The sequence below is a fragment of the Budorcas taxicolor genome, chromosome 11 (genome assembly GCF_023091745.1).
Source record: "Budorcas taxicolor isolate Tak-1 chromosome 11, Takin1.1, whole genome shotgun sequence".
Lineage (NCBI taxonomy): Eukaryota > Metazoa > Chordata > Mammalia > Artiodactyla > Bovidae > Budorcas > Budorcas taxicolor.
In genome coordinates, this window is record NC_068920.1 from 41,835,303 (window position 1) to 41,902,340 (window position 67,038).

The window sequence follows — 67,038 nt, forward strand, 5'->3', positions numbered from 1 at the left end:
GAAAGCTGAGCGCGGAAGAATTGATGCTTTTGAACTGTGGTGCTGGAGAAGACTCTTGAGAGTCCCTTGGACTGCAAGGAGACCAACCAGTCCATTCTAAAGGAGATCACCCCTGGGTGTTCTTTGGAAGGAATGATGCTAAAGCTGAAACTCCAATACTTTGGCCACCTGATGCAAAGAGTTGACTCATTGGAAAAGACTCTGATGCTGGGAGGGATTGGGGGCAGGAGGAGAAGGGGACAACAGAGGATGAGATGGCTGGATGGCATCACTGACTCGATAGACATGAGTTTGTGTTGGTGATGGACAGGGAGGCCTGGCGTGCTGCAATTCATGGGGTCGCAAAGAGTCGGACACGACTGAGCGACTGAACTGAATGCGCCAGGCCGCTTGTGTTATTAATAGTTAGGTGGACTCCTGTAGGCGCCTTCTTGCCAATCACTTCTACAGTGAGCCAGAAGCGGTCTTGAGTCCTCCTGCCGCCAGGGGTCGCTGTAGGAAACGCCGGGCCTCCTCTCGTTACTTCTATCCCTGCGATACCCTTTGACCTCGTGAAGTATTGCCCCCAGTTAAGATGGCGGCGTCGGTGGCAGCCGCAGCTGGGCGACTTCGGCGGGCCATTCGAAGGTCGCCCTCATGGCGGGGCCTTCGGGCGCTCTCATCGGAGGCCCCTCCAACCCAGGCCGCGGCCGTGCGGGACGCCTTCCTGAGCTTCTTTCGGGACCGCCATGGCCACCGCTTGGTGCCCTCCGCTTCCGTGAGGCCCCGCGGCGACCCCAGTTTGCTTTTCGTCAATGCAGGCATGAACCAGGTAGAGGCTGAACCACGCAGGTCTGGGCGGAGTTTGCAGTTTTTTTCCTTAGAGAAAGGCGTTGCGGGATTGGGCAAGAGACGCAAAGGGCGGAGCTCCTACCTTTCGGGGAAAGAGAGCTTGTGCGTGATTGGGCAGAGTTTGGGGTGCAAATTAGGGCTTGGGGAGAACTCGATCGGAAACTTCTGAGTTAAGGTTAAGTTTTAGTTCCAGGAATGGCGGGTGAAGGTTGACTTTTAGTTCCAGGAATGGCGAGTGTGGAGTCCCATGGGGGCAGACTGGTGGGGGAAGTCTGGCTTCATTTATTAGTTTTTCTTAAATAAAGATATCATTCATTAAAATAAATGTTTGTTGAGTACATGCTACTGTGCTAGGCTGTGTGCTCTGAGCTTTTGACTTTGAGCACCACTTACCCTCTGTAGACTTGCCCTGTTTCTAGCCACCAACACATTTGTTCTCATTTTACTGTCAGAGTCTTTCATGATTTATTTGTCTGCTCAGACACCACCAGAGATGGGTGCTCCCAAGTTGCGCCCCATTCCCCCACCCCCACCCCCCACCCCCGGGCCAAGACTTCACTGTACTCTCAGGGGCCATGGACAGCCCTCAATCCGAATCACCATTTCTATGCCCACTCCCTACGTTTCCCTTCTATTAAGATATCTCTCTCCCTCTTCCTGTGTTTCTAGTTCAAGCCAATCTTCCTGGGCACTGTGGATCCACGAAGCGAGATGGCAGGCTTCCGGCGGGTAGCCAACAGCCAGAAATGTGTGAGGGCTGGAGGACGCCACAGCGACCTGGAGGATGTGGGCCGAGACCTTTCCCATCATACTTTCTTTGAGATGCTGGGCAATTGGGCCTTTGGGGGTGAATATTTTAAGGTGAGTCCCCAGGAAGCCCTGGAGCTAGGAAAGGGTCAGTGGTCAGCCAAGAAAGGAGTCAAGGTTAATCCTGTCTCTACTGTTAGAGTTGGCTTAAGCAGGGCCTTATACCAGACACAGTACTCAATGGACACATATAATAGAAATGTGTCTCGCTTCCTTGGTTGGGCTGTAAACTCCTTGAGGACCAGGACTATGCCCCCTGCCTAATGGCTGAATAATAATTATTGTAAATAAATTGTCCAAATGCAGGAGTTAAAAGTCCTCTCAGGCTGAGGTGGGTAGGGGATTTCATGGAGAAGGTGGTACCTGAAAGAAAATGGGATTTAGAAGCAAGGACACTCTATGCAGGAAAATCTCAGAAGCAGAAAGAGTCATGGCTTGTTCTGGAAACCAGGTGGGCAGTGGAAATGGTCTTGTCTTAAGCTGAGGGTGGAACTCTTGTGGCTTGATGGGCACGTCAGTGGGGCCTTCTCACCCGTCTTCCTCTTCGCACTGGATTTCCACTACAGGAGGAGGCTTGCAGCATGGCCTGGGAGCTGCTGACTCAGGTCTATGGGATCCCTGAGGACAGGCTCTGGGTCTCCTACTTTGGTGGTGACCCCAAGGCTGGGCTGGGCCCAGACTTGGAGAGCAGAGACGTCTGGCTCAACTTAGGGTGAGTCCACCCCCACTTATGTCCCACTCCTGGAGCACAATAAAACTGGAAAATAACCAACACTGGACCTCAGAGTCTTAGCGTATCCTGTGACACTGTAGGGTCAGCCATGTTCCTCCTCCTGGTGAGCTTAATGGAAGGGGTTTCCTGGCAGATAGCGGGGGTGGTGTGGGGGAGTCCCCGGCTTCTGCCTTTGTCTCCCACTATCCATCTGGCTTTCTTCTCAGGGTGCCTGCCAGTCGCGTGCTCTCCTTTGGGCCCGAGGAGAACTTCTGGGAGATGGGGGATACTGGGCCTTGTGGGCCCTGCACTGAGATACACTATGACCTGGCTGGTGGGGCTGGAGCCCCCCAGCTGGTGGAGCTTTGGAATCTGGTCTTCATGCAACACAACAGGTAATGGGTTGCTAGAGGAGGAGGGAAATCCCTGACTGAAAGTGAAAAAGTTGGCTGTCAGGAGACTTTGATCCATTTGTTATGAAAACAGATACTTAAACAGCATTTGCAATGTGCCAGGCATATTCCTGGGGGCTTTCCTGGTGGCTGAGATTGTAAAGAATCTGCCCATAATGCAGGAGACCTGGGTTCATTCCCTGAGTCAGGAAGATCTCCTGGAGAAGGGAATGGCTACCCACTCCAGTATTCTTGCCTGAAGAATTCTATGGACAGAGGAGCCTGGCGGGCTACAGTCCATGGGGTGACAAACAGTCAGACATGACTGAGCAACTAACACTTTCACTTTCAGGCATATTTCTAAACTCTTTTCAGATAGTAACCAATTTAGTCCTTTTCTTTGCCCATGACGTTGCAACTAGACACTGTGGGTCTTTGGACTCTGCTCTCTTATCATAAGATGGAGTTGAATTTGATAATCTCTTAAGATTTTTTTTACCAGCTTTGACATGCCTCTTTATAAAGCAAAGAATTGTGTCCCACAAAGTGGAGGTCTGGGTCCAGGCGACAGCCCAGTCACCCTTTATGAGAAAGGAGAGGACCCAAGGCTATCATCGTCCGCTTTGGGGGATGAGGGGGGTGAGATGATACTGCCCACTGGTTCCTCTCACTGTCAGCCCCCCAAATCCCCTCCTCATCCCTTTATGCCACTTGAGCATCATGCCTGCAATCCTGGGGGGGGGCCTCACCTTGCACACCTTTCCCGTACACCTGGCCAGAGAGGCAGACGGAAGCCTGCAGCCCCTGCCCCAGCGGCACGTGGACACGGGAATGGGCCTGGAAAGGCTGGTGGCCGTGCTGCAAGGCAGGCTCTCCACCTACGACACCGACCTCTTTTCACCGCTGCTCGACGCCATACACCAGGTAAACCCGCCTCTTCCCTTCCAGAAGCCACTCTGACCTGCGGTCCTCAGGGCTCACCACCACTGCTTTCTCCCTTTGTTGAGAACTCAAGAGTATTCCCGCCCGCGGGGACAGTGAGCAGCCGAGAATGTGAGGCTCCAGTTCACGTTTACAGCCTGATACTGCTTCTCACTCTATGCTCAGTAGTTGCGGTGCACGTACTTAGTGTGACATGTGGGATCTTAGTTCCTCAACCAGGGATCGAACCCAGGCCCCTATATTGACCAGGGAAGTCCCTGATCGTCACTTTTAAAAGACATTCCTGTTGCTGTGCAGAGGATGCGCTGGAGGACAGCTGGGGTAGAAGCTGAGAAATTGGGAGGCTGTTTCACAGTTCAGATAAGACAAGGTGTGGCTTAGGCTGGCAGCAGAGGAAGTGGAGAAAAGTAGATGCAAAAGCCTCTACTGATGGATTAGATGCAGAGAGCAGAGCCAAGTCAAGGCTGGCCCCCAGGTTCTTGACTTGACTAATGTGAATGGCAGGGCCGGCAGCCGTGTCTCTTCTCCTGCTTCCAGGGTTGCGGGGCACCCCCTTACTCGGGCCGCGTTGGGGCAGCAGATGAGGGGCACATAGACACAGCATACCGCGTGGTGGCTGATCACATCCGCACACTCAGTGTCTGCATTGCTGACGGCGTCTCCCCTGGGATGTCAGGCGCCCCGTGAGTCTAGAAGGGCTGCAGGGGAGAGGAGGGAGGGGATGGAGAGGCGAGTGGGGTTGAGATGGCAGGCGGAGGAGGAAGGGAGCATACACTCTGTGCCTTGCCCTCCCTTCTCCCCTCCCTGCTGACCCAGGGCTTCTGGGGGCTCATATCTGGGCTCTGACCCCTTCTAGGCTAGTACTTCGTCGGATCCTCCGTCGAGCTGTGCGGTTCTCTACTGAGGTGTTGCAGGCACCACCTGGCTTCCTGGGCAGCCTGGTGCCTGTAGTGGTGGAGACACTGGTAAGGGCAGAGCTTCGTCGCTTCCCTGGGCCTCCCAGGGGACTCGGAGAGCCTGTCACTGAACCCAAACAGTGACCCTACCCTGGTTCCCCACCCTAAGTGTCTAACCCAGCGTCTTCTCAGCGGGCTTACAGAAAGCAGGGAGCCTCCTTGCCTAGGCTGCTGAGCCTTTGACCTCAGGACCCCCTTCTGCCTGTATCACGCCCACCCCTCCCTAAAAAAGCTGATTACCCATTTGGACCTTCCGCCATCCATCAGCCTCTCTGAGCCCCGAAGGCAGGTGTCCCCAGAGAGGGCCAGGGTGGAGGTACAGAGTGGGCCCTGTTGCCTCTGACCCTGCCTCGGGCCTCTGCACTGTCCCCAGGGAGATGCTTACCCGGAATTGCGGAGGAGCTCAGCCCAGGTACTGGACTCAGGTGGGAGAGGGAAGGGCTGACGAGAGTGGTGGGGAGAGGCTCTTCCTCTCAGGAGGCCCGGCTCCAGCCCTGCCCTGCCCCTGTTCAGATAGCCAGCCTGGTGTCGGAAGATGAGGCGGCCTTCCTGGCCTCCCTGCAGCGCGGTCGGCGGGTCATCGAGAGGACCCTGAAGCGCCTGGGGCCTTCTGATGTATTCCCAGGTGAGCAGGATGCCTGGCCACCGTTTGAGGGCCCCACTTAGGTGAGCCAAGCCCAGGCCTCATGTCCCCGGCCTGACATCTCTCTCGCCTGCCCTCTCCACCACCACCCTGCTTCTCACTTCCCTACGCCCAGGCTGGCCCCGCCTCTGGTCTCTGCTTTCCAAGGCTGGCTGCAGGCCGCGGATGCACTGCCCTCCTCTGAAATGACATTTGCCAAGGGAGGACCCTGGGCTGCCCCCAGCTCTTGCTTTGGAGCCTGAAGGTGGCCCTCTTCTGGGGCCTGCCCAGCGCAGGGAGAAGGCCCATGTGCTTGGCATCCGGTGGCTTCTGTGGGCAGAAAAGCCCTGGCCCGTACTTCTCCCCACTCCCTCCCTCACTAGCCCTGATGACCGTCGTCTTCCTCCCTCAAAGCCGAAGTGGCCTGGTCCTTGTCACTGTCTGGGAACCTGGGGCTTCCCCTGGACCTGGTGGAGCTGATGCTGGAGGAGAAGGGGGTGCAGCTGGACACTGCTGGACTGGAGCGGCTAGCCCAGGAGGAGGCCCAGGTACCGGCTGGGCCGCCCCACCGGTTCTGTTGGGTCACAGCCCCTCCCCCAGCCCTGGGATCTTGTGGGAAGAGGGAAACAGGAGGCTGAGGTAGAGTCTGTCCCCTCGCTCAGCCCCTACCCGCAGCCCGCAGAGAGGAAGGCCAGGGCAGTGGGGCACACAGAGGGGCAGAAGGGGAGAGGCTGGCGCGAGTCCTCAGAGGGCCCATCGGGGGCCGCAGTGGCTCCTGGTCCTGAGACCCCTGCATGAGGGAAGGTTCACCAGCCAGCCCAGCCCGAGGGCTTATTCCAGAGGGGGTGCAGGGTGCACAAGCTGTGTGGCGGAGGCAGGTCTCCACACAACCCCTCCTGCACACATGCCTGTCCCACAGCACCGGGCAATGCAGGCCGAGCCGGTTCAGGAGCAGGGACTGCGACTCAACGTCCACGCCCTGGGAGAGCTGCAGCGCCGAGGGGTGCCCCCAACCGATGATAGCCCCAAGTACAGCTACTCCCTGCAACCGGGCGGCGGTTACGGTGAGAGCCTGGGCTGAGGCGGGTGGCCACGGACTTGCCTGACCGCGATTGAGAGGACAGACCAGCCACCAGGCCTGTGCCTTCCCCGGGGGAGCCGCCAGGGGTCACTGTGGGTCCCGGCTGGAAGTGCCCCCCTGCCCCTGCAGACTGGCTTCAAGGGAGGCGCGGGCCCAAGCCCCTGCCTGGCACTGATAAGCAGTCTCGGCCCTGGCAGAGTTCGGCACCTGTGAGGCCCAGGTGCTCCAGCTGTATTCAGAAGATGGGACAGCTGTGGCCTCCGTGGGGGATGGCCAGCGCTGTGGCCTCCTCTTGGACAAAACCAACTTCTATGCTGAACAGGGAGGCCAGGCTTCCGACCGAGGCTACCTGGTGCTGGTGGGCCAGCAGGTGAGCCCCCGCTGACCACCACCCCCACCCAACACCTGCCACAGACACACACACACACACAGTTTCCCCAGTTCTCCTGAGCCAGAGGAGCCAGGGGAGGGAGAGGCGGCAGGCACTCAGTGCCTCGGCCCTGCCCTTCCCCAGGACGTGCTCTTCCCAGTGGCCCGGGCCCAGGTCTGTGGAGGCTTCATCCTGCATGAGGTGGCGGCCCCTGAGCGCCTCAGGGTGGGGGACCAGGTGCAGCTGCACGTGGATGAGGTGAGGACCCCACCCCCACTGTCTGTCCTCCGCGTCCTGCAGCCCCTTCTCTCTCCCCACCCCACCCGCACCCAGGGCCCTGGGTGACAGAAGTGTTTCAGGCCTGGCGTCTAAGCTGCATGGAGAAGCACACGGCCATCCACCTGCTCAACTGGGCGCTGCGGGAGGCCCTGGGCCCCGGCACAGAGCAGCGAGGTTCCCACCTCAATCCCGAACGGCTGCGCTTCGATGTGGCCACGCAGGTAAGCTGGGCACGGAGAGGCAGCCTTCACACGAGGCGACGGGCTTAGAGTCTGGTGGTGTGGGAGTTTGACCAGTAAGAGGGCCTTCCCATCAGGCCGCTCCTGCACCAACGAGGGTCAGGCGAGCCGGTGTCCGGAGTCCTCTCTTGGCCTCCAGCTGCCCGGCTTCCTTGTCCCTGCTGTCGCCCAGGCTGCTCTTGCACAAGCCAAGCTGCCCTCTTCCTTATCTGTCATCCTATCTCCATGTCCATCTGGGTCAAATCCTGCAGGAAGTGCGCACTGACTGAATCCCATTCTGCCTGATGACTCCCTCCTTGCTCCTGTGTCTCCACCATGCTGTATTTCTCTTCCCCTGGCCGCCCTCTGTTGTAAGCTCCTGAAGTACAGAGCCTCTGTCTTCTGTTTCTTTATCAACTTTCAGTGTCTAGCGAAAGGCCTGCTACTTCCAATAGGCCCAGTTCCTGGGTAGCTTTCTAAGGAAAAGAACTGTCAGCTCCACAAACGTATTGAGTACGTGTTATGTACTAGGCACTGTTGACTGTTGTGTACCAGCTTGGGGCTAGTTCAGTGAACACTGACTGCTTCTTCATGCATCACTCCCAGGCACGGGGCTGACTGCCTGTCGGTCTATTTCCCCCACAACCCCCCAGGCCCCATTGACCCCAGAGCAGCTCCAGGCAGTGGAGGCCACTGTGCAGAAGGCCGTGGGGCGGGATGAGGCCGTGTACATGGAGGAGGTGGCCCTGGCACGCACTGCCCACATCCCCGGGCTGCGCTCCCTGGATGAGGTGAGTTGGGGGAGCCCCGTTGGTGGAGATCGTGTGAGTGACCACCCCCCCTACTCACAGGCCTGTTAACAGACCTGTGCCTCTCACCGTCAGGTATACCCAGACCCTGTGCGGGTGGTATCCGTGGGCGTGCCCGTAGCCCATGCGCTGGACCCCGCCTCCCGGGCCGCACTGCACACTTCTGTGGAGCTATGCTGTGGGACGTGAGTCACTCCTCTCTACCCACCCTGGCCTGGGGCCCTGGACCTCCTCCCTGCCCTCGTCCCTGGAGCCACCAGCCCCTGGTTTGGAGCTCCAGCTGCTCTTCTCTCTCCCATCATCACCCAGACTTCCTCCTCCCTCCCTCTGCCCCCAGGCACCTGCTTCGCACAGGGGCTATAGGAGACCTGGTCATCATCGGAGAGCGCCAGCTCGTCAAGGGCATCACCCGCCTGCTGGCAGTCACTGGGGAGCAGGCCCAGCAGGTCAGCACACCAGCGGGGCCGGGAGGCTTCTCTGGGTGTGGATGGGTCAGGGAGCACCCAGCTGATGCTCTCGGGCTGGGGAATGCCCAGCAGCAGAACCGGGATTCATACCTGTGCACTAAGCCATATACAGGCTGCTGGCAGCTGGCATCTGTTGTCATCATTCGATACCTTGATGAGTCTTGATTGTTAAATGTTTCTAACTTGTCCCTGCCCAGCAATAGGTCAAGAACCCCTGTCTTGGGGAGGGCAGGTATGCCACACTGCCCTGACCACCCTGTGCCCTCCCTACAGGCTCGGGAGGTGGGCCAGAGCCTGGCCCGGGAGGTGGAAGCAGCCGCAGCTCGGCTGAGTCAGGGCAGCCGGCATGTGGCGGAGGCGCATCGGCTGTCCAAGGACATAGGGCGACTCACTGACGTGAGGGCCACCCCTCCCCGTGGAGCTGCCCCCTCCGCCTGGCCCTGTTCTCCTCCCCGACCCTGCCCGTCTCCCCCAAGCATCCCCAGCCCAGATGTTTGTTGTTTGTCTGCAGGCGGGCATGTGGGGGGGTGTGACCTCTTCCCTGGCCCTGCTGGTCCCTGCCTCAGGGACCATGACTCAGTGGGGCCAGGGAGTGAGATGCTGCTTCTGACCACAGGCCGTGGACACCGCCACGATGCCCCAGTGGCAGCGGCGGGAGCTTCAGGCCACACTGAAGGCGCTGCAGCGGCGTGCCAACACTGCCGTCCGGAAACTGGAAATGGGGCAGGTGAGAGGGGGTGCGGCTGCACCCCACGGGGCAGATAGCAGGCACACCTGGTGAGCATCAGAGATGCTCTAGCACACACGCTGAGACACCCCAGGCCTGGCGGGGAGTGGGGGTGGGTGGCAGTTGCTGCCTCTCCTGCCACCTGGGTGCCATCACCAGGTCATTCCCACGCTTCTCTCTGCCAAACTGGGTCTCTCCCCCAACTCCCAAGCCTGGCTCAGACTCTCCCTCCAGGAAGCTGACTTGATTACACCATTCAGCCCTAATTGCTCCTTGGCTGTGGCTCCTCCTCCCTCCGCCCCCCTCGCCCATCTGTGCTGCAGGCTTAGTCCCTTCACCTTTAGCGGCCCATGTGTGGGGGCCTGGAGCTATAACGAAAGGGAGGAGGGAGGGAGGAGAGGAAGGACACAGAGGGGACCCAAAACAAGGCGGCCATTCTCGGCAGAACCCCTGGCACCTTTGCTGGGGGACGGAGGGCGTGGGAGGGGATTTCTGGACTGGGGCTCAGTTCAGCAGTGGACGCTGATTGCTTCCCAGCCCAACCCCTGCACTGTTCTTCCTGCCTCCTAGGCTGCACAGAAAACCCAGGAACTCCTCCAGCGGCATACGGAGGGGCCCCTGATTGTGGACACAGTTTCCACAGAGTCCCTCTCTGTAAGCATTGGGCGTGGGGTGGGCCCAGGGTGTGGAGAGGGGAAAGTCCCAGCGGGGAGGAAGCTGGGAGCTGCGAGGCCGCCATTTGCCCTCCCCCATGCAGATGCTGGTGAAGGTGGTCCGGCAGCTGTGCAAGCAGGCGCCCAGCACATCCGTGCTGCTCCTCAGCCCCCAGCCTCTGGGACAGGTGCTGTGTGCCTGTCAGGTGGCCCAGGTGAGTGCGGGGAGGGCAGCCCCCACCCCACTCATCTCCTAGTCCAGCTTGCTGATCCCTTGTCTTTTATTCCTCCCACACAAGAGAGCCACGGCTGGGTAGAGGTGATCTCTGAGGATACCCCAGGATGGGGACAGGGCCACCTCCTTGTCCCTAACCCACGCCCTCCCACCCCACCCCACCCTCAAAGGATTCCCTCAATTCCCACCACCCCACCCTCCAGGCTACATATTTCTTGCAAATAGGTAGCAGCCATTCATCAACCTCTATACATGCATTCCCAGCCCATCCGTCTCCTGTCTCCGCGCCCATTTACCCACCCCCACCATGTGCCAGCTTGCAAGAGGGCTCTGCTCACCGTGACTCCACTCTCCAGGGTTCACTGAGTGGGAGGGGCAGGGAGGGCTGCTCTGCCTCACTGCCCCTTCTGTTTCTGTCCCCAGAGTGCCACGCCGGCCTTCACAGCAGAGGCCTGGGCGCTGGCCGTGTGCAGCCACATGGGGGGCAAAGCCTGGGGCTCTCGAGTGGTGGCCCAGGGCACTGGAAGCACTGCTGACCTGGAAGCTGCCCTCAGCGCAGCCCGAGCCTATGCCCTCAACCAGCTCTGAGCAGGCTCACGCAGGGGCTCACACACGCTGAAGAGACTGCGGCCAGGGCAGTGCCTGCAGTCCTGAAGGAGCCAGCAGAACCTCCCCGGAGGCTCAGCAGAGGACTCAAGTCTGGAGGCCAAGCAGCTGAGCCAAGAGGGTGCCCTGGGCTGGGACCTGCACAGACGCGAGAAGGTGGGGGCTGGGGAAGGCAGAAGTGAGCCTGAACATAGACCCGGTGAGGTGAAGGTGAAGACGTACATGGCTGTTCTGGCTGCGATTGTTCATTAAAAAGTATTTCACAAGATAGGAAGCTCCAGAGGGCTTCCCAGGTAGGGCTGATGGTAAAGAACTCACCTGCCAACGCAGGAGACGTAAGAGACCGAGGTTTGATCCCTGGGTCGGGAAGATCCTCTAGAGAAGGGAATGGCTCCCCACTCTAGTATTCTTGCCTGGAGAGTCACATGGGCAGAGGAGCCTGGCGGGCTCTGGTCCGTAGGGTTGCAAAGAGCCAGACACGACTGAAGCAACTTAGCACACACACACACAGGAAGCTCCAGGACATTCTTTCATCTAAAAAAAAGCAACCTTTCCCGTCTCAGCAACCTGACATGGGTGCCCCATCCCCAATTTGACCCTTCACACTGGACTGAAAGGCCACCTGGCATCCAGATCTGAACTCCCCTCATCACCACCACAAGCACTTGGCCAAGCCCGCTGTACCAGCTGTTCTGAGCACCCACAAAGGCCTCCCTAGCCAAGATTGAAAACTGTCATGTGAAAGTCATGAGAGCTGGGCAGATCCTCTGTGGTGTCACTTATTTCATTAACAACTTCTCATTTTAATGAAGGCTCTGATGATTTGTTGATAAAATGAGCCAACAGGGACTTCCCTGATGGGGCTGAGACTCCAAGCTCCCAATGCAAAGGGCTTGAGTTTGATCCCTGATCAGGGAACTACGATCCCACATGCCACACTATAAACTGAAGAACCTGCATGCTGCAACGAAGACCCTGCAGAGCCAAACAAATAACCCAACAAGTGCTGATCAGTTGCTGAGACTACGGCAAGAAACAAACAGAACTTCCTGCTCTTGTGGTGCTTTCTTCCCGTGGGGAAACAGCAATGAAGAGAAAGAAGAAGGTATCAGATGGGGATGAGGTCTATGGAGAGAGCAGACTGGGGTTGGGAGGGTGTAAGCTCCATGGACATCTGAGGGCAGAGTCGGTGCAGAGGCCTGAGGGGCAGGTGCAGGTCTTGGGGTCAGAAGAGAACAGAGCCAAAGCAAGCCTACTCTTTTTTTAAAACACATTTTTTAAAAAGTTTCATTTATTGTTGGTTGTGCTGGGTTGCCATTGCTGCCTGCAGGCTTTCTAGTTGGGGCGAGTGGGGGCCACTCTTTGTTGCAGTGCATGGACTTCTCATTGCGGTGGCTTCTCTTGTGGACCACGGGCTCTGGGGCACAAGGGCTTTAGTGTTGCAGCACGTGGGCTCACTCATGGCACACGGGCTTAGTTCTGTGTTGTGTAGACCCTTCCCAAACCAGGGATTCAATCCATACATTGGCAGGTGGATTCTCACCCACTGTATCACCAGAGCAGTCCCAAGCCTTCTCTTTTAAAACAACTTGCAAAACACCTGCCCCAAACCTGAGCTGAAGCTGAAATTGGTAGCTCAGAGCAGGAGGAAGGTGTGGAATGAAGGGCAGTTGTCTTTCCCTCCCAAAGTGAATCCACCCAGGACCAAGCCAGACACCTGAGCTCCACCTCTGTTCGAAGATCTCTGTTGCTGGATGAAGGAAGGGGAACTCGGGGGACCCATCCCCAAGTCAGAGCCTCCCTGGCTGTGAAGTTCTGTGGGCATTTAGTCAAAATTTTAGAGCAGAGCAGGCCTTCCTGACAGCATTTCTTGCGTGATTGCTCATTCTAATTGAGGCAGTGGTGATTAGTTGGTAAATCACTGATGAGGGCTTGAAAGGGGCCTGGAGCCCCTGGCCTCTGGCTGCTTGCAGTCCTGAGAGGTCGTAACTGTGGATCTTAGCTACTGTGGCAGGGACCACTGTTCAGTACATTGACTGAAAGCCTGGATCTTAACACATAGTCACCACAGTGAGGATACTGGTGGGGGGCGGGGGGAGGTGTTGATGAGTTAACTGAGCTTCTAAGGTGGTAACTTATCCAGGGTAACCCAGCTAGTAATCATCAGAACTGAAATTTAAGTTCTGCTTCTAGTGAAACTTCCAACCACCGTTGGTTGCTCTTCCCCTCTTGAAGGACAATTTCCTTTTCTATGAAAGCTAGTCATTTCACAGAAGCTGGTCATTCCTGGTGTCGGGCTTAGGGCTGTGGAGGGAGCGCTGTGGAGGCCTGGGGTCTTCCTGCCTGGTGCCAACTCAGCCTTGCTGACAGCCTGGAGAAAGGCCGAGGGTGGCTCCAAAGGTATGCTGCAGCCAGTGGTCAGCTGAGGGCCTCAGGAGAGTTCCAAGAACTGCACGTGCCCTTCCATCGTCCTCTTCCGGAAGGGAATGGCCACTGGTGCTTTTCCTGGACCGTCTTCCCACTCGTCATCCCCACCTCCATTTCCACACAAAAGGCCGGAGAAGGAAGAGCCCCGTAGTAGTCCAGGAGCCCTGCCTCATCCGCAGCTCCCTGCCTTTCCCTGCAGAAACCCACTGCTCCTAAACATGTCCACACGACGCACAAAGCATGTCCCGATGCCAGAGTTCTCACTGTCCGCTCTGGGCTCCACATAGTGCCTTAGATGGGGACACGTATTTGCATCGATCCTGGGCCAAGGCGTGCGGCGACAACCATCGAAGTCCGGCAGCCCTGCCCTCGCACAGCACATAGCAGTCAACCAGCTTGCGGGAAAACGCATGCGCACCCGCCCTTGAGGGCCCGCCCCCTAGCGACGCACGGCGTCCCTAACAACCTGCGTTCGGGGACCTGCGGGAAGGTGAGAGTCCAGGTCTCGGGAGCGGTAAGGTAACCTCTGGAGAGAGAACACCCGGCCCCGGTCTCCCCGAGCGGGCTGAGCTCTCTGCCCCCACTGTCCCCACAGGGCATGGGAGCACCCCACAGAGTCAGCCCACCCGGCCGAAGTCTGCAGGTGACCTTGGCTCCCGTGAGAAGGAAGGGCCGGCCTGTACCTATGGGAGGCCCCCACCCCCATATGAAGTTGACCGTGCCTCCTTCCTCCCTACGGCCACTGCAAACTGGCTCTGTCAGGGGAGGGTCACCCGAGATGGAGAAGGGGAAAGTGGAATGAGAGTCGGTCATGGGTGAGAGCAGTCCCTAGTTCCGGGGCCCCAGCCTTCCTGGAAAGACAGACCTCTATTCCCAGCTCCTGAGGCTGCAGTCCTTCCCGCAGGTCTAGACACTTCTACACCTCCCTCCCTCCCATGACAAAGCTGGTTATCCCTGGTCACCAAGAAGGAGGGCCCCTTCACCCCAGGCAGGTTGGGGGAGGGACTTGCTAGCATTTGGAGCTGAGCTTCCCTGGTGGGGTGTCTGAATCAAAGGTAGGGATGAGGGTGGAGTTCTTTTTTAAGACCACAGACCTAAGTGCGCAGTTGGGAGGAAAGCCTGGCCCAGGGGTGTGATAAGTGTGTAGACTGTCTCACCAGCAAAAGACCAGGGGTGCTAGGCCAGAATTCTGTCAGGGAAACTTTTTTGCCCCTCTTTTGTGATTCCCCAAACTCTGAATTCCCAAATGGGAATGACTTGGCCTGAGGTGGAGTCTGACACAGTAGGCAAGATAGGGATTGGGGAAATGCAGACAAAAGCCAGGGCCCCGAGGAACAGCTGACTGAGAAAGCAGGAAGCACCATCAGAGAAGCTGGGGGATATGGGACGTCAAAGCCCAGCCCCCAAGAAGGGATGTCCAAGGCCACAGAGGTCCTCAGAGAACCTAAGGAAGGCCTGGCACTTCTGCTTCTCAGTTCAGAGAAAGAGAGGTGAGGACCAGGGGTGTGGTGAGCAGAAAGGAGAGAGGACTCCCCCTCCCCTAGCATCTTCAACTTTCCCATTTAGGCAGGCAGGTGGAGCCTCTCCCCAAAGTGTTTGGATTTAACTAGGCATTTGAGAAAGATGGAGGAGGTCTGAGACGTTTCTGAGAGGAGGGAAGGTGCGGGAGACTCGAGCACTGAACCCTAGGTCTGGAAGGAACATGGAGGGCCCAAAGTGGGCCACGGGGCAGGAAAGCACAGCTCTGCGGTATCTCTTGGATCCTCGTGGGGCCTCAAAAGCTGAAGTGATCATCAGTTCTGCAGAAGGGCCCTGTGACTGGAAGGGACAGGGAGTGAGGGAGCCTGGGCTTTTCAGGTCAGCACCAATGAGGGTGACCCCAGGCTCCCACTGGAGAGAGTGCGAGGCCCACTGGAAAAGTGCTATGACAACCGAGTCTGGGCAATTTAGGAAGCAATCCCAACATCCCGTGATTTGTCTTTGCTTTTGTGCAGGGAAGTGAGGGACAGCTTTGGACAGACATTGGTTCAGAGCTCAGCTTCTCCATTTACTATGTGATGCTTAGCAAGTTGCTTAAGTTCTCTAAGCCTCTGTTTTCCTGTTTGTGAAATGAGGATAATGGTGTCATAATAACAATATTTGTCAATAATAAGTCTGAAGATTTCATAGGCTTATATAGGTACAGCATCTAACATCTTTGTCATGATATCTAACACTTACCTTGAGTGTTGGCTCTGGGCCCAACACTATACAGAATGTCTCACACATGTTTCCTGGTGGCTCAGACAGCAAAGAAGCTGCCTGCAATGCAGGAGATGCAGGAGACATAGGCTCAGTCCTTAGGTCAGGAATATCCACTGGAGAAGGGCATGGCAACCCACTCCAGTATTCTTGCCAGGGGAATTCCATGGACAGAGGAGCCTGGTGGGCTATCACCCGTGGGCTCACCAAGAATCAGTCATGACTGAGCGACTGACACTTTCACTTTAGGGCTTCCCAGGTGGCAGGAACGGTAAAGAACATGACTGCCAGCGCAGAAGACACAAGAGATGCAGGTTCAGTCCCTGGGTTGGGAAGATCCCTGGAAGAGGAAATGGCAACCCACTCCAGTGTTCTTGCCTGGAGAATCCCAGGGACGGGGGAGCCTGGTGGGCTGCCATCTCTGGGGTTGCACAGAGTCGGACACGACTGAAGTGATTTAGCAGCAGCAGCAGCAGCCAGTGCAGAAGACACAAGAGATGCAGGTTCAATCCTTGGGTTGGGAAGATCCCTGGAAGAGGAAATGGCAACCCACTCCAGTATTCTTGCCTGGAGAATTCCATGGACCGAAGAGCTTGGCAGGCTACAGTGCATGGGATTGCAGAGTCAGGCACGACTGAAGCGACTTAGCATGCAAGCATGCATACACATTAGCTCCTTTAATCCTCTGGATAATCTTATGAAGTAGGAACCCCAGTTACTATCCCATATTACAGATAAAGAGATGGAGGCTTCATGGGGTTGCATGACTTGCCAGGTTCTCCCAGATGCTGGGGACAGAGTGGAGATTGGACCTCAGGCGGCGTAACTCCTGAATCCTGAGCTAGCTGTTATGCTGCCTTCTCCTGTTGCACACACTACTGAGGGCCTGCCCTGCTGCTGCGTGCGTGCATGCTCAGTCACGTCCAACTCTTTGCGACCCCATGCACTGTAGCCCACCAGGCTCCTCTGTCCCTGGAATTCTCCAGGCAAGAATACTGGAGTGGGTTGCCATGCCCTTCTCCAGGGGATCTTCCTGACCCAGGGATCTAACCTGTGTCTTCTCCATTGGCATGTAGGTTCTTTACCACTGAGCCACTTGGCCTAGAATACAGTAACTCAGAGCTATGTATAGACAAGGAGGTGGTTCACAGAACACTTGTCCACCATCAAAAATGAGGACAACTCTGCCCAAACTAGGACATCTCGTCCCTCTCTGTTGCCTGTGTTTGGGCATGTAGAGAGCAGACCCTAACACTTAACCCTGTGAGTTAAGAACTGAATGTTATTTTAGGACCTGGATGCTGGTCCTGAGGACACAGCTGGGACCGGGGGAGGGGGAGGAGGAGTCACCTTTCCTCAGGGATTGTGGCTGGGTTGATGTTGGCGACATAGCATGTGAGGCCCCATAGGTCCATGACCTACTGGTGTCAGGAGATAAAGGGTCACTGGTTGCCCCCACTGCCCCATCTGAGGGCAGGGTGTGCCCTTCGAGGGGCATACCTGATGATGGCACAGGAATTCCCTGGCAGTCCACTGGTTAGGACTCAACCCTTTCACAGCTGTGGCCCGGCTTCAACCCCTTGGTTCCCTCAGTCAGGAAGCTAAGATCCCATAAGCCACGCTGTGCAACCGCAAAATAAGTAAACAGCAGTGCAGGGTTCACATAGGGATGTGTTCACACATGTACAGACTGTTAAGATTTCGATTCGTTAGGGCGGAAATGCATTTTACTATAACAGGCATGTCTTTTGTCAGGGGCCTGAAATTCCCGTCGTGGGGGTGCCACGGACCTAGTCGCTCTTCCAGCCTGGGGAGACCCTCCCTGACACATCCTCTCTGCAGTGAAGACAGGATGCCTGCTTCCCTGGGAACAAGAACAGGCTTTTTTCTTTTCTAGTGGAAGGTGGAAAAGTGGCTGGGAGAGCAGGGCACTGTGGTTAGGGCAGCCAAGCTCCTGATCCGGCCCCAGCCCTCCTATATATCCAGGGACCAGTTATTTCCTGGTCTGGTCTTCAGCTTCTTCATCCATAAAATGGGGTTGAGAAGCCCGCCCTGACTCCAGTGTAGAATAAGACTCTAACAAGAGAAACGTTCTGAAAGGCGCTTGTAACTTTTTTTTTTTTTTTAATATTTATTTGTCTGGCTGCATCCAGGTCATGGGCTTAGCTGCTCCGCAGCATGTGGGATCCTAGTTCCCTGACCAGGGGTCGAACCCACGTCCCCTGCATTGCAGGACACATTCCTAACCACTGGCTCAACAGGAAAGTCCCAGAAGCTTGTAACTTTTAAGTGCTGAGCCGTTGTACGTTGATGACGCTGTCAGCAAAGAGATGGGAGGTGGGTTTGGAGGCTCAGGTGGTCAGGAGAGGAACAGGCCACCAGAGGTAGACATTAGGAACAGCCAGGCAGCTTCTGGCCATCCTGTTGAACTAGTTCATCTACGGATTTGGGATTGCTCCCATAATTTCATTCACAAAACAGTAAGCTTACCCACATAGTGTGGACCGTTTGGTCACAAAGGGGCAGAAACCCAATTTTTTGCTTCAGCAAGAGAGACTTGCTAGAAGGCCATCAAGTCAGTCTCAGAACTGAAGGAGGCAATCAGAGGGCCTTCAGCGATGAGGGCTGGGGACAGGAGGTGCCTGGTGCCCTCTGTCCCCCTCCCTCTCCTGCTGGTCTCGGCCAGGCGGCACTTCCTCCTGCTGCCGCAGACCAGCCTTTTCCGTGTGACGGGAAACAGCTTCCAGCAGCAGGGGATCTGTATCCTTCAAGGACATGTGTCCTTCTGTCTACCTCCACTTGGACAAATCCCAGGGAGGACTCTGATTGGCTGATATCAGGTGCACCCCTGAACCAATACAGGGAACTCCTATTGGCCAGAATCTGTGATCAGAGGGAGGTGGGGCAGCCCAGAAGGCCAGCTGCTTCCCTGGCAGACCTGACACCAGGTTAGGGATTAGAGAGAAAAAAACTAGTAAGAAAGAGAACTTCCCTGGCGGTCCAGTGGCTAAGACTCCACGCTCCCAACGCAGGGGGCCTGGGTTCCATCCCTACCTGGGGAACTAAGATCCCACATGCCACATGGTGCAGTCCAAAATAAATAGAAATAGTCCCCACACCTGGAGGAGCCCACAGTCCAGTGTGGGTGTGAGGAGAGGGTTGTTAGTCCTCTGAAGCGACACAGGTACTAGGGATCTGACAAAGGGAAAGGGGAGACAAGGAAAGCTGAAGGCTCCAGGGGGAAATGGTGCTTGAGTTCAGGCTCCAAATACCAGCGCTGGTCTGCTTCCCCAGGCAGAGACTGCGGGAAAGGCCTTCCAGGCAAAAAGAGTGGCTTGAGCAAAGGCTAGGTGGCACAGATTAGCCTGCCGTATTCAATGCAGCAAGGGGTTTATTTCAAACACAGCATTCAGCTATGGAGGGCCTTCTGCACTGAGTTGAGGAGCCGGGGGCTTACCCAGAGGCCTGCCAGGACAGCTGTGAGAAGGCTGGGTGCTGGATGACACACCCAGGCGCGGGGCAGCTGCAGCTACAAGGACAATGGACAATGAGGCCCTGAGCTGAGGCCACAGCAGGAAGGGAGAGCAGGGACCGCGGGGGAGGGAGTCAGGACTGAGAGGAAACTGCAGTGACCAGGTAGGGGGGGTACTGAAGGAGAAAGCTGAGTCCCCAGCTTCCGGGCTCACACACCTGGGTGGCTCCTGGTGCCTCTGGCCAAGGCAAGCAGCCAGGAGGAGAGCCTTGATGGAGGCACTGAGTGCTCTTGGGGGGCAGCCTGAGTCTACAGGCGCCCCGAGGTGGCCAGTGGCCATGAGTCTGGAGCTCAGAGGGGACGGGGGAGCTGCAGCCCAGCAAGAGGAGAAACAGGGCAGGCAAGGCGCAACCCTGAGGGGTGGGCAGAGTCAGAGGAGCCTGTGTTGGAAGCCTCTGGAGAATGTCCGAGAGGCTGGGGAAGAGTTGAGAGAGCGGCAGCCCAGCAGTGGTTGAGGAGAACAGGTTTGGGCACGTGACTTGATGCCATCTTTGTAACATTAGTAACTGGCAGGAAAAGAGTTCATCATGCTCATTATCCTTCGAAACATACTCTGTTTTATATTTGATTGATTCTTTTAGGTATATATATATATATATATATATATATAAATTGGAACTAAAAGCCTTCTTAGAAGAATCCTCTGTCTGGTAACAATTTGCTTGCCAAAAATATTTCTGTGATGTTGAGTTTTTTAAAAAAATCAAGACATGATAAGTGAAAACTACCAATCTGACCTTATTATGAGGTTACCATTATCAACATTTGCCTTTAAAATGACATCAGACCTCGGGGTATGGAGGTCTCTGTGAATGTTGCGGGACAGTAGGGGCTCTTGTTTACACCAGCCAAGCACGTGGAGCACGTGCAGGGCCACCCTGTCCCCTCCTTCTGAGGCGATGGCTCAGGGCCCTGGATGAAGCCCCAGGCAGGTTGTGCAGCGTCCTACCAGAGAAGGCTGCGGGCTCCAAACAGCGGCCAGGCAGTTAGGACCAGACCTGCAGAGCCAGGTTCTAAGACAGTGAGGCATTAGACAGTGAGAACAGGGCAACCCTGTTCCAGGGAGTACCCTGCTAGGTCCCCTCCCAGCCACACCCTCGGAGGGACCATGCGTCAAAAAGCCACATGTTGGGGTCTCCCAACATGTGGCTTCCCGGGAAGAAGAAGGGACCACTGAGCAGGAGTGAAGCCAGACAGTTCTGTGAGAAAGGCCTGGAGAGCCACACTAGGTTCTGCTCCCACAGGCATGGCCCAAAGGCTGTCCAGGGTTGCATCTGGGACCAAGGGGAATCCCAGAATGTGTTAGACCAGAACTGTGGAGGGAGCCCCAAGCGTCCAGACGCGGAGCTGGCGGGAGCAGGGCTGGTGTGTTGTCCCTACCCTCCTCCTCTGGCCCAGACTGCCAGCCCTCCACCCCCACCCCGTCCTGTCCACACCTGAACACCACCACCACCTTGCCCTCACGTGTCCCCTGGATGAAGGGAAGCACCTCACTCAAAGACACCATCTCAGGTTAGTACTCAGAAGCAAGTCTCTAGGGCTTTACCTCCCCAGCCCAAACCGCTGTCCCTCAGAATGCCTGCGTCCACACACCCACTCCAGTACTCCTGCCAAATACTTTTAAAAATGTTTATTTATTTATTCAGAACACGGTACCTTCGTTGCCTCCTGCAGGATCTTGCGTAGCGGCACACAGACTCTGGTTTTTTGTGGTTTCACGGGCTTAGTTGCTCCAGAGCACATGGGATCTTAGTTCCCCGACCAGGGATCGAACCCGTGTCCTCTGCGTTGCAAGGCGGATTCTTAACCACTGGAACACCAGGGAAGTCCCACTCTTGTCAAATATTATGAATATGATTCAAGTATTATCTCAGGGGAATCTCCGCAAAGCCTGCAGAGGAAGATATTACTGTGCCCTTTGATGGATAAGGAAACTGGCACTCAGACCGAGTAACTTGGCCAAGGTCACACAGCAAGTGCCTGGCAGAGCCAGAAATGCAAAGTCATCCGGAGCTTCCAAGCAGCATCCCCTCCCAGCCACACCCTCGGAGGGACCATGAGTCAAAAAGCGCCAGCTGCTTGTCCCACAATGCATGGACCCAATCTGTTTGTCAGTTTGCATTTGATTTGCATAAGTGTGTCACCAAAATACATAGATATCTTCCTTACACTGCCCCCTCCTGCCTTTCTCGCTCTCTCTCTCTCCCCATCCCTTCCTCTCTCTCTCTCTCTCTCTCTCTCACACACACACACACACACACACACATTCACACAGCCAGGCTCTTCCTCCTTGAGATGCCTGGAGGACTGGGGAGCACCATCTGGTCCCCTCCATCTGCCAAGGACACCTTTACTGGTTCACAGTGTTCCTTCCTGCCCACCGGCCACTACCCAGTGCATGGAGTCGGGGAGCTCCGTGCTGGGCTGAGCAGACCCTGTTCTTCCCGAGGTCCTGGGGAGGGGACACTGCAGCACGGGTGCAGGAATGGACAAACAGGGTGACGGCACACCCGGATAAATCCTCTGTCTTCAGCCCCAGATTTAGCTGCCTTGTAGCCTCCCACACTTTCCCGCTGCTGCTGTCTGGAATGCCCGGAGCCTGGGAGAAATAGGAAGACTGGGATGGGGAGATTGAGGGAGCGGCAAGCTAAAGCCCACTGAGGGAAGAGGAGAAGGTGCTGATGCCCTGAGCAGGGTATGGGCCCGGTTTCCCTAGCCTTCCCTTCTGGCCTGCACTGCCCAAAACAGTAGTCATTAGCCATCAGATTTTGAAGGTTTAAATATATATACCTAATAATTATATATATAATAATTTTTATATTGAGTACATGTTTAAATATTTTGGACATACTGGGTTAAACACAAAGTTAATTTCACTTGTTTTCTCTTTCCTTTCTTAGTGTCTATAGGAGAAATTTTTAAATAGCCTATGTGGCTTGCATTTTGGCAGCCATTCTATTTCTATTTCTATACTTCAATTGGCCAGTACTGTTCTTCATCCCCTCCTCCTAGTTAGGCAGTTGTTTTTCTGTAAAATGCTTAGTGGCAGGGAGCTGTTTTGAACTAAATGTTTATCATACTTCAGCCTTTTGGCTGAACTTGATAGACTGAGTTGTTGTTGTTGTTGTTGTCATTTATGTACGAATTTTTGGCTGTATGGGTCTTTGTTTCTGTATGGGGTCTTTGGGGCTTTCTCTAGCTGTGGAGAGTGGGCACACGGGCTTAGCTGCCCTGTGGAATGTGGGATCTTCCCCAACCCAAGATAGAACCCATATCCCTTGCATTGGCAGCCTGATTCTTAACCACGGGACCACCAAGGAAGTCCCAATAGACTGAGTTTTAATCCACCTTTGTTATACATAAGCTGTGTAACTTCAGGCAACTCAGTTAACCTCTCTGAGCTTCAGTTTCACATCAGAAAAAAATTAGTCCATCAGCGCCTATCTCAAAAAGGCTTCTGTGAGAATCAAATGAGCTGATATACATAAAAAACTAAAAAAAGGGACAGCATACAGCAATTGCTTGTAATTACTGCGTAGCTATTATTGTCTGAAATGTGGTTCTGCTGCTTGCTACAGCTTCGTGTGTCACAGAAGGCTATGCCTCTTCGGATGCATTATTTTAGTCACTCTTCCCAATCATCTTATTGGTAACTGCTATCCTCATTTCACAGGGGAAGCATCTGAAACTCAAAAAGCTTCAATAACCAGCCCAAGGCCACCCAGCTGGTGGGGTTTGCACCTGGACCTGCTCTAGTCCAGAGACTGCCCCTTCAGAACCACCCTGTGCTATGTCTGTTGGTAAATGCCCACTGAAACCTCCCAAAATAACAACTCTCCCTGCTCCTCTTTCTCCAGGTTCCCGCCAGCGCCCAGGATCTGCCTGTCTGAGAAGCTCCCTGTCACGAGGCCATCACCAAGGGGCCAGCTGTCCCTGTGTTGCCAGCCCCCAGCATGCAGGAGACCCAGACAATAGAGTCACCGTCGATCCCCAGCCGGTCCTCAACCTCCACCCAGGACCGGTCTTCCACTGTGGGCCAGACCTCGAGCACAGCCCCACAGCCCTCAAAGCCTACCCCGATTATCCCACCCCTGGCCAAGTCCACGGGCCCAGGCTCTGGGTCTGTGGTCCGGCGGATGCGCAGGATCATCGCTGAGGATGCTGAGTGGTCGCTGGCCATCGTGCCCCTCCTCACAGAGCTCTGCATTCAGCACATTGTCAAGAACTTCCAGAGTGAGTCTGTCCCCTCCTCGCTTGGGAGAGAGAAGGCCAGGAGTGGAGCATGGTGGGAGGGACTGCCTGGAGGCCAGGCCTCAGGGCTGGGTCTGGGGGCAGCCCCTGCCCTCTCCTACAATGTCCTCTTGTCTTGCTCAGTCCCTCAGTCATGTCCAAATGTTTGCAAACCCGTGGACTGTAGCACGCCAGGTTTCCCTGTCCTTCACTGTCTCCCAGAGCTTGCTCAAACTCATGTCCATCGAGTTGGTGATGCTGTCCAACCATCTCGCCCTCTGTCCTCCCCTTCTCCTGCCTTCAATCTTTGCCAGCATCAGGGTCTTTTCTAATGAGTCAGCTCTTTGCATCAGGTGGCCAAAGTATTAGAGCTTCAGCTTCAGCATCAGTCCTTCCAATGAATATTCAGGTCTGATTTCCTTTAGGAAAATGTCCTCATCCCCACTCACCTCCTCCCTTCCGCCTACCCTGAGGCCAAGTCAGTTTCTCCAGCCATCCCCACTCCCAGGCCCCACCAGACACCTCCCCCGTCCTGCCCTGTGACCTCTACATCTAGGCCCTCTCCTTACTTTTCCCACTCTGTCCAGCAAAGCCTGGCCCAAACCACATCTACCTCCTCCGCTAGAAAGCCCTCCCTGTTTGACCATCCTCCACTCTCTTGCAGTCTTCGATGGGCATGCGTGGATCCTTGGTTTGTCCTGTACGTTAGTCTCTGTTAATGTTCATCCTTTTCAAAGATGAGTCACCAACCTCTCCTACCAGAGGGGGGCTCTCGGAGGACAGGGCCATCATGTTGTCTACGGCACCTGCCACCACCAGGCCTACAATATACTCATTTGACTTGTTCACAGTCTGCCTCCGCATGAAGATAGAGCACTTCCCTCTGTTTAGTTCACGCTGGTATCCTCAGCACTCAGGATGCAAGGATAGTACGTGGTACATAGTGTGTACGTGTATGCTCGGTCACTTCAGTCGTGTCTGACCCCTTGTGACCCTATGGACTGTAGCACTCCAGGCTCCTCTGTCTGTGGGATTCTCCAGGCAAGAATGCTGGAGTGAGTTGCCATGCCCTCCTCCAAGGAATCTTCCTGACCCGGGAATCAAACCCACGTCTCTGCCTCTTTTATACTGCCTGCATTGCCAGGCAGGTTCTTTATCACTAGCACCAACTAGGAAGCCTGTGATACATAATAGGTGCTCAATTAAAAAAAAAAAGTTTTTGTTTTTAAATGAATGAATCAAATCACATTGGGAGCCTCTGAAGTCAGGAGTTACCTCCTCTGCTAGATTAAGGAAAAACTGAGGGCTGGACTTGGGATTCTGTCTCAGACAGAGAGCTCCCTGAGACCAGATGCTAAGATGTCCACCTTCAACCAGGACCACCCCAGAGTCAGGGATGGTGTGTCCCTTCTCAGATCGAGCCTCCCTGGGAATGAAGGCTATCTCTTCTCACAGACGGGCTCCCTGAAGGCAGAGGAGGGTCTTCCCCTTTCCTGGGTGCCCCTAGACAGACAGGCTGAGCCCAGGGTACCACAGTGCAGTGTCCCCCCAACACTGTGCCTCCTATTTCCCTATTTTTGCCCCCAAAGACAACCCCATCCTGAAGCAGCTGCTCCCAGAGCATCAGAAGAAGGTCCTGAACCACCTGTCTCCTGACCTGCCACTGGCTGTGACCGCCAACCTGATCGATGATGAGAGCTACTGGCGCCGCTGCTGCACGCAGCGGTGGCCCGTGTGCCACGTGGACAATCACGGCGGCAGCTGGAAGCGCATGTTCTTTGAGCTGCACCTGGAGAACCTGCTGAAACACTTCATCCCGAACACCACCGACCCTGCGGTGATCCTCAACCTGCTGCCGCTCTGCAGGAACTACGTGCGCGCCATCCGGGTGGATCAGTTCCTTCCCCCCGTGCAGCTCCCGGCCCCGCCCCGCGGCGGCGATCAATCCGATTCTGGCAGCGAAGGGGAGATGGAGGAACCGGCCATGGACCACTACCAACTGGACAACCTGGTGGCTGGCCTGAGCCATCTGGAGGAGCTGGACCTGGTATACGGTGTGAAGGACTGTGGCCTGAACTTCGAGTGGAACCTCTTCCTCTTCACTTACCGCGACTGCCACTCCCTGGCAGCCACCCTCAAGGCCTGCCACACCCTCAAGGTACCACCTACCCCAGCCTCCCCCTACCTCCCATTCTCAGCATCTCTCTGAGTCCCTCTCCCCTTCCCCTCCTCCTCCATCACCGCCTTCTTGCTCCTATTTCCTTCTCGCCCGTTGACCAAGTGTCCTTGGTGACCCTGGACCAAGGTGGGTTCTGGGAATGCGGAAAGGCACAAGGTTCTGCCGGGCCCATTCACCAGCTATTAATCCAACACTCAACTGCACCCCGGGCCCTGTCCTAGGTGCTGAAGATTCCACAGTGAGCACAATTAGACCATATGTGCCCTCCAGCTGACAGTCTGGTGGGGATAAAAGGCACTAATCAGCAATCGTATAAATGCGAAATTGCAACTCAAATAGGGTTGCCAGATTTACCAATAAAAATACGGGATGTCCAGTTAAATCTGAATTTCAGATACACAACAATTTTTTTTTTAGGTTAAGTATGTCCCAAATATTCTGGTTGGAAGAAGGAGAGCATGCCAAGAATCAGAGGAGGAGGAAAAGGAGGACATGGCATTGTATCATAGAGTCCAGGGAGGGAGGCGTTTCAAGAAGAGGGGTGAGCAGCAGTGAGGTGGGATGGAGCTGAGGACCACATGTAGCAAACTTGGAGGTCACTGAGGGGAAGCTATGTCAGTGGAGTGCCAGGAGCAGAGTCCAGATCAGAGGCGTTTGTGGAAAGAGTGAGAGGTGAGGAGACAAATCAGCTTTTTCAAGAACTTGGCTGTGAAAGGAGAGAAAGGTAGAGCAGTAACAGATGAGGGGTTTGGGTTTCCTTAAGAAGGAACTTGCATGGGTTTCAAACCAATGTATAAAAACAAAAACAAATGGATCCTAATCAAATGCATACGCTTTTGCACAGCAAAAGAAACCATAAAACAAAGAAACAACCTTCAGACTGGGGAAAAATATTTGCAAACAATGCAACAGACAAGGGCTTAACTTCCGTAGCGTACAAGCCGCTCACACAACTCAGTAACAACAAAACAACCCAACCCAAAAATGTCCAGAAGACCAACACATTCCTCCAAAGATGGCCAACAGGCACTTGAAAAGATGCTCAACTTAGCTAATTGTTAGAGAAATGCAAATCAAAACTAGAGTGGGGTATCACCTCACAAAAGTCTAGGAGGGTGCAGTGAAGGGCTGACTCATCCAACAGACCTGGATTCAAAACCTGCCTCCACGGCTTAATCACCGTGTGACTCTGGGCAGATGAGGTTTCCACTCAAAGCCTCCATTTTCTCCTGTAAAATGCAGAGGACTTGTTCGATCTCACTAGGATGCCGAGGGTTAGAGATCATGGCTATGGAATGTTGCAGCAGCATGCCCAGCACGTAGTCATTACTCAATAAGGGGTAGTTTTTTCCCTACCAGTTGCCACCAATTCTGCACCACTGTCATACTGGGTAGACCTGCCCTGCCCAAAAGCCAGCTAGGTGGTCGAACCTTTTAACCCTTACTGCTCCACCTCTCTCCCCCTTCCCAGCCAAGTTCTTCTCTCTCTCTTTTTACTATTTATTTATTTGGGTGGGTCCTATATGCAGCATGGCCTTCCCTGATGACTCAAGCAGTAAGGAATCCTGCAGTGCAGGAGACACAGGGGATGTGGGTTCAATCCCTGGGTCGGGAGAATGCCCTGGAGGAGGGCATGGCAACTCACTGCAGTATTCTTGCCTGGAGAATCCCGTGGACAGAGAAGCCTGGTGGAGTACAAGTCATAGGGTCGCAAAGAGTTGGCCACGACTGAAGGGACTGAGCACACACACAGCTGCAGCATGCGGGATCTTCTATCTTTATTGCAGCATGTGGGTTCCACCTCCCATACCAGGGATCTAATCTGAGCCCCCTGCACTGGGAGCTCGGAACCCCAGCCACCGAACAGCCAGGGAAGACTTCCCCCTAGCCAGGTTCTTGAAAGAGCAGAACCTTGGGCGTTCCTGGGGCTCCCTCCTCTACCTGGGGGAGGTATGTAGGCAGGCACATTCTTCCTGCTGCCCACAGATCTTCAGGCTGACCCGAAGCAAGGTGGATGATGACAAGGCACGCATCCTAATCCGCAGCCTCCTGGACCACCCGGCCCTGGAGGAACTGGACCTGTCGCACAACCTCATCGGGGACCGGGGCGCGCGCGCCGCCGCCAAGCTGCTGAGCCACAGCCGCCTGCGCGTGCTCAACCTCGCCAACAACCAGGTGCGTGCGCCCGGCGCCCATTCGCTGGCTCACGCCCTGGGGCACAACAGTAACCTCATCTCCCTCAACCTGCGCCTCAACTGCATTGAGGATGAGGGCGGCCAGGCGCTCGCCCACGCCCTGCATACCAACAAGTGCCTCACCACACTGCACCTCGGGGGCAACGAGCTGTCCGAGCCCACCGCGACCCTCCTGTCCCAAGTGCTCACCATCAACACCACGCTCACCAGCATCAACCTGTCCTGCAACCACATCGGGCTGGTAAGCCAGGGCTTCTAGGGCACTCACGGCCAAGGGAAAGCCCTGGGGCTTTGGGCGGAGGGCTTGGAATCTGACTGCCACCAGTACTTACCGGGAAATTGCTAGGACCACAGGCTTTACCCAGTTCTCACCCCAGCTCTGCCATTTAGCACTTGGTTACAGTTACTTAACCTTTGGGACCACCATTTCCCCATCTGTAAAATGCGAATAGAAATAGCATCTACCTCTAAGTATTGTTAATGGGAGGATTAAACAAGTTATAACTGTAAAGCAGTTGATCATTGCAGATACTAGCTAGGTCCTCAGTATTTACTAGTTGTTGCTACTACTCGGGATGCTATACTATGCTAGGCACCCAGTATCTGTTAGTTTTTCTTTAGCCCTCAACTTATGTAGTAAAATAGCCCCTACTTTATAGATGGAAAATAGTCTCAGAGAGGTTAGTGAGTTGCCCAAGAGCATCCAGTCAGGTTGAAAGCCTGGGTCCTTCCCAACAGACAGTGTCTTTCAAATCTTGACCAAGTCTCAGAGTAAGAAATGCAATTTGCATGAGCACCTAGTGAACACATACATCGATATAACATAATTGAAATTTAACTTGCACTGCTTGTGATATATGCTGATGTTTTCCTGTATAATGTCTGCTATTTTTAAAAAAGATGTTTCAGTGACCCATTGAATTGACTTTGCAACATACTGTTGGGTCACAACCATAGAAAACCAGCATTCTGCCTCCCAACAGGAAATTTTTCTAACTGGAAGAGGGCCACCTAACCCAGAAGGGGCTGGAACTATGAGACCTAGAGAAGAGGGCCCTCCATGCACTCCAGTTAGGGCCCTGCACCCTCTACCAAGCCTCCCCAGAGGACAGTCTGGCTCACAGACACTGACTCCAGAGAGAGTGCTCTTGGCTACAAGTAACAGAAAGCTTAAATGGGAAATGGCTTAAACAAGAGGAATGTTCACTGTGTCCCATGATCAGAAGCCCCGGAGAAGGGGGTTCTGAGGTTGCTGAGTTTCTTGGCTCAGTGCTTCTGAGCCACTTCTGCTCTAGCCACCCAGCCCCACGGCCGTGGGCCCACTCTCATGGGCCCAAGATGGCAGCTGTGCTTCCCACAGGGCTATGCTCAGAGGCAGAAAGAAAGGAGACCACTCCTCTCTTTTCTTCCCTTTTACGAGAAAAAGCTTCTCAGATGCCACTCCCTCCAAACTTCTTCCTTATATCTCACGAGCCAGATTTGTCTCACGTGCTCGTGGCTGAACCAGAAGAGGGGAGTCATTGTCCCTGCACAGCACCACGTTTTTCAAACCACTGGGCTTGAAAAGTCAATGCAGTGAATCTCAAGCACCATTTTTCTCAGAGAATAAGGTGGAAGAGGATAGAAAACGCTACACAAAGTAGGAATTGTGTTGTGAAGTTGTTGTTCCCGTCACGTCTGTGTATCAGTATGTGTATGTGTGCACACATCCGCCCCTGTTTGTGTGGTCCTGAGCTGTGGTGGAAAGTGACCCTTTCCCTTGTATTCCTGACCCAGGATGGTGGGAAGCAGCTCCTGGAAGGCATGTCAGACAACAAGACCCTGCTGGAGTTTGATTTGCGCCTGTCAGACATCGCCCAGGAGAGCGAGTACCTCATCGGCCAGGCCCTCTGTGCCAACCGTGAAGCAGCCCGCCAGCGGGCCCTGAATCCCAGCCACCTCATGTCCCCAGTCACTGCCAAGGGCCCTGAGAGCCCTGTGGGATAAGATGGGAACAGGGCTGGGGCAGTGGCCAGACCTGGGTCACTGCCCCAGCCCCAACCCTCATTTCATGCCCCTGCCATGCCTGCTCTTGAGGGTCACCCTGGTCCCGAGGGAGGGGGAGGGGAGACCAAGGCTATCCTTGGGATGAGCGATTGAGGTTCTGCAGGGGTCTGTGAGGAGAGGAAGGAGCCTGGGATAGAGGTGGGAAGTGGGACTTACCCCTGGTACCTAGGGAGAGGATATGAACGGACTCACTGAAATGACTGACTTCTTCCAAGAATATGGAAAGCCGACCCTTCAAGACTGTGAGGCCCAGACTCTCCCCCAGGAGCCGCCCATCTCCCCAACCACCCTCCTCCCCACTATTGTTCTCTCTACCAAACAGATCCTTGACTTCTTGACCTTCAAACACACACTCTCTCCTCCACCCCAGGCTTCAGCAGAGCTCTGCCTGGCTCTTCCACCCTCACCTCTGCAGATGCCACCTCCCTCTTACTTGACTCTGCTTAAGTCTTCTGGTTCTGCAGGTCATGCCACCCCTAGTCCACCCCACCCCCAACCTGAGAAGGAGGAAACAGAGGTGACGGGAGGGGCTCAGACCCATCGGCCTCCCCAAAGAGCTGCTCACAGAACTGGGAGATGGTGAGAGAGGTGTGACCCTGGGAGGGAAGTCAGTGAGTCATCCGCAGCTTTATTACCTGCCAGTTTGGTTCATACAATCTTTGCGCTTGGAAATCCACAACAGAAAGGCCACAGTGTGATGCACCCAGTTGACAGAGACCTGTCTTCTCCCCAGCCAGGCCCAGCCCACCCCACAAGCCCTTGTCCCAGGACACATGAAGCTTTCCAGGCACCCTCCACGAGTCCCCATCACTCTATGACCACCGCCCTGGGGCCACACCCACAGGAATCACATCTCCCCATGAGGCCATGAGAGGATCTCCTGATGGATTCAGGCTGAGCCCCAGAGCCCATGCTCTGCAGACTGAACCCCCAGCCCCGTTTCCACAGGATGGGTCACAGGCTGCAATCACAGCCTAGGAGCGCTTTCCAGGGACTCCTTCCAACAAGCAGGCACGGAGCAGAGCACCAAAGGGGGCTTGGGAGTGACCGCACGTGTGTGCCTGTCTGGGCAACTTCGAGTCTGTCTGTGCCTGACACCCTCTGACAGTTCCAGAGTGCAAACTTATAGGTGTGAGGGTGTGTGTGAGTGTGTGAGTGTACATAGCCACAGCTGCTAGCAGAGGTTCTAATTAGAGAAACAAGAACATTCAGTGTAAAGTTTAATTTTAGAGATTAATTTTTCTGGTATTCGTTTTCCCTGGCAATCAATAAAGCTACCAAGAAAATAGACCAAAGACTTGGTTTCTCTCTAAGTCTGTGCATATGTGGGAGGTGTGAGGCTGTCAGTGTGAGAAGACCTAGGCAGAAATGGTCAATACAGGCAAAAATAATCACAGCCCCTCCCCTCTCTCCTCCTCCCAGCTCAGGCTCTGTCTCAGGCATCTGCCTGAGGCAGGGAGCTGAGTTCCTCCCTTCCCCAGAGCCACGAGGTGGCCAGGATGCCCCAGACAAGGGTGTGACATCTGGGTGCCAGCTGGCCAAGAACTGGGTACCAAGGCCACAACTCACCACCTGTACCTCACAGACATCCATTCAAAGGAAAGAGGGGCACTCCAACCCCCAGGCCGCTGAAGAGCACAGTGCTGGCAGCTAGGTGGGCACTGCTGCCCAGGGAAACCTAGTGGGCAGCTGTCCCCTCCTGCCCAAGCCTCCCCTTCTCCGGCCTCCTCCCCTTCCCACTTAGCCATCTCCACCTGAAAGTTAAGCTCAACCCCAGTGTGCCACAGGCCATGGTGTCCCCACAATCTGTGCCCTCCCCCCAACTCCCCAGGGAAGGGGAGCAGGGGAGCCAGAGGAGATGTTGCATAGGTGGAGGCCACGCCCCAGGCGGTGCGGGCCTGGCCAGGCTGGAGGAGGAGGGGAGAAGAGCAGCTCTGATGGCTCAGGTGAAGTGAGAAGCATCAGGGGCGAGCCTCAAGGCCTAGGGTTATCCTCTCCGGCTGCAAATGTGAGCTCACTCCCTGGAGGCTAAGTCAGCTGGGAAAACGTTAGCCAGGGGAGCTGGGCGGGCAGGGGTTTTGTACACAGACATGCACACGGAAGTACATCAGGGTAGGAGTAATGGGGGACAGCACATGGGGCCAGCACCCTGGTGTGGTGATGGCATGCCCCTTTGAAGACCCTGGGACACAACAGCAGGGCTTCAGCTCATGGGCTAGGGGAGGACAGAGGGATCGGGCAAGATTTAGAGAATTCCTGCCTCTGACCCCGCCACTGGAACGGAGCTTCCAGCTGGGCTCGAGACAAGGTCCTCAGCCCCGCAGAGGCTCAGCTTGCGGACGACCACTATCCACTCCTCCCCACCAACACGGGGGAACCAAGGGGTGGCCCCCACGGACACCCCCACCTTTGAGGGTCTTTTCGTGACCCTCTCCTCTTCGACCCCCACTTGCTTCCTGAGTTCTCTGTTGTCACCCAGGCCTGCCTCCTAGTCTCCCAGCTGAGTCGTATGCCTTGGTCAGCTTGAAGGAATGCCGCCCAAAGGAGGTGCCCTCCCAGAACCTAGGCAAGGAGGCTAAAGTTTAAACGACTGAGGTGCACTGACCTCCACAGTTTGCCTTCCTCCTCACCCTGGCAACAGCTCTTCAGAGCCAGGGAGCAGGCTGGGGAAGGAGAGCTGTGGTGAGTACGGCACCCCCAGGACCCAACCTCCTGGGGACCCCGGGAGATAAACAACAGCGGTGGGAGTGGCGGAAAGGAAACCCGGATCTTCGGATCTTGTCCGGGCCAGCGCCAAGAAGAGGAGAGCAACATCTCCAGGGCTTTGAGATGGAGTACCACGGCTGACACCTGGGCCTGGCCTCAGACCCACTGAATTCATTAGCTTGGCTGGAAGCCAGCCCTGCTGTTCTCCGAACCACTGCCCCCTTGGTAGAGAGAGGCCCCGGCAGGATCAGGTTGCAGCGAGGAAAGAAAGTCGGGCGGCCCTTCCCCCCGGCCTCCAAACCTCCCCAGCTGCACAGCGAGGGCCTCTCCCTGGAGACGGAGCCCAAGACGGGTCCCAGGGCGCAGTCGCCACGTAACAGTCATTGGATCCATTGAAAGGCGGGACAGGGGATCTCCAACGTGCGAGTGTGTGTGTCGGAAAGGGAGGTGACCCGCTAGGAACTCAGGGGCGCGCAGGCCTGGAAGAGACGGCTCTGCCGGGGTGGGATTGTCTCCCCTCCCCCCAGCTGTCTCTTTTTGTACAGGAAGGTAGGGGGTGGTGTTGGATCGGCCCCATCTGAGTCTGGCCCACGCCCCCTCGCCTCCCACCTCCCCACCCGCACCGTTCCCAGCACGGCCTCGGCCACATTCGTGACTCCCCCTGCTGCACCCGCAGGACGCGCCGTCCGGCAAGGAGCAGGGAAGGAGACCGTCGGGCCGGTCCCGGGACCCGGGGTCACAGTGAGGTCTCTACGCAGGAGCCGTGGCGGTGCAGCGGCCGGTGGCTGTGGCCCAGACACCCCTCCTGACGGTGCACAATGAGCACGGGAAAGTAGAGGGCGTCGTGGTAGGGCGGCGGCGGCCCGGCCTCCTCCTCGTCGTCGTCCTCCTCGTCGTCCCCCATGCTGGCCTGGCTGGACAGTCGCGTCTGCTCGGTAGGGCAGCTCGCCTCGTTGACGCTCCCGCTCCGGCTGCGCCACAGGCAGCTGCGCCGGGAGCCGTAGAGGCGGCCGAGAGAGAAGCGGCTGCCTCCGCAGCCCGCCCCGACTCCGGGCCCGGGGGCGGCCCGCGGGCTGGCGCAGATGCTCAGGGCGCTGCGCGAGAAGATGGACGAGCTACTGACCGCGCGCTGGCAGTGCTCGCAGCTGCGCCGGTACGGGGCCAGGCCCGCTGCTCCCGGTCCACCCACCCCGCCGTAGCGGCAGGTGGGCGCGTAGCCCCCGGCCGCGCCCCCAGGGCATCGCGCGCCCAGCCCCGCCAGGTCCATGAGCACCGCCTCCGAGTAGCTGGGCACCAACTGCTGGTTGGAGCGGATGTGCCACTCGAGCTCCGTGCTGTCCACCGTGTTGACCCGCGGCAGGCGGTGCGTGAGCGGCGGCAGCAGCTCGTCGCTGGGACTGAGGCCGCCGCCAGCGCTGCCACCTGCCGAGCCCGGGCCCTCTAGGCCAAAGAGCTTCTCTACGTGGTAGTGCGCGTAGGCTGTGCGGTACTCGGCCAGCACGCGCAGCGGCCACGACAGCGTGAGCAGCGCCGCGGCCCAGAAGGCGGACGAGCAGGCGTACCAGGGCGGCCTGGCCGGGTCGGGGAAGGCCACCATGAACTCGCGGAAGTCCACGTTCTTGAGATGCATGCCCTCGCGCGCCTCCATGTAGTCGTCCAGGCCCTCGTTCTCGGCGAAGAAGCGCGCGCGCTGGCACAGGTACGCGTTCTCGGCCTCCACGCTGGCGAAACTGAAGCACTTGGTGAAGCGCAGCCGTGTGGCCGGCGCGCCCTCCAGCCCCACCAGTGCCTTGGACACGTCGCGGACGCCACAGCGCGCGTAGTCGAACTCAGCCTCGGCCACGTGCGTGTTCACGCGCTCATGGTAGACCTGCGGCGCCGGGGAAGGCGGCGGGGGTCGCTTCAATCCGCTCACCCTCGTCCTCCCCATGGCGGCTCTCGGTGCCTGATCGAACCCTCAGCCTGTCCTGGCTTAGCTCCCGGTTGGAGCCAGGTTAGGATCTTATCACCTCCAGAGACACAGACCCTGAAGTCAAGACTGCCGGGCTTCGAATCCCAGCTCCACCATATACTAGCTGTTTGACTTTGATATTGGTAAAGTACTTAGAGCAGAACCTGTCTGCTAGTGTTTGCTGTTATTATTATGGTGGTGGTTACTGCTCTCCTGTGGCGGTGCCCACGAAAGCTCACTGCTGGCTGTGCTCCGCCTGGGGACAGTCGGGCAGGGTCCCAGCAACTCCCCCCTCCCACCATCTGGACCAGCCTGTGCTCCCCTTCAGCTCCTCACCTGGGTGGTGGTGTAGGCATCTCCATTGCGGTATCGGGTGACTTGGCGCGTGCGGCGGACGTAGTGGTAGCTGATGGCCTTCCACCAGATACAGGGCGTGGCCTGCTGCATGCGGCCCACGCGCTCTCGCACGCTGCTCACGTCCACCCGGTGCTGCAGCTCGTGGCGGGCTTGGCAATGCCAGCACTCCACCAGGTAGACTGCATACAGCATGAGCAGGAAGGCCAGGGGGATGTAGACATAGCCGTTGGAGCAGGGGCTGTCGTGGTACATGAGGCTGTTGCCCTGGTAGGCGCTGCTGAAGGTGAGGCGGGTCACCGTGGTGACATGGCACCAGGCCACCGCCCCCAGGCAGCCGTACATGAGCAGCGAGAGCAGCAGGCACTTCCAGTGGGACTCACGGCAGAGGGACTTGGTGAAAGAGGGCTGGATGGGGCGCTGCTGCTCAGATGGGCAGGCAAAGGGCCGAGATGATTGGGGAGTGAGACAGAGTGGCAAGGACCCAGTACAGAGATGAATTCGGGAAGGGAGAGTCAGAGGCCAGCACCCGAGATGACAGGCAGAGACAGACAGGGAAGAGGAGAGGAGTCAGACCAAGATGGGAGGCCAGGACCAGAGATAAACACAGAAGTGACCCAGAGTGAGACATAAGGACAGGAAAAAGGAACGGAATGCCAGTTTGGGGAAGTGCAGAGAGAGATACCCCAAGAGGCAAAGGGATCAAAGCCAGGGGTGGAGGGAGAAGGCCCAGGTAGCAGAGAAGACACAGATGGATAGGATGGCACCCAGAGGAGTAGTCCAAAGACAGATAAAAAGATGACAGTGAAACAGGAGAAAGTGTGGGTAGGGAAGACAGGGAGGACAGACAGGCATCAGCGAAGGCAGGTCCCCAGCCCAGACCCCTTCCAGGTATTCTAGGAAAGGAGGGAGGGGCCCACTGACATCCCCTTCCCACTTCACAGGTGGGGCCCTCCCTTCTTCCAGAACCTAGGAGGAGCCACTTCCTCGGACCCATCCACCTCCCTCATACCTCCCAGGAAACCCCAAGCGCTGTCTCCTTCCCCACACTCTGGACCCCAGGTCCCTAGCAAGTCTCCCTAACATCCTACCCCTGTTCTAAGATGGAAAACAGTGGGTTTGTGTCCCTGAGCAGCAGGTGGTCCAGGAGGAAATATCCAGATGGGCAGAGGCATATGGCTGGGGAGAGGGGATGGGAGACGGGGGTGGGGGTGGGAGGCAAGGAGGAAGATGTTTGCGGCCCAGCCCTTTGTCAAGAGAAAACAGTTCTCAGTACCCAGGCTTGTTAAAGTACTAAATCATGTTCTGCCCTGCGGTGCTCCTGGTGAGTTGTTTATGTGTCTGGCTCCTCCACTAGACTGGGTGCTCCTGAAAGCAGGGCCTCATTCTCTTTGCATTCTGGGTGCTGGCACCCACAGCCACTCAAGGACAAGTATACTGAGTCAGATGTCTGGTGGCGGCCTGGGCTTTCCCTCTGCTCCCCGCACCGTCTAGCTTTAGGAACCCTCCACACACCCTCCTGCTGAGATCCTGACTTATTCTTTCCATTCCCCTGCCTGGACCTGGAGGCTCCCCAGGGGAAGGGAGAGAAGATAGAGAGAGGAAAGGCACAATAACAGGCAGTGGGCCCTGGACTGGTGTGAAATCCAAGGAAAGATCTGGAAGTACAGATAGGTGGCTGGGTTAGGAAATAGTACTCAGCACATGCAGACAAGATTAGGGTGCATGTGCCTTTGTGGGAGCCTCACCCTTGGGGAGTACATATGTGCCCCTTTGCATGCCCACTTGAGTGTGTGCCTGTCCCAGTGAGAGTGTGTGGGAAAGGGGCCCTCCCTGCAGGTCCTGCCTGTGTGCTTCTGCCCTAGTGCAGTGTGCAGCGTGTGCACGAGCGTGCATGGGAGATTGGGGAGCCCCTGGTACTTTCCTTCATTGCTTTGTCTCCAGGTTTAGTATGCCCCCAACGAGGGGTAGGTATGCTTGGTACCAACACCTTGAAGGATTCTTGGGAGTCCCCTGGAGGGGGATGCTACACGGACCTTGGATGAGAGAGGCACATCCCCCACACAAACAGTCCCAGTGACCTCAGGGGGGCCGGCTCCTGCACACATTTGACCTTCTTAGGACCCCAGCTCAGGTAACACCACCGTTTCCTCCGTGGACCTGGCAGGTACTCGCCTGCCTCCCGCAGCCCCTCCAAGTCACCCTTCCTGGCCTTCTAGAGAGTATCTCCCTCCGCGAGATAGGAACCCGGCTACCGTCCCCACCCCCACTCACCCGGGGTCCACGAGGCTCCGCCCCTAGGCCCCTCCCCCTGCCCGGGACCCCCGAGCCCCGCCCCCGGCGCGGCCCCTTCCCCGACACCGCGGACAGCTCCGGCCGCCGGGCGGGGGCAGCGGCGCGGGACTGCGGCTGCGGCGGCCGGCTCGGGGTGCGGGGCGCCGGGCGCGCTGCGGCGGAACCGGCGGGGGAAGGGGCGCCACGCCCGGGGAAGGGACGACCGCGCCCGGGGAAGGGGCGCCACCGGCTCTCACCTCCTCTCGGGCGGGGCCCTCGTCCGTAGTCGCCGCCGCCGTGGGCTCCTCCGGGACCCCGGGGCCGCCACCGCCGCCGCCGCCGCCGCCGCCGCTCTCTCCCGCGGCCGAGCCAGGGGGGGACATGGCGTAGAGGGGGCGCGTCGAGCTCAGGGCCTCCCGGGGGGCTGCCGGGGGCCGGGGGCATCCTGCGCCGGCCCTGGGGAGGGGGGCGGAGGGGGCGGGGCCCTCGCTGCTCCCCACCCCCCGCCGGGGGGAGGGGGCCTGGAAAGGGCACCACGGGTAAGGGGCTTGGGGATGGGGATGGGGAGGCGGGCTGGGGGGGCCGGGCTGGGGGGGCCGGGGCCGGGGGCGGGTGTCACCTTGAGGCCCTCGCGGCGCCGCTCCGCCTCCCGCCCGCTCCCGCCGCCGCCTTTTGTCTGAGCGGAGCTGGAGCCAGCGCGCCCCCCCTCTTCCTCCCAGCACAGGAGCCCCGCCCCCGGCCCCCCAAACTCCGCCTTCCCCAAGCCTATCTAACAGCCACCCCAAAGGGGACAAGCAACAGGGGCTCCCGGCACCCCTTCCTCTCCCCCAGCCCCGCTCACTACCCGCACCCCCGCCATCCTTCTTCCGAGGAGGAGAAACTAAGCCCAAACTCCTCTGGGCCTATTCGCGGAGGGGGCGCCAGCGGCCAACTAACATCCCTCCCCACCGTTGGTTCTCGCAAGTTCCCAGGGCTGAGGGTGGAGAGAGGAAATTGAGTTTGGGAACCCTAGGCAAGATCCTCATTCCCAGTTGGATGGTAAAGGGTTAAGACAGGAGCCAGACTTCAGAGGCCAGACCCAGCTGAACAAGGTTGGGAAAGGCTGAAAAGGAACAGATCGGAGCTGGATGTGAGGAAGGACTAGCAGAGGGCAGAAAAGAAGATATTGAAACCAGCCTTCACTGAACTAGCTCTCTATCCTAGAAGAAAAGCCCCAGAGAAGCAATGAAGTGTGTCCATTGCCCTAGACTGGAGATCAGGAAACCTGAGAAGAGATTCTTAATCCTGGCTCTGTCATTAGCTGTGTGACCTTGGGCAAATGCCTTCCCCTCTCTGAGCCTTAGTTTCCCCATTTGTGCAGTGAGAAAGTTGACTGAGCAATCTCTAAAGCTCTGACTTTGGGTGTAGGAGGCCAAGTCATAGGTCACAGGCCAGGCTGAGTGACTGCAGGTCGCCTGTCCCTTCATGTCATCCACCCACAGTGGTCTTTCCCACCCCAGTTAAGGGCAGAAAAAAAGCTGCCATTCATTCATTTCTGAATGCATCCATTCAATAAAAAAGTATTAAGAACATACTGTGCCCCGTATAGAAAGGCAAAATACAATTTCCCGTCTTCAAGGAGCACAAAGTCTAACGGGGAAGAAGGACATAGAAGCCTGTCATTGTGAAAGAATAAGATGAAGGCTATGCTTGATCAGTCTGTGTGTGCACAGCCACCAAGGAAGGCTGTTGTGTGTCATATGCTACATTAGTCTTTGACAAACAGTGACTTTCCCCATTTACCCACAAGGAACCAAGGCAGAGAGGAGGTGAGGGGCTTACTCAAGGTCACCTGCTGGTACTCACAGAATGGTCCTAGAATCCAGACCTTTCCCATTCAAAAGTCCATGGGGATCTTCAGGGGTCGGAGGCCAGCTTGAGGCAAAACCTGGATATCTGATCTTTGGGAATAGAGGACAAGCTCACTGCTCTGCTGACAGTCCTGCCCCTCATCTGGGGCAGAAGAGCCTCTGCCTTCACCCACACACCCACCCTCCTACTCTTGGTCCTGTCTCCATGTTGCTACTCTTCTCTTTCCAGGGAAGGTGAAGGGGACTCTCAGTCTGCCTGTCACTTCAGGACTACCCAGCCTGTGTGATTCTCCCCAGGTCAGTGAGTCCATCCTCCCTGCCCAAACCAAGGGAGAGTATGGTCCCCAAAGGCATGGTTCTCCTTCATCCCCATGGCAGAGGAGGAATCTCACTTGCTGGCTCATTCCAACGTCTCTCTCCTACCCATAATTTTTGAGAAGTCCTGCCCACAGTTAATTCTAACTCCTCTTCTGGTTTCGGTTCATTTCACCTAATTCAGTACTTACTGCAGATAGAAAGCAGAGGTCCTAATCCTGGCCTTTCCTAACCCAGATAGGATCTTCACACTCCCCATTTAGTTGTTCTAATCTTCCTCCTGTCCTCCAGCCCCACTGCCTTCCTGGCTCCACTTCAGGGGGCTTTGGAAGAGAGCTCAACTTCTTCTGGCCAACCCCAGAGCTTTCAAGAGATAAAAGACCACCGCCTCTTTCTCCATACACAGGCATTACCCGTCCTTGGAAGCCCAGAGAAGAAAGGGGGCTGTGGAAGGAGCCAGCTGACCAGCTGGTCGCCATGGCAACTGGGCCTGTTTCCTGAAGATGAGTCTGGCTGGAGTGGGCAGAGATGGGGAGTGGGAGCGTGACAAAGGGAACCAGAAAACAAGAGAGAGAAGAGGACCTTGTAGAAGACTGGGTGGGACTGAGGGAATGAAGTCAGGACCTGGATCATGCTGTGACTTGAGTCAAAGTCCCCAGGTCATCTTTCCAGATGACACTGCCATGGTCCTTGTCCCCATTCCTAAATTGTACCGAGAAGGGCTTCCTATTGGAGTGCAGACTACGTGCTGGAAGCAGTCAGTGACTCAATGCTGACCTCATGTGGCCAGAAAAGGGGCTGCCACATACCTGTTAGGGTTTAGAGCCAGACACGGGTAGGTTTCTGGCTAGGTTAATGGGGTAGGTTTTTCCTTAAAATCAGGCTGTGGGTATAACACAGGTGCTCACTGCACACCCTTGAGTTCTTGTGTCCTTGCAAACGGCTCAGATGCCCCCAACTTCTTAGACCTTCATGAAGGAAAGAAAGTCATTGAAAACATTGTTTGTTTGTTTGTTTTTATTTGGCTGCATCTGCACCAGGGCTTAATTGTGGCATGCAGGATCTAGTTCCTTGACAAGGAATCGAACTTGAGCCTCCTGAACTGGCAGCTCAAAGTCTTAACCCTTGGACTACCAGGGAAGTCCCTCACTGAAAACATTTTTAAAGTTTTGGACCGGGAACAGGAAAACACAGCTCTACACTTTCAGATTGTTTGACCTTGGGCAAGTCAACTCACCTTTCTGGGCCTCAGCTTCCCAGCTTTAAAATGGAGATTATTTTGAAGTGGTTAAGGTCTGTATTTTTGCTCCAGCCTTTGAGATTGGGAGAGGAACAGGTCGGGGGAGGAAGTTGAGGATGTCTTAAGTCACAATGACCCCAAGGGAAGGAGATGCCTCATTTTCCTTGGGCTTTCCCCTCATGGCTCCTCACCCTCTCATGCTCAAAACATCCTCCGCACTCCAGCCTTCAGGGGGGGATGGAGACCAGTGGGTCACCTCCTCCCAACTGTCCTCCCCTCTCCTTTCTCCCTCCACTCACCCCCTTCCCAGAGACTAGGTACTTCTTCCCAGCCCTCTTCCCTTCTCATTTCCAGTTCAAATGGAACCTCCTCTACCACTCACCCATTGGGTAGTTGGCCCCATGTTGTGCCCCTCCAGCGTCCTGTTCTCACGCCTATCTTAGCCCAATCACTCTGTGTTGTAACTGCTAGGGGGTTTTGAAGGCTGGAACCATGGGACAGTTTTTTTTGTTTGTTTGTTTGGGGGGGATGGTAGTTGTTGGTTATTACTGTTACTGTGAGCCTCCGTTTTGCTTCCAACAGAGAGAACAATGTCAGGCATATAGAAGAAGCTCCTTACATGTCTGTCAAATGGATGAATAAAATGAGGTTTCATGGGGAGGGTGGGAGGGAAACTGGTTAGTAGCTGCGTGTTCACACCCTAGCTTCCTTCCTTCAAAGCCAGAGTTGGGAAAGGGAGATGTTTTCTTGGGGGGGATTTTTCTAAGAGCATTTCTGGAACTTGGGGTAGGGGATAAATCTTGGGCAGCTGATTTGGGGCTCACCACGTGGGTGGGATTTGCCTACAGCCTCCTGAGGCTAGGCCCAGGGAAAATAGGGATGGGGAAAGGGGAAAGATGTGCTGGTATTAGGGCTGAGGCTGCCAAGGGGACCTCAGCAGAGTGCTGCCCAGAATGTCTGGGGCCTCCCCATCCTGGCCCCACCATGAGGAACTACACTTCCCCAACCAGATGCTGTTACTGTCTGAGACCAGTATTTTATCCCTGTGAGGAATGACCACTCTGCTTTTTTAGACCACAGTCTTTTCAACAGAAAAACCACTTGCGAAAAGCACATCCTCATGTCCAATTCTATGTGATCTGAAAAACTGACACAGGAGACTCTGTCTCCAGAACCCAAAGGGAGAACTCCTTTAAAGACATGGGTGTCCCCTTTGTCTCCGGGGAAAGCAACAGAAATTGAGAGTAGTGGGCCGGGGACAGGTAGCAACGCTTCCCCGTCCCACCTCCCACGTGCCCTCCCCAGAAGACGCCCAGCTTGTGCAGACGATTAACATATATTCCTCTTAAACGAAAGAATAAATGAATGGGAAAATGAATGAAGAAAACAGAGGAAGTGAAGGAAGGAAAGAAAGAATGCAGGGAATTAATACATGGAATGAAGGGAGGGGGAAAGAGTGAATGAATGGACGGTTGGATGAATGAATGAACGGGTGAGTTAACGCAAGAGTGAGTCAGGACCGGGGAACCCCTGACTCCGAGCCAAAGCAGAGGGCGGGGTAAGGGGGATTCCGAAGGGCGGGGCCTCCGTCCGGAAGCGCGGCGCCTGCCGGGGGCGGGGCCTGAGGGCGGGGCGAGCGAGCGCGTCTGACTGGGCTGCCCAGTTGCCCCGAGTAGCGGCTGCCGCGGACCCCGCCGGCGCTCCGAACCTCGTCCACGCTTCTCGCCGAGCCGCTCAGCCCAACCCGCAGCCCGGAAAGGAGGCCATTTCGGGTCCCGCACCCGCTCTGTGAGGCGGACCTGCAACCCGGAAAGGCGGCGAGGAGTCGGATCCTGCTGGGACCGGGCCCGGCGGGCCGGCGCCGCGGGGATGTCGGAGGCGCGGAAGGGGCAGGACGACACCGATGAGAGCCAGTATGACTCGGGCATCGAGTCTCTGCGCTCCCTGCGCTCCCTGCCCGAGTCCACCCCGCGCCCAGCCTCGGGGCCCTCAGAGGGCGGGGGCCCCCAGCCCTGGACTCATCCTCCGGGAACCGCCAAGGAGCCAGAGGAGAAGGAAGACACGGACGGGGAGCGGGCTGACTCCACCTACGGCTCCTCATCGCTCACCGAGCCCCTGTCCTTGTCGGGGGACCCCAGGACCGAGGACGCAGTTCCAGACTCACCGCTCCCCGCCGCCGGGGCGCTGAGCCCTCAGCAGCTGGAAGCACTCACGTACATTTCCGAGGACGGAGACACGTGAGTATGGGGGCTAGGCTAAGAGAGGACCCCTTCCTCCGCCCCGATGCTAACTCGGGGCCTTCCCCAAGAGCCGTAACAGGCCGGGCATTCCCTATGTGGGGATCCCTAAAGGCACCAGCTCTGGAAGGGGCGGTCCCCACTCTCTCTTTCAAACTGAACTCTCAACCCACTTTTGAGCTGTATCCAGACCCAGTCGAGAGGACCTGGCATCGTCTGTCTGCCCCACCTTTTGGCAGGGCCCTCACCAGCACCTGGAACCCCAGCTAGCATCTTGGAAATCTACCAGTAACCCATCCTGGGGACGAGAAAATTCCCCTGACCAGCCCAGTTTTGTTTTGTTTTGTTTTTCTCGCTGGAGGACAGGGCATCCTTGTTTGCTTAATATCTGGGATTCCCGGCCTCTGACCTCAGAATGCCCTGTCTCAAAGAACAAGAGGGGCCAGTGACAGGCTGCCGGTGGGCCCAGGAAGCTGGGGTCCGAGGTGCTGCCAGGGGTGCATGGCTGAGGCTGCCCTGTGGAGTCAGTGAGCCAGGCTGGGGCACTCTTGCCCCAGCAGACAGATAGGCGGCTGGCTACCCCAGCTAACTTCCTCCTCTGTTGAGAAAGGGGAAGTGAGGGCTAGAGTCAGCCTTACCGACACTCTCCACCTCCTGAGCCCTACAAATCCCCCTCACTGTCCTATGTGACCCCTTCACTTCATCCTTCCTCCCCAGGCCCAGGTGGAGCTTGGTGGAGACTGGGCTGGGGCGGGGCCGGGGGGAGGGGTGGTCAGAGAGGCAGTTGTGTGGTAGGGGCTGGCCAGGTGAGGATTCACCCCTCAGGAAGAAAAGATGGACAAGAGAGGGGGTGGCTGGGATTTGGGGATGAGAAACAGAGTGGAGGGGGGCTGGGGTCCTGGATCTGGGCTGCTGGAATGAATGGGGAGGAGGAAGCAGGAGCTATCTGTCTTGATCTGCTTTTTGGGAGATGCAAAGGTCCTGGGTGGCCTCTGACAGAGACAGACTCTGGACCCACTGGGTGACCCTAGGCCTTTTTGTCCTCTGTGCCTAGAGATCACCAGCCCTCAGGCCCACAACCAAGATTGTGCAGGCTCTGTGCAGAGTACCTGTGGTTGACCTTTGACCCAGGGAGTGGAGGCTTCTGCCCTGCCCCCCTTGCTTAGCCTCTCAGCCCCAGCTTTAACCGCCTCTAGTTAGAGACAGGTGTAGAATCTAGACCCGGTGGGGGCGGGAGGGAGGTGTCAAGAGCCCCCAGAGGGTTCCCTGAGAGGAGAGGGCGCTTTCTTCCCTCCGGAGGTGTCTGGGCTATGGACATGTGGAAATGGGAAGAGGAAGTGGGAGGAGGGAGACTGAGGGAGAGAGGGAGGTGGCTGCAGGAATGTGACCAGAGAGCAGGCCCTGGCCGAGGGGATTTCCAGCGCGGTTCCTCCCTCCCTCCCTCCGTCACTCTCTCCTGGGCCTCGCCAGCCACCAGAGCCTGCCCCCCCTGCCCCAAGCAGCCCCCTCCCCAGCCCAGACGGGCCTTTCAGCCAGGCTTCCCCCTGACGAATGCCCCAGCAGCTGCCTGCCCGGCCTAGACCCTCTGGCTCTGGCTTTCATTTTCCCCACCTGACGTGGGGAAACCCCAGGGCTGGAACTTCCCCTCCTGGCCGCCCCAGGTTAAGGCTCTTTATCCCCCACCCCAGGCACACATTTTCTGCACTGCACAGTCCTCCCCGCAGAGGCACACACAGGAGCAGGGGCCCAGTTCAGGCCCTGTCCCGGCCCTGCAGAATGGCCTCTGGCTGTCCCGTGGAGAGCAGCAGGACAGAGCACTGCCCTGTCTCCTTGCTCCTCTTCCAAGAGCTTCTGTCTCCTCTCTTTTGGGAGGTATTCATGAGGGGACAGAGGGTGACCCCACCCCTGCCCTCTCTGCCCTCCCCATGAGGGGGGCAGAGGTGGGGAGCCCAGCCCTGGAAACCACCTCTGTGCTACCCCAGCGGCTTTCAGTTTGGCTTTGAGCTGCAGCTGCCTGGTGGGGGCCCCAGGGGGCCAGAGGGGAGCGGGGTGTGGGCAGGGTGGACAGGAAGGACCTTGTCCCGTCAGCACCCTGCCCACATTCTCACTCAGCCAAGGCCCTCCCAAAGGCCAGAGATGGGAACTTGGAGCTTCCACCCTCAGGATCCTGGCTTCCCGCAGCAACCCCTCACTTCCTGGCCCAAACTCTCACTTCCTGCACCTACCCTCTGGGTGGCAACTTAGACACTGATGTGTTCTTCTAACCCCAGAAGAGCCCAGCCCACTCTGTCTGGCCTGAGCCCTGACCCCAAACCTTGCCTCTGCCTCCCAGGCTGATCCACCTGGCAGTGATTCACGAGGCCCCTGCCGTGCTGCTGTATTGCCTGGCTCTGCTGCCCCAGGAAGTCTTGGACATTCAGAACAACCTTTACCAGGTGGGTGGAGATGGTGGGCTGAGCCCAGATACCTATGTCTGCCCCAGCAGCCATCCCCAGCCACCAGACAGCATCCTTTGGCTGCTCCCTCGGGGAACCATATACCAGACACTGGGCAAGAAGCTGAGGACAGAGAGATAGTAGGAATCAGCCTCTGCTCACCAGGTGCTCCAGCCAGGGCTAGAGGACTCGTGTCAACACCTAATGACACAGCGTGGTGACGAGAGTCGTGATAGAGACACATGCCAGCTGCTGTGGGAACCACTGTCTGTGGGAAGCAGCCAGGGAAGGTGTTAGTACAGGACATGATGTCTGCAGGGAGCATTCAAGGAGGAGTGTGCCAGGCAGAGCCTGCTCGATGCCCCTGTCGCCTCCCCCTGAGACCTCAGCCCCTCACCCAGGATAACAGGCCTCCCCAGAGGATGAGAAGCTGGATTCTGCTCCCACCATCACCATCACACCCTATCCCTCCCTGCCCCAGCTCTGTCCTTTCTCCAGGGGGGGGGCAGGGCCGGCACTAAGGGGACTTAAAGAATAGCAGAGGGCCACCTGCCTTACCCTACTTCCAGAATTGGGGCCCCGAGAGTTTGATAGGGCACAACAGAAGGAAGACCAGGGCCCACAATTCCCGTGCTGCTGGCAATTGCCGTGCCCACCCCAGCAGGTTCCCAGAGGTTGCAGCATGTTGCAGCCACCCTGTGACCCTCTCTCTGTGCCTGCAGACAGCACTTCATCTGGCTGTACATCTGGACCAGCCAGGTGCAGTTCGGGCCCTGGTGCTGAAGGGGGCCAGCCGGGTGCTGCAGGACCGACATGGCGACACAGCCCTGCATGTGGCCTGCCAGCGCCAACACCTGGCCTGTGCCCGCTGCCTACTGGAGGGGCAGCCAGAGCCGGGCAGAGGACCACCTCACTCCTTGGACCTCCAGCTGCAAAACTGGCAAGGTACAGGTGGCCACAGGGCCCATGGGAGGAGGAGGGGACAGGAGACAGGGACCCCACTCTCAGGGAAGGGAGGGCCACAGCTTGTCTATTGATGCATCTCCAGTTCTAAGCACAGAGGTACTCAGAATACCTTTGTTGAATGAAGGAGTGAATTAATGAATGGATTCTAGTTAGAATTTATGGAGAACCTATTATATGCTAAGCAGAGAGCTCAACTTTGCCCTCAAGATGTACAGTTTGGGGGGCTTCCCTAGTGGCTCAGTGGTAAAGAACCCACCTGCCAGTGCAGGAGACATGGGTTCAATCCCTTATCCAGGAAGATCCCATATGTCGTGGAGCAACTAAGCCCAAGCGCAACAACTGCTGAGACTGTGCTTTAGAGCCTGGGAGCCACGACTACTGAAGTCCGTGTGCCCTAGAGCCTGTGCTCCGCAGCAAGAGCAGCCACCGTGATAAGGAGCCGTAGCACTGTAACTAGCAAAGTGACCCTGTTCACCGCAGCTGGAGAAAAGCCCGTGCAGCGAAGACCCCAGCACAGCCAAAAACAAATCAATACATAAAATGATTAAAAAAAAGAACAAAGACATTCAGTTCGGCAGAGATTAGATGAACTCGTTAATTCATTCATCAAAAATGTACTGAGAACTTTCTCTGTACCAGACATTATTGTAGGAGCCAGACTTGCATCTGTGACCAAAACAAGATAATGTCTGAGGCAAACAATAGCCATAAGAAGTGAGTTCTCTGGCAGGTTAACAGGCAGTCACTGCTGTGGGGACGGGAGAGCTAGGTGAGGGGACTGAAGTGGGGGCGTGGGGCTTGATGGGATTTGTAGTCTTTGTGCTAGCTCCTTGCTGGCCTGGGTGCCCCTCTTCTTAAACAACTCGATGCAAATTCACATCCTTCATCTCTTTCAAGTCTCTGCTCAAACGTCCCTGCTCCATGAGGGTCTCCCTGACCACTCTGTTTAAAAATGAACTAATGAATTAATTCGTTCATTCATTAATTCAAGGGCTGGGGGCCTGAGGATCCCTAGAGCTCTGAGGAAGGTAACTTTTAGAAGGGGCCTGAAGGCAGGTAGAGTTTTACAAAAAGACTGTGTGTGTGTGCGGACAGGGGAGGCAGCATGTGGTGGGGGAGGGTGTGTGTATGGGGGGGTGTCACTCAGCAACCTGACTCCCGAAGCGTGAAAGTTTCAATAACATGACTGAAAAGGTGGAAACTTTGAGTTCCTTTCCCCCCAGACTTTTGAGGGGTTTTTTGGGTTTGTGTTTTAACAGTCTTGTGATCAGGGGCACTGAGTAGGCAGGGATGGGGCAGGGGAGTCCCTTGGGGCTGAGGGGTAAGGGAGGTCCCTGAAGAAAGGGAGAGCGAGCTGGTAGATGCAACCCTCATCCTCACCCCATCTCAGGTCTGGCCTGTCTCCACATCGCCACCCTGCAGAGGAACCGGCCACTCATGGAACTGCTGCTTCAGAACGGAGCTGACATTGATGTGCAGGTGAGGTAGCCCATCAGAGAGCTGCCGGGCCCAGGGCCCAGGCGTGCGGCCCCTCTTCTTAGAGGCATGCCTCCTCTGAGGGCCTTGGCTGACATCTTTCTTCCCCCCAGGAGGGCACGAGTGGGAAGACAGCGCTGCACCTGGCTGTGGAGACCCAAGAGCGGGGTCTGGTGCAATTCCTCCTCCAGGCGGGGGCCCGGGTGGATGCCCGCATGCTCAATGGATGCACGCCTCTGCACCTGGCTGCGGGCCGGGGCCTCAGCAGCATCTCGTCCACCCTGTGCGAGGCAGGTGCCGACTCCCTGCTGCGAAACGTGGAGGATGAGACTCCCCAGGACCTGGCTGAGGATGTAAGAGGCGGACACTCAGCTCTGCTGTCCAGGGCCTCCCACATCCCTAGTGGAGACAGGAGCTATCACAGCTGAAGGGGCCAAGGAGTTAGGAGCCTGGGGTTGTGATCCACGACTCTGCCACTCTCTCAGCCTGTGTGCTAAGGACCCGGGGCCCGAATCTGGGACTCTTGCAGGAGCCATGCAGCTAACGCGGGCTGGGTGTGGACAGCCAGGTGCTGGGGCCTGCCGGAAACCAGATAGTCTTTTGTCTGAGGGTCACTCACTCTACTCAGCTTTAGCAGATTCTTGCAGAGGAGGAAGACAGGCCCAGTATTTCTAGATCTTGGATTTTTTTTTTTTTAAGAGAGATGAAACCTAGATTTTCTGTAGAGTCTTTCCCATTTTTAAATATATGATGTAAAAAGAAAATCAACATATTTTGTGAGTGCCCTTTCCCACCCTCCACTCCCAAAATGAAAGCAAAAACAGGACCCAGTCGCCCTGAGGAACCACTGTTTTGGGGATTAGTAGGAAGATTTGCTCCCTGATTTCTTTCAGGGATCGCTTGGTGGGGAGGAAAGGGCCTAATGGGTCTCTCAGCTCCCTTCCCCCACTGCCACCTCTGTCCATGGGCCCTAATCTTGCTTCTCTCCATTCCTTTCCTCAGCCCTTTGCCCTGTTGCCCTTCGATGACCTGAAGATCTCTGGGAAGCCACTGCTGTGTGCTGACTGAAGCCGGGACAGGCTCTTGGACCCCAGACACTTCCCCTCTTCCATCTGGAAGCTGGAGACACAGCTGCTGCAGTCTGGGCCCAGGCCGTGTGTCCTGGGAACTGCTAAGGCCAGAGCCTGGGGCCAGCACAGTCCTGAGCTGAGAGGAACCATCCCAAGTAAGAGAGCCAGTCTGGAAGGAAGAGCTTCGGAGTGGATATAAGATTCCTCAAAGCCCCAGGCAGTGTGGGCGAAGCCTGTTGGCCTCTGTTGAAGATGATGGGACTCTCATCTCTTCCCACGTGGGGTCAGCCTAAAGCTGCCAACCAGTTAAGACAACATGGACTCTCCCAAATGAGGAGAGATACTGAACTGTGAGTGAGCAGGGCTCCGGAAGGGTTCCAGCTCTCTGCCAAGGAGGACTCTGAAACACTGTTGCTTAAAGACTTCACACAGAAGGCCCTAAACTTCTGGGGAAGGAGAAGTTTCAATAACATGACACTAAAACGGCAGAGACTTTTAACCCCCCAGTTGTTTTGCGTGTGCATGCGTGCGTGTGTGCCTGTGTGCACTGGGGATTTCTAGACAGACTTGTCCTGTGACTTTGTGGTGAAGGCAGAGAGAAGGAAATTGGTACTTGAGCAGTGTAGGGCCTTGCCAGGGAGGGTAGGGAGACTGATGGTCCTCAGGCCTCTCTGTCCAGACCAGACTCTTGCCCTTTCTGTGGAAATGCAGAGGATGGAGGAAGAGAAAGAGGAGTGAGAAGACGCAAGTGGGAGGCCTCATCACGGCCCTGGAAGAGCCTGGGGAGAAGGGTTAGCCTGTGAAGAGTACACAAGGGAGCGTGGCTTTGTATGTTTTTTTCTCTCATTCCACATATGTTTGTGGCATCTATTAGGTCAGGTCTGTGTTGTGATAGAATTTGGGGAATAAAGCAGTACAGTTTCTGACCATTTAGAGATTATAGTCTAGTGAGTGAGACATATTAAAATCATAAACATCTAAATAAATATGTAATTGCAAGTTGCAATGGGAAGAAAAGCTCGTGGGAGGGAGAACGATGGACTGGGTGGAGGACCATACTTGATGGTCCCGGGAGGCCTGGGTAGGGGACACGCCCTCTGTTGCTCAGTCATGTCCAACTCTTTGCGACCCCATGTACTGTAGTCCACCAGGCTCCTTTCCATGGGATTCTCCAGGCAAGAATGCTGGAGTGGGTTGTCATTTCCTCCTCCAGGGGATCTTCCTGAGCCAGGGACCGAACCTGCATCTCCTGTGTCTCCACTTGCATTGGCAGGTGGGTTCTTTACCACTGAGCCACCTGGGAAGCTTCAGGAGGGGACAGGAGAGAGCTTCCCTGGGGAAAGGTTTTTTGGTGAATTAGTAGAACCGGGAGCAGGCCAGTAGGAATCTGCAGGGAATGGATGAGTGGGCGAGGTACACGGGGGACAGGTCATACACATCCTCAAAGGTCATGGGGATAGGGGGGACAGAACTGCCAGCCCAAGCCCGGAACCAAGTAGACATGTTCCTGCCAGAAAACGGGGAAGCGGTAACATAAGGGGGATGTTAAAACGGTAACATAACGGGGATATACTTGGAATGCAGAACGTCCATATCCGCGTCCCTGGGACGGCAGTGGTCACCGCCACCTCCAGACCGGTGGACAGGGCTTCGGGCGATGACGAAGCGGAGGCGGCACGGGGCTGGAGCTCCCGCTTCCCCAGCGACACAGCAGCCGGGCTCCCGCGCGCCGAGCCGCGTCTCCCGCCGGACCGCGAGGGGGCGCTGTGGCCCAGCGGCGGCCCGGGGCGCTGCGTGGTCACGGCCGGGGGCGGAGGGGGTGCCGCGGGAGAGAGGCGGGAAGAGCGTTGCACTTCCGCTGGCCGGAGGCTCCTGAAGGCCACAGTGGGAGCGGAGGGAGCGCGCGGCCCGGGGCCCCGCAGTCCCCGGCCCCCCCTCCGCCCCACGCAGCCAGGACCATGGACCCCAGGTGGGGACTCAGGGGTGGGGGGAGCGGCGAGCCACGTGACCGAGCCCCGCGACACGTGACCGCCGCTCCTCTGAGCGCGCGGGGGGCCGGGCGGGGTCCCGGCTCCCGGGCGGGTGGCCGGCCTAGAGCCGCCCGGAGCCGGAGCGGGTGGGGACGCGCCGTGGCCTTGTGCTCGGCAGGGGCTCCAGGAGGGTCGGGAGAGAAGTCGCGAGAGGGACCCTGGAGCTTCGGGAGCCCCGAGGGCGGGGTCGGGGGGCGCCGCGCCTCTAACCGGAGCGGCCGGCGGGCGCTGGAGGGAACAGAGGGAACCTGTGTGGCCGGAGGGGCGGGTCCGCTCTTGGGGACGGAGGGAGCCCAGCCTGGCCCGCACCGCCCCCGCCCCCAGGAGAGAGAGAGGCTCTTTGTCCGTGCTGGGCTGCAGCTGAGGGGGGCGGGGAGGAGGCTCCGGGCCCTTCTCCAGTGTCGTCCCCTCTGGAGGGCCCAGAGGGTGAGGAGCTGTACTCTGATCTTTCTGCCCGCGGTGCCCGCAGGTGGTGGACAGTGGTGGTGCTGGCTGCGCTCCCCTCCCTGGGGGCAGGTGGGGAGAAAAACCTCGAAGCCCCTCCGGAGTCGTGGACTCAGCTCTGGTTCTTCCGCTTTTTGGTGAACGCGGCTGGCTATGCAAGCTTTATGGTGCCTGGCTACCTGCTGGTGCAGTACTTCAGGCGGAAGAACTACCTGGAAACAGGTGTGTGGGGAAAGGGTGGGGGAAGTGTGCTTGCTCTAGATTAAAAATTAGGAGAGTTGGCCGGCGGTGCAAAGGGGATGTGCTTTGGCAAGCGAGACAGGGCGGGCTGGCAGCAGCGGGGAAGGTGAAGTGCTAGGGAAAAGCTTCGGTTTCAGCTTGTGTACTTTCTCCAGGTAGGGGTCTCTGCTTCCCCCTGGTGAAAACTTGTGTGTTTGGCAATGAGCCCAAGGCCCCGGATGAGGTTCCGCTGGCTGCCCGGACAGAGCCAGCGGAGACCAGTCCCACTTGGCAGGCCCTGAAGCTGCTGTTCTGTGCCTCCGGGCTCCAGGTAGGTAGGTGGGCTCTACCACTTTCCCTGGGTAGGGTCCCGGAGGAGCCAGCGCTCACACCCTACCAGTCCCAACAGTTTGCTGGTGGCTGTGTTGTGTGTTCTCCCAGAGGCATACCATCATCTTAGGGGTGGTTGGAGGAAGCACTGTCTTTCCTTTCCTCCTCTCTCTACCCTCCATGATTTCTCCCTTCCTCTTGTAAATATACCGTAAATGGACTGATAAAATTTTCAGCCTTCCCCCACTACTGCATGTGAGAGGGACGCTGACCCCACGGCATGTTGGAGTGGGCACTTCTGTTTCCACCTTGTATGCTAAGTTGGACTCACGGGTGTCCAATCTTCGTTAAGAAGTCTCAGTTCAGTTCAGTTGCTCAGTCGTATTCGACTCTTTGCGACCCCCAGAATTGGTTGAAAATAGAAAATACTTGGAGTCAGCTCTGACATAGGCTACTGTGGGGACAAACAGGGTCTGGTCAGTCTTAGAGCATTAGTCATTGTGTTTCACACACACTTGATTCTCGACAAGGTGAGTCCAGGTTGGGGAGAGAAGAGGCAAGTAACTTGTAGTTACTACGGAGAGTCATGCTGTCCATCCTAATCATTTTCAACATCATCCTGAGAGGAGGTTGTCAGGATGCTTTGGGGCCTGCCTGCTGTTTCCTTCTCTTGCGTATCTTCTCCCCTGTCTTTGCCCTGCCGCATCAAGGTGTCTTACCTGACGTGGGGAGTGCTGCAGGAAAGAGTGATGACCCGCAGCTATGGGGCCACAGCCACATCGCCAGGCGAGCGCTTCTCGGACTCTCAGTTCCTGGTGCTCATGAACCGCATCCTGGCCCTGATGGTGGCTGGCGTCTACTGCATCTTATGCAAGCAGCCCCGACATGGGGCACCCATGTACCGGTACTCCTTTGCCAGCCTGTCGAATGTGCTCAGCAGCTGGTGCCAATACGAAGCTCTCAAGTTCGTCAGCTTCCCCACCCAGGTGCTGGCCAAGGCCTCCAAGGTGATCCCCGTTATGCTGATGGGAAAATTGGTGTCTCGGCGCAGCTATGAGCACTGGGAATATCTGACAGCTGGCCTCATCTCCATCGGGGTCAGCATGTTCCTGCTGTCCAGCGGACCGGAGCCCCACAGCTCCCCAGCCACCACGCTCTCAGGCCTCATCCTGTTGGCAGGCTACATTGCCTTCGACAGCTTCACCTCCAACTGGCAGGACGCCCTGTTCGCCTATAAGATGTCGTCAGTGCAGATGATGTTTGGGGTCAACCTCTTCTCCTGCCTCTTCACGGTGGGCTCCCTGCTGGAGCAGGGGGCCCTCCTGGAGGGCATCCGCTTCATGGGGCGACACAGCGAGTTTGCGGCACACACCCTGCTGCTGTCCATCTGTTCTGCGTGTGGCCAGCTCTTCATCTTCTACACCATCGGGCAGTTTGGGGCTGCCATCTTCACCATCATCATGACCCTCCGCCAGGCCTTTGCCATCCTCCTTTCCTGCCTCCTCTACGGCCACACTGTCACTGTGGTGGGGGGCCTGGGAGTGGCTGTGGTCTTTGCTGCCCTCCTGCTCCGGGTCTACGCCCGGGGCCGTCTAAAGCAGCGGGGAAAGAAGGCCGTGCCAGTCGAGTCATCTGTGCAGAAGGTTTGAGGGCCCGAGGAATGACTAGGACCCGCTTGCTGTACCAGTTTCTCTCCTGTCACTCCTCAGAGGCAGCTGGCTCCAGGGCAAAATGCAGGTTTCTTGACCAGCGCTGCGGCAGGGGGCAGGGAGCCCAGGAGGTGGCCTTCCCCGTTGCCTTAAGTCACCCAGCCTCCAGTGGGCAGGATTCTCCCCAGGGTGGAGAGAACAGTGGGGGACTGAGAAGGTGGGGGCGCCTTCCGAAGCCCCTGCTTCTCCGGTTCTCCGAAGTCTTGCCCTGGAGGCTCTGCTAGTGCCTCACCTGTGCTTGTCCCCTACCTTGACTACTACCCTTTCAGACTCCGAGACATGCATTTCTTACTCTGGTGAGAGAAGCACACGTGTTGTAGGCTCCCGATGCTGCTTTCCCAGGAGAGAAAGTGAACGATGGTGCTGTGCTGGGCGAGGGCTTGGGAATCCTGCCCAGCACCACCAGCCCCCCTGCTCCTGGATCCCTAGGCTCTGCCCTATGAACCAGTTGCAGGTTTTGGTACTTTGGAAATATAACTTTTGCTCTTATGATTTTATTTTATTAAATTAAATTGCTGCAGTGGGTTTGGTCCTGTGTTCTGGTTGACTAAGTACAAACATTCAACTTCAGATACCTAAAACTTCCATTAGCTCAGAACTGCCTACAATTTCTGTTTTACAAGTGTCAAATGTTTAACTTGTTTAAATACTGAAAGTGGAAAAAAAAGTGGTTTCTAACATGTACCATTTCTTGGTCCTTGTTTGTGGCCTGGTGGCTGACTGGAAACTGCAGCTCAGTGCCCAGCAACACCAGTGAAGGTACCTCCTACTGTCAGCCCAGGAAAAGGTCAAAACTCGAAAAGTACTCAATGTATGCTTTTGTTCTACCATAGTAAACTCAAATTTTGAGTGGAAAATCGTCTGTATATGCTAAGCTTAGGAAAGGGACTTCTGAAAGTGTTATGTGCTAAGTTGCTTCAGTTGTGTTCAATTCTTTGTGACCCTATGGACCGTTAGCCTGCCAGGTTCCTCTGTCCATGTAATTCTCCAAGCAACAATACTGGAGTGGGTGGCCATTCCCTTCTCCAGGGGATCTTCCCGACCCAGGGATTGGATTCACGTTTCTTACCGTCTGCTACGTTGGCAGGTGGGTTCTTTATCACAATACCACTTACCTTCAGTGTTCATTATTTTTGAAAAATTGTAGCTAATTCACAATGTTAATTTCTGCTGTGCAGCAGCGGTTGTTTTACAGTTTTTCCATTATGGTTTATAATGGGATACTGAATATAGTTCTCTGTAGGGCTTCTTTCTACATAGGAACACTTGGGCCAGCTGACCCTAATGCCCCACTCCATCACCCTCTCAACCACCAGTCTGTTGTCCCATGATTTGATTCAGAGATTCATATTTTCCACATATATCCCACATAGGTGGTTATCAAGTGGTATTTGTCTTCCCTGTTAGTATAACCTCCAGTGGCATCCATGTGGCTGCAGATGGCATCACTTCATCTGTAAGGGCTGAGCATTTCACTGTGTATGTGTCCATCTTCCTGACCAGTGACCATGTGTCCACTCTGGACTGTCAGTAGTGCTGCTGTGAACACAGGGGTGTAGGTTTTGTTTTCTCTGACGTTATGTCCAGGAGCGGGATTGCCTTGTTTTGAGGAACCTCATTCTCTACTGTGGCTGCACCAGCTTTGGAGCAAGACTCCAGCCCCACCCACAGCATGGGAACGTTCCCTTTTCTCCACACCCTCTCCAGCATGGTACTGCAGCTTTACAATGATGGCCATTTGGACCCATGTGTGGTAGTACGTCATTTTTTCATTTCTCAAATTAGCATCTTGAACATCTTTTCATTTCTACTGGCCACCTATGTTTTAAGAGAAATGTCTATTTAGTTCTTTGCCCGTTTTTTGACTGGATTGAGTTGAACAAGCTATTTTGGAAATTCAGCTTATGTCTGTTGCGTCATGTGCAATTATTTTCTCCCTCTTTGACTCTATCTTTTTGTTTCTATATTTACCCGTGATGGTTTTAGTATCTTCCTATGTATCGCAATTGGGCTTCCCTGGTGGCTCAGCTGATAAAAAGAATCTGCATGCAATGCAGGAGACCTGGGTTGGGTTGGGAAGATCCCTGGAGAAGGGGATGGCTACCCACTCCAATATTCTGGCCTTGAGAATTCCATGGACTGTATAGTCCACAGGTGTCTTAAGACTCAGACAAAACTGAGCAGACATGGCTGAACTTTCACTTTATGTACCATATTATCTACTCAGAATGATGGCAGGCTAAGATTTGTAAAGGGATACACACAGGATAACTCCAAAGGCAGCACTGTATATACTTAAATCTACGAGAGCAGAACTGTGTAAAAAACCTGCATCTTCTTTATTTTCAATACTTTAATTTCAGAACAAAATAAACAAAAAAAATACAACACACAACATTCAAACCCCATGTCAAACGTGGAGAGGAATAGGGCGTGAGGCCCATGTATCCTGCCTTAGAAGGACAGAAATAAAACCACTAGACATCAGCAGAGGGAACCACATGGGCCAGGGCCACAAGGGCTGCTGCTGCTGCAGGAGCCATGGGGACGCTATACAGAGGGAGCAGTCTGCAGGTATAAACTCCTAATCTACTTCTTCCATGCGAGAGGCGTCCTCGTCACCCTCAAGGGGGGGAATCTCATCAGGAACAGCAGCACTGGGCTCCTCTGCCGTCACCTCATCTTCATCAATGCCTAAGAGGAAAGAAACCACATCAGATAGGCCCCCAAAAGCCTTCAAAAGTGTCTGACACACCTTGCTACTTGAGAGGACAAAGGTACTCACCCAGGCCAAGCTTTATCATGCGGTAGATACGGTTGGAGTGGGTCTGGGGATCCTCAAGCGAGAAGCCAGAGGAGAGCAGTGCAGTTTCGAACAGCAGCACCACCAGGTCCTTGACGGCCTTGTCGTTCTTGTCTGCCTCTGCCTTCTGCCGCAGGGTCTCCACGATGGGGTGGTCAGGGTTGATCTCCAGGTGCTTTTTGGCCATCATGTAGCCCATGGTCGAGTTGTCCCGCAGTGCCTGGGCTTTCATGATGCGCTCCATGTTGGCGGTCCAGCCGTAGGTGCTGGTCACAATGCAGCAGGGTGAGGACACGAGCCTGTTGGAGATCGTCACCTGAGGGTAGGCAGAAAAGCTCACTGTACTAAATCGAATTACCTCCTCAAGGCAAAGATGCTCATCTCTACTCTTTGGGGAAAAGTGTCATCTTTGGTAAGTTCTATAGAAATACCAACCTTAAGAGAACAAGAAGTAGGGTGGCACTAAGCAAATTAAGCTGCCTAAACCACTAACTGTAGCAGCCAAAGATGGGAGGAAACCACTCTGAGGGCATCGCTAACAAGATAACTTTGCTTCACAACAGCTTACCTTCTCCACCTTCTTATCCAAGATCTCCTTCATGAGTTTGCAGAGGTTCTCAAACTTTGCCTTGCTCTCCTCCATCTTCTTCTTCTCCTCCTCATCCTCAGGCAGCTCCAGGCCCTCCTTGGTCACAGAGACCAGACTCTTCCCATCAAACTCCTTGAGCTGCTGTACACAGTACTCATCGATGGGCTCCGTCATGTACACCACCTCAAAGCCCCGCTTCCGCACGCGCTCCACAAATGCAGAGTTGGCAACCTGCTCTTTGCTCTCACCTGTAGGATTACTCAGTGTGACTCAAGGGCCAAAATGCCTCATCCTGCCAGTTCCCCAGGACCCTTGAGTGTTTGCCCCACACCTCTAAAAAAAGGCTTTTATCAGACCTAGGTTCCAACGTACCAGTGATGTAATAGATGGACTTCTGGGTCTCCTTCATGCGAGACACATATTCTGAGAGAGAAGTCATCTCATCTCCAGACTGGGACGTGTGATAGCGCAGCAGCTCAGAAAGGCGTCGCCGGTTAGTGGAGTCCTCATGGATTCCAAGCTTTATGGGTAGGGGAAAAAAATCATTTTGTTAGGGAATAACTTCTTATCCTCTCAGTGAATGAAAAAAAAAAATCCATTCTAATTATTAAGCAAGTACTTGCTGCTTACCTTCAGGTTTTTAGAGAATGCCTCATAGAATTTCTTATAGTTCTCCTTGTCTTCTGCTAGCTCAGAGAAGAGCTCAAGGCACTTCTTAACAATGTTCTTACGAATAACCTTCAAGATTTTGCTCTGCTGGAGCATTTCTCGGGAGATGTTCAGGGGAAGGTCTTCAGAGTCAACCACCCCACGGATGAAGTCTGAAATCAAAATATGGAAGCTGGGTTTTAAAGATACAGGAGTGGCGGGGATAAAGATAAAAGGTATATAAAGTCATCTGGATTCAACAGAAGGACTGATTTTCTCACCAAACTTTCACTTGTTAGGTTGCAGAGGATCCTTAATCTAAGATAAAGACTCCAGCCCCCCTGAGAACGCGGAAACGAACTACATTAGGGCAAAAAGATACTCACTGAGATATTCCGGAATCAACTCATCACAGCTGTCCATGATGAACACACGGCGGACATACAGTTTGATATTGTTCTTTTTCTTTTTGTTCTCGAAGAGGTCAAAAGGAGCCCGACGGGGGATGAACAGCAGTGCTCTGAATTCCAGTTGACCTTCTACAGAGAAGTGCTGAAAGAAATCCAAGATAAGCTGACTGTGTACTCAAGAGTGGCTTTTGGTCCCAATACCAAAATGTCCAGTTATTTGAAACAAAAAACTTCCTATCCCTGTAGAGAAAATTTAAGCCCTAATGAATCCAACTGCAAGCACTATATCATCTTTGGGTCAAAGACTCCAGATGGGTAAAGCCACCAGAGACAGGTCACAGGGAAGATGTCACTTCTCCACCCTGGAAGGGTCCATTAGCAAATGAACTCATAGCATTCACAGTTCCCAGCTACCAACCAGTTGGGTAAGTTCCATCTGTCCATATCAGCTCCTCCTATTGAGCCAACAAGCAAGACTTCTTACCTTCACTGCCAAGTGATCTTCCCAGTCATTGGTAAGACTCTTGTAGAACTCTCCATATTCCTCCTGGGTTATGTCATCAGGGTTCCTGGTCCAAATGGGCTTGGTTTTGTTCAGTTCTTCCTGATCAATGTACTTCTCCTTTATCTTCTTTGTCTTCTTTTTCTTATCCTTGCCACTATCATCCTCCTCGTCTGAGCCCACATCTTCAATCTTAGGCTTCTCTTCATCATCTTTATCTTCCTCTTCTTTCTCACCTTTCTCTTCTTCAGCCTCATCATCACTGATTTCCTTCTCACGTTCTTTCTCCAGCTAGAAGTATCAAAGGTGACAGTTTCAGAGTACAAAAAAGCAAAAAAAAAAACCCCAAAGTCCATGCAATTCTCTAAAGCAGCAGTTACCTGCACTTGAGTTACCAGTCCATACTCACATAAAGTGTGATGGGATAGCCTATGAACTGAGAGTGCTTCTTCACCACTTCTTTGACCCGCCTCTCTTCCAAGTATTCTGTCTGGTCTTCCTTCAGGTGGAGAATCACTTTGGTACCGCGGCCAATAGGCTCACCTAGAAAAAAATTAATCAGAACAGAATATAAGAAACTAAATAAACAAACAAACGCAGAACTATAACTGCTTTACACATACAATACTCAAGATCTTCATTAGTGTTTCCCCAGAATGCTAATCCAGACACCTTAACAGGAAAGCCAACTTACCATGGTCAGCCCGGACAGTGAAGGAACCCCCGGCAGAAGACTCCCAAGCATACTGTTCATCATCATTATGCTTTGTGATCACAACCACTTTCTCTGCCACTAGGTAGGCAGAGTAGAAGCCCACACCAAACTGCCCAATCATGGAGATGTCTGCACCAGCCTGCCAAAAAGTTTAAAAGTCAAACTCAAGTTTCAAAGAAATGGCAAAGCAAACACCAATAATATAAATGGAGTGTGCCTAACCAACCACGTACCTGAAGAGCCTCCATAAATGCTTTAGTGCCAGACTTGGCAATGGTTCCCAAATTATTTACAAGATCAGCTTTGGTCATGCCAATGCCCGTGTCTACCAGAGTCAGAGTACGCTCCTGGGGGTTCGGGATGATGTCAATTTTCAGCTCTTTACCACTGTCCAATTTGGAAGGGTCTGTCAGGCTTTCATAGCGAATCTTGTCCAAGGCCTGAAAGAACAAAATTGCAGTTTTACAATTCTGCTTCCTCAAAACCCATCTCACCCAAAAGAAAGTTTTTTAAACTCCCCAAATACGCTAATTCTGATTACTCCTTTAGCTTGTAGGTTGAGAACGACATCCAGTGGGTTACAGTATCCCATCTATCCACAGAGAGCAAGGCAATACTTTTTGGAACGGCAGTTTATATCCCCTTTATCAGTTAACACCACAAAATGCCAAACCACCCCCACTTTCCCTCTCTTGGAGTACTTGAGAAACAAAAAACCAACGTCAATGAAGACATTCAGGGCACTCACATCAGAAGCATTACTGATCAACTCCCGAAGAAAAATTTCCTTGTTGGAATAGAAGGTGTTGATAATAAGAGACATGAGTTGGGCAATTTCTGCCTGGAAGGCAAATGTCTCCACCTCCTCCTCTCCATGGTGCACTTCCTCAGGCATCTAAAACAAAAAGCAAGAATTTAAGACTCCTCAAGTTCACCCTCAGCCACAATACACATAAAGAGACTCTATTCAAACTGTTTTGAGCTGGGTACAAAGACTGGAAAATCCTTCCCTCTATCAATTTCAGGCAGCGCCCTTAGAAACAACGGGGGGAGGGGCACACCTAACACACTGAACAAATTGCGCTAATGTTTCTTGCAAGTTATTGTGAACCCAAACTCCTGTTAAGTGAATCATAGATCAGCACAATCTAGTTAGGCACTCCAACCCAGGTATCTCGAAAGCGAGGTAAATTCACATATATTTAAATACGCAAATTACTGACTATCGCTCCACCTTCAAAGTAACTAGTTTCACATTAAAGGGCAATCATTTAAAACTGTCCTCCCATTAGGTAACTCCAAGGAGATAATGTGGTACTGCTGCCTCCCGTAGTAGGGACAGCTAACTCGAGATTGGCGGAATGCCCATCCAGGTGGGCTATCAAGACAAAGAACCGATAAAGAAAGGACTCCATCGTGACCCCTCTGCACACGTGACTGAAGCTCAAGACCAAACCAAACACTAAGATGGTGGCCTTAGTCTGCGGGGCCGACTCTCGTCACGGCTGGACATGCGTCGACCACGCGAGGAGGGGGCGCCACCGCGCAGCCTCCCTTCGCCCCAACATCCGGGCACCAGGGCGGGGCGCCGGGCTCCAGAAGCTTCCAGAACAATCTCAGTTCTCGGAGAGGGGCGGGGGAAGGGACGTACCCACGAATCCCAAAGCCTGCCCCCTCCGCTCGCCAGCCCCTCCTCCACCGAGACGCAGGAAAGATCTGGAAGGATGGAGGAAGCACGACATACGCCGCCGGCGACCGAAAACGGAGCTCTTCGCAGAGCCTCACGGAAAAGCCCCGAACGAAAGGACTTTAAAAAAATTGCGTCCGATAGAACAAGTGGCAAAACCTGGTCATGACCAGCCTTGCTGAGTCACAGAGGGCGCGCCCACCCGCCCGGCTCGGGGACCCTCCGGCGCCCCGTAGCCGCGTCCGGAAGTGGAGAGGCAAACATGGCAGCGTCCCGGGCCGGCGCGGCCACCACGTGCAGTGCCTACCCCCCCCGCCCCATTCTGCGGCCCCACAAAACAACGCTTTATAGCTGCGGGAAAGCAGCCCCGCCGCCAATCACATAAAGAGTCTAAACTCAAGAGCTCGCTCCCAGCCCTCCCCCAAGAGAAGCAATGGGAGCGTTACGCCAGAACCGGCCCCAACACGAGATGTAGGTCTCGGAAAGGACGCGTGGGCCGAAAGCAACGCGAAAGAACAAGCTAACCTGAAAAGCCCAGATGAGACCGGAGCCTTACCTTCAAGGATAACAATCACAGGTATTAGAGAACACCGAGCAGGCAATGGCTTCCTCGGGCTCACTGGCCACAAGAAGGCTGCGCAGGGGTGACTCGAGAGAACGGCTGTGTGCCCCCAATCACTTTATATAAGGCGAAGCACCGCCCAGCTGCCCGCCCCCGGATCCCTCCGCCTTAAAGGAGGATGCCTGTCTGCCGCGCACCTGCCGCCGCCCGCCCGCCCACCTTGACGTCACGGTCCAAAATAGGGGAGGGGAGCTTGAAAGGCGGGAGCCGCCGGCCTTGAGAGTACACTTATTTACTCCTGTTCACAGCCCCGTCTCCGCGTTCCTAAAACAGGACACCATCAGACACATATGTTGGGAGTGCTCATGTAACATAAACGGTGGAACTAGAAGCGAGGATTCCCCACTGACCTCTGTGAAAACCTGCAGGGCAGGCATCTCCACTCCTGAGAGTCCCAGCCTCGGGACTAAGGTCCAAGCCTAAACAGGGGTCACCCACTCCCCCCTACGCTCCGAGGCTCGACCTCCTCATTAGAAGCTGCCCTACACATACTCTAATTGCCTGATACGGGAAAGGGGTCTTTTCCGCGGGCGTTGCGGGATTAAAGAGGTCCCACTTTGTGGGCATGCCTTGAATACAGGCCCTCCCGGGGCGGGCCGGCGTTTCGCCGCGAGGCGTGGCTCCGGCTGCAGGCCGGGCGCTGGCTCCAGCCGGCCAGGGGACTCTTTGCCTGCACACGCGGCGGAAGGATCCAGGGCGGCGGCGCTGCGACACTTCCAGCAGCTTCCAGACCGGCCAGGGCGGCCCTGCCCCGCCCCTTCCCTTGAGGCCCCGCCCCGCCCTCTGCGGCCTGGGCTGTGCCTCCGCGGTGGCTCCGCCCGTCAACCGCACTGCTGGGATCCTGGTGTCCAAGTAGGCTATACCTTCATTACATTTCCTCCAGGAAACTGCAGAGGGGATCCATTACCCTACCTGCCAGACCCAGCTAGCCGGGCACTGCGTCCGGGTGGGGTGGAGCGGGGATGACCCCACTTCTCCCCCCATCGATCACACAGCACACCGGCCGGTGGGGCGGCTCTGAGGGTGCCGCCTTCAGAGAGCAGACACTGGGGATGCGGTCGCTTACCCGACGGACCGCTCCCACCTCCCACCCCCAGCCGCCCACAGGTGAGGGAGCGCAGAGACTTGAATATCGAGTTGTTTCTCAGTCTGGCTTCCTTTTTCTTTTTTTTCCCCACCCTATTCCCTCCTCCTGCAGCTGCCTAAATCTGGGAAGAGTCGGGTCTCCCAGGACTCCTGCAGGGTGGCAGGAGTTCTTGGAGGCAGCATGAGGACGCTGGTCAGAGTGTGGCCCGCTCCAGGTGCCAGAAGCAAGTCGTTCCCCTTCGGCTGTGGCCCAGGAGCCTCAAGGCCATGGGCCTGCCTAGGGAGTGCCAGAGGGACGCCCTTCTCTGCTGTCTCTGCCACGTTTGCGTGCTCTCCAGCTGGTGAGCTGGCCTTACTTTTCCAAGGCCTTATTTCTGAAGCCTCCTTTAACGCAGATACCCTCCAGGAGAGAATGGCCCCTCCCTACGCTGTGACCTTGTGGATGTCCAGCGACTCCCTTCGTGGCCTGCTTTGTCGGTCCCTGGCATCCTGGGGAGAGGTTCCCCCACCACCCACCCGCGGACCTCCCTCAGCAGCCCCGGTGCCCAGTCTCCTCCTTTCACATTTTCTTTGTTCATGTGTTGAGTTCCAGGGAACAAAGGACCCTTCCTTCCCTTCTCCTTGGCCCACACTCCAGACCTCAACAGCTCCGCCCCCATTACCTCAATTTCATCTCTCCATAGGCTTCTACTTCTCTTCATTATAGTCTGGGAGAAGCCTGTGGCTGGGAGAAGTCAGTGAGTGTGGGAAGGGGCGTGGGCGCTGCTGCTAGGAGGGGCTCCTGGCTGCTCTGTTCGTGATGGAAACCTCAAACCAGGAGCATCACCCCCACCAGTGCACCTGCCCTTCCTATGCACAGAAGGGGTTAATTAAACATCTGCTCCCTGGTTCACAAGAGCATTCACAGTATTTCACAGTCCTGTGAAGGTGTGGGAGTGAGTCTGCACACCTAGAAAGTGGGAGAGGAAGGCTTTAGTGAGTACCCCTGGGTGGGTCAGCTCAGAGCCTTTGCTCCCCTAACTCCCGTGCCCCCTGCTGCAGAAGTCCAGTAGTGCGGATGCTGTTTCCCTTTCCAGACTCAAGGAGGAAGCAGAACAAGAATCACTCCTGTGGACCAGTGTCGGGGCCAAAAATTCCTTAGGGTGTTCCTAATGGGAAAATCTCAAGTCTCAACACCAGCGCAGAAATTCTGATTTCTCTTCTGGAAGCCTCCCAGGATGACCTCTCCAGCTCACCGACACTCACTAAGCCCCACTTGTAAGCCTTGCCTTACCACGCGATGTGGAAACAAGACAAGAAGCCCTCAGCCCACTGGGGGGCGCTGCAGCAGACCAGTTGTGAATCAGAGCAGCTAGAAACAGGGGAGAAACCTCCCAGCTCATCCTGGGGAAGGTGGCCGGCACAGGTCTACCCCCAGCAAAGGGAAAGTATGGGGAAGGCACAGGCCTGACAGAGGGACCAGGAACCCTCAAGGGAGGCAAAGTAAAAGTGAAAGAAAGTGAAGTCGCTCAGTCGTGTCCCACTCTTTGCTACTTCATGGACTGTAGCCCACCAGGCTCCTCCGTCCATGGAATTTTCTAGGCAAGAATACTGGAGTGGGTTGCCATTTCCTTTTCCAGGAAATCTTCCTAACCCAGGGATCGAACCCGGTCTCCAGCATTGCAGGCAGACGCTTTACCATCTGAGCCACCAAGGAAGCCCAGGGAGGCAGGGGTCACTGAAAGTGGCCTGGCAGGCAGGAGTCCGGTCACATAGGGTCACAATGCCATGCTAAGTAGTTCTCACCTTAACTTAGGGTCAGGGAAGCCACTGAAAGCTGTTAAAGATGACTTGACCCCATCCCCACCCCGGATCCCCAGAAGTCTATTCTCAGCAGCATTTGCAATCCTTGATGTTCCCAAGATGCCCTTTATTTCCAACCAGGCCTCAAAGACCCAGCCTCACCTTCTGCTGCCTGGAGGGCCACCAGATGAAGCAAGGACTGACAAACTGTGGCCCTCAGCCAGTGGTCTTATCACTTGCTTTTGTATGGCCTGTGAATAAGAATGGTTTTTATGTTGTTTAATGGTTGAAAAAAATCAAAGGAAAGATAGTATTTTGGCATGTGAAAAGTATGTGAGGACTTGCTTGGTGGTCCAGTGGTTAAGACTCTGCACTCCCAAAGCAGGGGGCCTGGGTTCCACTGATGGTCAGGGAACTAGATCTCACATGCCACAGCTAAAAGATCCTGCATGCTGCACCTAAGACCTGGTGCAACCAAGTAAAATAAATATTTTTTAAAGTAGATGAAATTTGAATTTGTGTCCATAAAGTTTTACTGAAACACAGCTTTACTTCTCTGTTTACATGTTGGCTTCTGTTTGTTTCACACTGCAATGAGGGAGCTGATAGTTGAGACGGAAACCATATAGCTTGCAAAGTCTAAATATTTACCCTCTCACCTTTTGCAGAAAAGTGCTGCAGACCCCCTATCTAGCTAAAGCAAAGTAGGGTCTTGCAGGGCGCACAGATTCAGCCTGGGTGGAGGCTTCCTGCTGCTGCTCATCCTGGGACTTCTAGTTAGGAAATGCAAATGGTCGTTCATGGGGGTCGGGGGACCACTGAGGGGAGTTTAGATACAGGGGAATGGATGAATCAAACAACTGAGGACATCAGAGACTGTATAAGGACGGAGATGTAATAGAGGTGAGTTTGATCCCTGGGTCAGGAAGATCCCCTGGAGAAGGACACGGACAACCCACTCCAGTATTCTTGCCTGGAGAATCCCATGGATGGAGGAGCCTGGCAGGCTGCAGTCCATAGGGTCACACGGAGTCACACACGACTGAAGCGACTCAGCATGCACATAGCTCTGGATCCTTAACCCCCAGAACAGGCAGCCCCCCAAGTTCAGAGCCTGCCAGGCATGCTCTATCAGTTTTGGTCTTCCTGGTTTCACCAAGTTTACATCTCTGAATTCCTGAGCTGACATCCTCCAGGGCCAATGGATCTGACATTAAGATATGTTGGGACAGTTGAGCAGGTCTGCAGGGCCAACCAATGTTCCATCTCTTTGCCTCAGTTTCCATGTTCTTCTGGGATATATCTTGCACAGCATTTGCTCAATAGATTATTATGTTATTTTTTGATGCAGTGGCAAACGGAAATTTGTGTTCATTTTCCGTTCCTGGAGAGTCTGAAAAGTGATTGCTGTGTATCGATCCCACAACTTGGTAAGCTATGTTACTAATTCTTAATTTGTCCGTCAGTATTTTGTAGTTTTCTAGTACAACCCTAGCTATTATCTGAAAACAATGATATTTTGGTTTTTGCCTTTCTAACCCTTGTGTGTCTTATTTCTTGTTACCTTGCACCGGCTAGGACCTGCAGAAAAATGATGTGTGAAAAGAGTGGTCCTGGGCATCCCTGTCTCCTTTCTGATCAGAAAAGGAATCCTTCATCATTGAGCATATTTACTGTCTCTGCTCCCCACTTGTGATACATCTCAAACTGAATAAGTATCAGATTTTTTTTGGCATCTATTGAAAATATTGTTTTTAAAATTTCCTTTATCGATATTTTAAATTCATTAATAGACTTACTAATGTTACACTGAGATTATCTATTTTAAGTTTTGTAGAACCCATCTATAAAACTGCCTGCTGTTTCTGTTGTTTTGTATATGAAAACATTTTAGGGGCTTCCCTGATGGTCCAGTGGCTGAGACTCTATGCTCCCAATGAAGGAGGCCCTGGGTTCGATCACTGTTCAGGGAACTAGATCCCCACGTGCTGTGCCGCAACTAAGACCTGGTGCAGCCAAATAAAGAAATAATAAATAAGATTAAAAATTTTTTATAGAAAACATTTTAATTAGAAACTTTTTTTTTTCTTGGTATAAATGCATTCAAGTTTTCTACTACTTACTCCTTGAGTGAATTTTATTTAATAATTTTTCTGGATGTTTCTTTAAAGCTTTAAAGATTATGGCATTCTATTTCCTTGACTAATTTTTTAATCTCTGTCTGTCTCAAGTATGTCTCCTTTTTCACACCTACAATTGTTTTTTGTGTCTTTTCGTTTTTTGTAATAGTTTCACCAGGGACTTATCTATTTTATTTACATAATATTTCTGTTTAATTCTTTAATTTTTTTTACTTTATTCTTTTATTTTTTAAATTCCTGCTAAACTTTTTCTCATGACTTCTATTTTCGGGGGGACGAGTCTGTTGTTCTTTTTCTATTTTCTTAATTTCAATACTTAGCATATTAAATTTCAGCCTTTCCCCTTTTCAGACAGAAGGATTTAAGACTATAAGTTTCTTCTCAAGTACTATTTTAGCTATATCCCACAAATTTCAATATATAGTATTTTTAACTCAGTTTAAAGGATTTTGATTACCCTTATGGTACCTGTGTTGATCCATTTAAAAGTGCTTAAAATGGTCAGTTTTATATTATCTTTTCATTTATGTCGACAATATACAATGGTGTGTATGGTGCTGAACTTTTGTATTTGAGACTTCCTTTGTAATCTAGGATGTGGTTAATATTAATAAACCCTCCACGTGTGCTTAAGAAAAAGTATCTATCACCTAGCTGTTGGATAAGTCTAAATACGTTAAACCTACTAAATCAAGCCAGTTAATAGTGTTGTTCCAAACAAAACACCCACTTGGAGACTCCTTGGGACATAGCTTGGAGAAGGGAGAGGCTGAAGGTGGGGAGCTCACAGAGGGGTGGGGCAGAGGCAGGGTGCATGCCTTTTCTGAGATAGGGTGAGAGAAGTGGGGGCTGAGGCACTTTGTGATTCCAGTGCAGGGCCCAGGTTCTAT

At 54.9% G+C, this 67,038-nt stretch overlaps 6 protein-coding genes across 8 annotated transcripts; 4 read left to right on the forward strand and 2 right to left on the reverse strand.

Moving 5' to 3' along the window:
• Positions 1–574: 574 nt before the first annotated feature.
• On the forward strand, positions 575–11,470 carry AARS2 (alanyl-tRNA synthetase 2, mitochondrial). 3 transcript variants are annotated; one of them, XM_052647917.1, is made up of 22 exons: positions 575–811; positions 1,501–1,692; positions 2,205–2,350; positions 2,578–2,745; positions 3,522–3,666; positions 4,222–4,367; positions 4,541–4,649; positions 5,014–5,052; positions 5,154–5,265; positions 5,677–5,810; positions 6,182–6,326; positions 6,541–6,713; positions 6,858–6,971; positions 7,073–7,213; positions 7,864–8,001; positions 8,095–8,204; positions 8,357–8,465; positions 8,760–8,882; positions 9,103–9,213; positions 9,784–9,867; positions 9,971–10,081; positions 10,525–11,470. In XM_052647917.1, the coding sequence occupies exons 1-22, from the start codon at positions 575–577 to the stop codon at positions 10,687–10,689; spliced, it is 2,952 nt and encodes a 983-aa protein (XP_052503877.1). In that variant the 3' UTR covers positions 10,690–11,470. The 3 variants fall into 3 exon arrangements, with proteins under 3 accessions (XP_052503877.1, XP_052503876.1, XP_052503878.1); XM_052647916.1 differs by having other exon boundaries at positions 9,784–10,081; XM_052647918.1 differs by lacking the exon at positions 8,760–8,882.
• An 11,390-nt stretch (positions 11,471–22,860) lies between these two features.
• Positions 22,861–29,497, forward strand: TCTE1 (t-complex-associated-testis-expressed 1). Its single transcript, XM_052649740.1, has 4 exons — positions 22,861–23,140; positions 24,727–25,295; positions 27,303–27,752; positions 29,288–29,497. Exons 1-4 carry the CDS (start codon positions 22,861–22,863, stop codon positions 29,495–29,497), a joined length of 1,509 nt encoding a protein of 502 aa, XP_052505700.1.
• A 3,502-nt stretch (positions 29,498–32,999) lies between these two features.
• Positions 33,000–37,225, reverse strand: TMEM151B (transmembrane protein 151B). The gene is made up of 3 exons (XM_052649580.1): positions 37,100–37,225; positions 34,551–34,991; positions 33,000–34,133 (listed from the first exon to the last, which is right to left on the reverse strand). Exons 1-3 carry the CDS (start codon positions 37,223–37,225, stop codon positions 33,000–33,002), a joined length of 1,701 nt encoding a protein of 566 aa, XP_052505540.1.
• A 4,728-nt stretch (positions 37,226–41,953) lies between these two features.
• Positions 41,954–49,352, forward strand: NFKBIE (NFKB inhibitor epsilon). The gene is made up of 6 exons (XM_052649099.1): positions 41,954–42,484; positions 44,817–44,919; positions 45,642–45,864; positions 47,276–47,364; positions 47,475–47,714; positions 48,364–49,352. Exons 1-6 carry the CDS (start codon positions 42,117–42,119, stop codon positions 48,427–48,429), a joined length of 1,089 nt encoding a protein of 362 aa, XP_052505059.1. The 5' UTR covers positions 41,954–42,116; the 3' UTR covers positions 48,430–49,352.
• A 944-nt stretch (positions 49,353–50,296) lies between these two features.
• On the forward strand, positions 50,297–53,686 carry SLC35B2 (solute carrier family 35 member B2). Its single transcript, XM_052648423.1, has 4 exons — positions 50,297–50,400; positions 50,931–51,127; positions 51,301–51,455; positions 52,165–53,686. Exons 1-4 carry the CDS (start codon positions 50,390–50,392, stop codon positions 53,101–53,103), a joined length of 1,302 nt encoding a protein of 433 aa, XP_052504383.1. The 5' UTR covers positions 50,297–50,389; the 3' UTR covers positions 53,104–53,686.
• Positions 53,687–55,479: 1,793 nt separating this feature from the next.
• On the reverse strand, positions 55,480–61,213 carry HSP90AB1 (heat shock protein 90 alpha family class B member 1). Its single transcript, XM_052648372.1, has 12 exons — positions 61,074–61,213; positions 59,579–59,725; positions 59,064–59,270; positions 58,810–58,969; positions 58,525–58,658; positions 58,098–58,406; positions 57,590–57,755; positions 57,186–57,376; positions 56,928–57,075; positions 56,535–56,803; positions 55,949–56,282; positions 55,480–55,857 (listed from the first exon to the last, which is right to left on the reverse strand). Exons 2-12 carry the CDS (start codon positions 59,723–59,725, stop codon positions 55,748–55,750), a joined length of 2,175 nt encoding a protein of 724 aa, XP_052504332.1. The 5' UTR covers positions 61,074–61,213; the 3' UTR covers positions 55,480–55,747.
• Between the last annotated feature and the right edge of the window lie 5,825 nt (positions 61,214–67,038).

Bases quoted from the DNA above. Each gene is read 5' to 3' on its own strand.
- AARS2 (XM_052647916.1), top strand. From the start codon at position 575: ATGGCGGCGTCGGTGGCAGCCGCAGCTGGGCGACTTCGGCGGGCCATT. The intron at 6,972-7,072 runs GTGAGGACCCCA...GAAGTGTTTCAG, and splicing joins TGCAGCTGCACGTGGATGAG to GCCTGGCGTCTAAGCTGCAT. The intron at 10,082-10,524 runs GTGAGTGCGGGG...TTCTGTCCCCAG, and splicing joins GTGCCTGTCAGGTGGCCCAG to AGTGCCACGCCGGCCTTCAC.
- TCTE1 (XM_052649740.1), top strand. From the start codon at position 22,861: ATGCAGGAGACCCAGACAATAGAGTCACCGTCGATCCCCAGCCGGTCC. The intron at 23,141-24,726 runs GTGAGTCTGTCC...TTGCCCCCAAAG, and splicing joins CATTGTCAAGAACTTCCAGA to ACAACCCCATCCTGAAGCAG. The intron at 25,296-27,302 runs GTACCACCTACC...TGCTGCCCACAG, and splicing joins AGGCCTGCCACACCCTCAAG to ATCTTCAGGCTGACCCGAAG.
- TMEM151B (XM_052649580.1), bottom strand. From the start codon at position 37,225: ATGTCCCCCCCTGGCTCGGCCGCGGGAGAGAGCGGCGGCGGCGGCGGC. The intron at 34,992-37,099 runs GTGAGAGCCGGT...CCATCTGAGCAG, and splicing joins AGGGCCCCGCCCGAGAGGAG to CAGCGCCCCATCCAGCCCTC. The intron at 34,134-34,550 runs GTGAGGAGCTGA...CCGGCGCCGCAG, and splicing joins ATGCCTACACCACCACCCAG to GTCTACCATGAGCGCGTGAA.
- NFKBIE (XM_052649099.1), top strand. From the start codon at position 42,117: ATGTCGGAGGCGCGGAAGGGGCAGGACGACACCGATGAGAGCCAGTAT. The intron at 42,485-44,816 runs GTGAGTATGGGG...TCTGCCTCCCAG, and splicing joins ATTTCCGAGGACGGAGACAC to GCTGATCCACCTGGCAGTGA. The intron at 47,715-48,363 runs GTAAGAGGCGGA...TCCTTTCCTCAG, and splicing joins CCCAGGACCTGGCTGAGGAT to CCCTTTGCCCTGTTGCCCTT.
- SLC35B2 (XM_052648423.1), top strand. The intron at 51,128-51,300 runs GTGTGTGGGGAA...TACTTTCTCCAG, and splicing joins GAAGAACTACCTGGAAACAG to GTAGGGGTCTCTGCTTCCCC. The intron at 51,456-52,164 runs GTAGGTAGGTGG...TGCCGCATCAAG, and splicing joins TCTGTGCCTCCGGGCTCCAG to GTGTCTTACCTGACGTGGGG.
- HSP90AB1 (XM_052648372.1), bottom strand. From the start codon at position 59,725: ATGCCTGAGGAAGTGCACCATGGAGAGGAGGAGGTGGAGACATTTGCC. The intron at 56,804-56,927 runs GTACGTTGGAAC...GTAATCCTACAG, and splicing joins GTCCATCTATTACATCACTG to GTGAGAGCAAAGAGCAGGTT. The intron at 55,858-55,948 runs GTGAGTACCTTT...CTTTCCTCTTAG, and splicing joins CATGATAAAGCTTGGCCTGG to GCATTGATGAAGATGAGGTG.